The sequence below is a fragment of the Coffea arabica genome, chromosome 10c, assembly GCF_036785885.1.
Source record: "Coffea arabica cultivar ET-39 chromosome 10c, Coffea Arabica ET-39 HiFi, whole genome shotgun sequence".
NCBI lineage: Eukaryota > Viridiplantae > Streptophyta > Magnoliopsida > Gentianales > Rubiaceae > Coffea > Coffea arabica.
The window spans coordinates 44726797-44798885 of NC_092329.1; positions in this window are offsets into that span (position 1 = coordinate 44726797).

Here is a 72089-nt window from a genome sequence, read left to right on the forward strand (position 1 = left end):
CAAAATCTTATTGGACAAGTCCAAGATAGCATTCATCATTTCAATATCCTCATTCGATTAAGTCTCGAGTACAATACGAAATCCTCTGTACTCTACCTTGTACCATTACAACTTATCTCAAACTCACTTATGATGCCTATTCACATCATCATACACTAGACCATGTTCCTTCCAAATTCACAAGTATTTCCTCAGGAAAAGTATGAGTGCTCAAGTACAAGAATCCAAAACTAAGAAACTGTACAACTCAGGCCGTACACTAGTACCAGAACAGGTTGATGTACGCTTGGGAGCAACCAAGTCATATCTTACTCTTACCACTTTCAAACCAGTCCCACAGTTCGGCATTCTAAACTTTAAGTCTAAAATACACTACAGAGATCTGAAGCCTAAGCTCTGATACCAACTGTGACAGCCCCACCTCCCCCTAAGGCGAACCAAAGGGTTCGGCGGACCGCCTGTCCAACTCTCGCCAGGACTCACTCACTCACTTCAAATAAATTACAACACTCACGTCCAATAACATAGGGTACAACTTCCATAATAAACGAAATAATAAATCCCAAGTTTAGAACGTATACTTACATACATTCCAATCTCAAATGGTGGTACTCAAATAATTACAATTACAATATCAGTCTCAAATATTACATCAAATACTCATCAAGTGAATCGAATTCAAATTATACATGAGATATCCCTTCAGACACTCTAATAACTTATTGCACGCGCTTCCTTTGCCTCGAGCCCTGTGGAGGGGAAATAAATATTTTTGGGGTGAGCTAGAAACTCAGCGGGTATCCAGTAAAAATCAATAATCAAGTACATTTCATAATAATGCATTTAGATGATGGCATAACTCAGTAATCAAATGTAAGTTTATTGCTCCTATGAGCCAGTGAAATCCCCGTACTCAGAACTCCAACACTCAAATAGATCAATGAACAATCAAATAGTAATAGGGAGCCATCGGTGCTCCAAATAAACAGTACTGGAAACGTTGGTTCTAAGCACAAGACTTCCCAAGAATTCATTGGAGCCAAATCATGCCATGGCACATACACAAGCACACATGATATGCAATCGAGTAAACAATGCAAGAATTAGTTCGAAAAGTAACTTTGGAAATATTTGTGGAATCACTCACCAATCAGAACTCATGAATCTCATCTATCATAACTCATTGCCTTGCTCAAGTCCAAACCCTAGATCACAAATATCATGTCAACCAAAAGGAATTTTAAAAGCATCAAGTTCCTATCACCTTTTGGCATTTTAATCACAATTGAAGCTACACTTATCCGATTGAAACGAATCTTATGGCGTTACGAAGCTAAGACATATACCAACATTTCTTATGAAGACCTCCAAAGCCAAATCATACATTTTCATGGTAAAAAATCGAAATCTTAGAGAAAAAATGGAAATTGTCCATGAAACAGGGCTTATGGGCAGTTAAGGGTATTTCAATCATTTCACAAGCTACAGTACTCTAATCGATCTAAAATTTTGCAGTAGATAGCTAACTCATATATCTACAACTTTCATGTTTTGTCCAAAAGCTGGTTCGGTCTAAAACAAGTAGAAATGTGCAGTCCAAGTTGAGGCCAGAAACAAGGTAAAAACTAAAATTACTCTTCTAAACTAATCTTTGCATATAACCATCACTAATATCAATTAAGGCTAGAAATTCCACCTTAATACTAGAATAACTTCTACTAATCATGTCAAATCAAAGATGAAATAACTTAGATAAAGTCTAAAAAATCACTGATAAATTAGAAATTGGTCAAATTCTACTTAAAATCATGAAATCATCCACAAAATAGCATATATAACATCTCTAATCCACCAATTAACAATCAATTGAAGTAGATAAGAAGTTCTTAGCAAGATACCTTCAAGCCTCAAGAAAATTGGTAACTTAGTGCTTCCTCCTCCAAAACAACTCCACCAATAATTTTAAACCTCCTTAGTGAGCACTTGTATGGAATAGATTGCAAAACTAACGGTGAAATCTCAAGTTTTGGTGAAGAAAAATCAAAGGAAACAAAATGGAGTTTTTCTCTCTTGTTCTTCCTCTCAAAAGGTTCGGCCAAGCCATGGAAAGAAATGAGGGAAATATCAGCCAAAAGCAAGATAAGAACGTTGGAAAATAGCCGGTCAAACCTGGCCGCTGAGGGGCCACGTCACAATCCAGCCAAGATCTGGCTGGATTGCCGGCCGGATTCTAGGCCAGATTTAGGGCAATGGGGAAATCCATTTTTTCAAAACTCACCAACAATCCGGCCAAGAACAGGCCGGATTTGCGCCCGGATTTGGTACTAACTTTTTCCATCAAAAATTTTCTTTTCTTCTTCTTTTGGGCGTCACACTTATACCTAGAGATCCACATGATTCCTTCGTCGAAAACTATCAACCAGATTTTGGCACTTGAATAAAAGTCTTAGTCATTTAGCAATTGCTCTTTTTTAACCAACTTGATCAAAGTACCCTAGAACTAAATTTTTAGCGCAGTTATATCTTTTGTTGCTAGGCTAGCACTTTTTTTTTTTTAAGTTTAGCTTCATTTTTATCATTTTTCTTCTTTTTCATGTTTCTTCTTATTTGCTAAATGCTTATATCTTCTTCTATACCAAGCTCACCAAAATTGAAAGGTTCAACTTGATGCGATGAGTTTCTTTTCTTTTCTTTTCTTTTTAATTCTTCTCGTAAGGTAATTAATTTGTCGAATTTTTCTTAGTTATGGTATGATCTAGTTAAATTCTTACCATATAGGAATATAAGTTTCTTATTTGTTATATAATGAACATAGTTATGGCATGTCTATTATTAGAAATTCTAGTCCTAGAGCATTTTTGTCAAGTTAGTTAAAAACTAGCGAATGTGGAGTGTATAAATCTTTTGTTTTGTTCCAAAATAATTTACCGTTAGAAATTAAAAATTTAAGATTCAAATCTCTTGTACCTCTCAGCTTTTTTTGTCCCACCTCTTCTATGAATGAAAAAAAAAATTTAAAAACATTGATCACCGGAAATTGATATCTTCCACTTTATTACCTACCCTCGTCAAAGTTATTTCTTAATTGAAATTAGAGAAGCCACTTAAGGTACAAACAAAGAAAAATGAAAAACAAAAGACAAAGGAAAAGTTAAAAAAAAAAGAAAAAGAAGAAGAAAAAGAGGAAGGAGCTAGTTATGGATGCTCATCTCTTGCTTCTGCTTGTATATATAGGCTCTCTCCTTCCAAACAAACGCACCCATATTCTCTTTCTCATTGTTGTTTTGCACTCTTCCTCAGATCTAACTCATAGAAACTAGAAAGATTTAATGGGAAGTTCTACAAGAGCAATGGCATTTTGTTTCCTTGTCATGTCTGGTCTTGTTCTCCCAAGCCTAGGTGCAACATACAATATCTCGTGGAGAAGAAATGTTTCTCTTAATTCCTATAGCACCATGATCTTTCACCCTGGTGATGTTCTTAGTAAGATCGAACAGTCCCAGTTCTTGAATAGCCTAGCCTATAATTTTAGATTATATTTTAGTACAATTCTTGAATATATACATGTGGTAATAAATAGTTAATTTCTGCCCTTGTTTATTTGATCTTTTGTCGATTTCCAGTATGATCTTATTTTAGGCAGCGCTATCTTTGAAGTTGATTTCCGTGGTTTTATGAACTGCGATATAAGTTCTGGATCACTAAAAGGAATCGGAGGCAATGCCTCAGTCACTCTTACCACAACTGGTCGATTCTATTTCATATCATTCCGCATAGATTGCAATCTAGGGGTGCATCTTCTTGTGAATGTATCTTGAGGAAAAGTACGAGCAGAATTTGAAATCATGCTTGGCATTATTGCATTATTAAAACAACTTCATATAGTTTGACTAAGATTCATTCGATTTCAACATTTAGTCCTCAACCTTATCCATATTATCAATTTGGTTTCCCATTGATGCAAAACAATGATACATATAATCTTTTTATGTGCATTTGTTTTTGAGCTATTATTTGCACATGTGGAATTTGGCATCCAATTGTGCAATATATGCAACATGTTTGTACTTAACAGCTTTGTTTTGTGTATTTTAGCTCTTCAGAAGATCAAAAAGTTGTATGTATATTTGCCACTCATGCAAAAGAAGTTCAAAACTTGCAAACAGGCTCATCAAATAATGACTTGTAATCACATTATCATGAACTATAATTTATTAATCGGGCTACCAAAATGCATAAACCTTCCAAAATGGAGAACATTTTCCTGCCCGTCATATGTTTACTAACAAAATTCAGAATGTTAAAAGATAATTAAGACAGTAAAATGTGGACGAAGAATTAGTAAAAGTAATTATGAAGGCTGAAAACTATGTCAACATTAATATGACTTTGTAAAAATATTGAATATTAGCAAGGTTTTTGATAATTGCTTCCATCTTAGGGAGGTGGCCACATATTATCAAAAGTTTTATAGATAGTTTCTAAAATTATCTCTAGACACCACAAAGTAACAACGTATAATAGAGATTTACAAATAAAAAAAATATGGAAATGATCGAAAATGCCCTTAAAAATGATGCACGCTATACATCTCACTTATTTTGCTCCCAAGAATTCCAAATATATATATATGTGTTTCAAGTTTAAGAAGTTAATTTGATTTAAGTTTTTGGTCCCCTTCCCTTCCCCCCTCCCCGGCCAAGGAAAAAAAAAACAAAACAAAAACATTTCTTGATAAAACCCACTCAAACTTGAGAATATGCATTCAATTAGAGGCGGCAAACTGGATTGAAATCCACTTATCCATCCATGTAAACCGCTATTATATGAATTTGGATGACTAAAATAAATATAATGACTTTAAATGGATGACAACCATTTAAAACTAATTAAGTTGGTGAATTTAAATGGATAAACCATTTTATTCATATTTATTCAATTATCAGAAAAAAGGATGAAAAATATAAGCTGACTTGTCTATCTCTCCCCATTCCCTCCCCAGCCAGTGGCTTCCATATCTATCTTCTCCTGAAGAAGAAGAAGCTTGCAAGTCATCAGACCCATCACTATCATTCATCAGCCACCCTCATTCTCATCAAACAAAATTGAACCCAAAAGTTAATTCCTGTAACTAACTAGTCCTAAAAAATCCGAAACTCAGTTTTCTTTCTCTCAATATTCTAGGCCGCTTAAAGCTCAACGGGAGCTCAAAGAAAAGAAAAACACATAGCGGCTGTCATAGATTCACAAAGAACACAACCATCTTCGTTGAATTTTCTTGGAGGGTTTTAAAAATTAAAATGCAGTTTTGGGCTGAACCAGAAGTGCTTGGCCATCTAATGTTGAAATTGGTGAAAAAAAATAAAAACGATTTTTGCTATTTGCATAGTGTGAGGACCCGAAAAATTTCTTATTTTTATCGAATATTAATGGTTTAATTAAGTATTTATCCACCTGTCTTCCCCAAATAATTTATTACGACCATTTTAAATCCATTCGTATGGAATAATGTCTTCATTATGCTTTTAAAACATCCCGTTAACAACTGCAATTCTCGGAGGATTGTTTAGGTGAGAAATAATGAACACGAGTGTTTCAAGGTGATATTATATTCGAGAGTATGATTATCCTGGGAAAATTAAGAACGGACAATAGCAGATTAAGAAGAGTTAATCGAGAATTAAAGGTGAATAAGTTCTAAGTGAGCATATACTACTCACGCGTGGATAGTTTTCCAAAAGACTCACAGATACAAATTTATTGGAGATTTGAGGAGTTAATACTCGACTCATGTGAGGACTCGTAAAACTCCTATTAAAACCCTATTTTGAGCTTATTTAATTATTTATTGGTTCATTTATTCCGAGTATTATTTTCTAGACCTATTGAACCTAATTACGTGGAAATATAGCTTCATTATATTTTAAAGTGATTTGTTTCAAAAATTAATTTTCGGGAGCGCGTTTAGTGAGAACAGTGAATAGTGTTTGGAAATTTTACCCAATTGAGAGTACAATAGGCTTGGAATATTAAAGACTTATACAATGGACCTAAATTAGGTATTTTAACGATTAAATACTCAAGTGATAGTTATTAGTATTATCGTTACAATAATTTCTCGAAAGTTTCACTTTATCGCGCCTACATTGGAAATACGCGTTTTCACGCGTGCGATTAATTGAGGGACTTTAGACCATTATTTTGGGATAATTAAGAGTGAATAATATTTATATGAACATAAGTGCATTAAAGGTTTAGTACACTAGTGAACCAAACGCGAGAGAAAATCGAGCCCTAAACGCACCAAACGAGCCCTAATGAGAGTTGACCTTGGAGTGAATTTACACCACTCATTTTAATCTTCTCTTGGAAGCTAACCTTGATCAAATTTCACTTTTTCTTCTCTCTCCTATTGCCGGCCAGCCCTTCTCCCTCTCTAACTCCATTGTTTCAAAAATTTCTTCACCAAATCAACAACAAAACTCCAACCAATCTTCCCCAAACTTGTAGAACAACTAGCAAACTACTTGGAGGTTGGATCTAGCTAGCTAAAGGGCTGCATTTCACGGTTTCTTGGAGCCTCTTGAGGACCAAAATTTTCTGATCTAAAGCACTAAGGAGGTATAACATACTCCACCACCTTAAACTTGGTTTATGATAGTAGAAATGCATGTATATGGATGGCTTGATATGGTTGGAAAATTTGAAAAGAGGGCTCTATGAACTCCCACTCTTGGGTTGTTGTTGATAAGAGGTTTAATGTTGGATTTAATGGTGGTTTAGTGGTTAAAATGATAGATTTATGGAGTATTATTGTTGGAAACTCAAAGTTGAGGCCATGACAAAAATTTCCGAAACTGCCCCTGCTTTGTTCGGCCATGATAAGGCCAATTTTCCATTATATAATGGCTTGAATTTCATGTTTATATGTTGTATTAGATGTGTAAAAATTTTCATTGGAAAGCATTAACGTTTGGTTGGGCAAATGAATTTATTTGTGAACTAGTCAAGCTGGAAAACTGTTTTCGGATAACCCTGTCCAGCGGTAGAATTTTGACCATAACTTTGTCCTCCGACATCAAAATAGAGTGCCGTTGGTGGCATTTTAAACTAGACATCCATACCTTTCCAACGGTATAAAATACACGTTCTGGTTCCATGTGTGGGAGCCGAACCATTCGTTTTAAGATAGCTGTCCTGTTTCTCTGTTCTGCTGGAATGATTTGTAGAGGCAGCAACTTGAGGCTCAATTTCGAGCTGGTTGTTTGCCAAATTTCAAAACGTTTTCTTCTGTGAATTTTTATCCCTATGAATGTATTTTCCAACGCCATAAACCATGCTCAATTCTGAGTTAAATTGAGTAAGTCATGATCAAAATACGGTGACTGCTTGGTTCTTGAAAACCCTTGGATTTGGACAGATTTGATGTAAGACTTGTTATGGTCTTACTAAATGAAATTCTTGGTGTTAAACACCTACCCAATGTACCATGAATGTTCCTTAAACTTTCCTTTCACATATGAACCATGATTGGAGGATTTTCTTAGCCAAACGATTGGATTTGGGAAGAAAAGGATTAAAGGCAGATTGCCTTAAGAATTTTTCCAAATTTTGGTTGGTTGGTTAACCACCTTTCCGAAGGTCTTTTTCCACGAAATTTGATAGAGAGATACCCTTCTTATAGGAGTATTATACTTCCAATTTTGGTACCAATCCAAGTTCGTTTCGATACCTAACTAAACTTCCAATGTTGGAAGTTCAAATCTAGAAATTCTTCTCCAGTCTTGAATTTTCCCCAACTTTGAGCTACCGTATCTCGGTACTCGAAACTCCGATTCTTGATCTGCCTACTCTGTTATAAACCTCACTTGCAACTCTAATTGAGTTACAAATTTCAGAAACTGGTTCGCAACGTGTGAATTTTGCCGAATTTTCAAATTTGGCCAAAATCCAACTTAATTCTGCCTTGGGAACCGAGACAGTACTTTCAAGCTCATTTTTGAACACTTTCCACTTCGATTCATGGAAAAGTGTCTTCTAGGAACTTATAGTACTTTCTAAAAGGTTTCCAACAGTATAAAGTTTTCCAATTCTCGACTTATGTCGAGTGAGTTACGATTTTCAAAGATTCATAACAAAACTGAAAATTTCCAACTTTCAAGGAAATAGAGTTTTTCAGGAACTCTTTATTCTTTTGATATCATCTAAACGTTTTATCCCCGATTTCCTAGATAAAGACTTAAATACTTTTGAACATTATCAAATCCCACTCGAACCTCGATTTACAAGTAATTAAGGTTCCTTTTCACAAAATTCCCTAGATTATAATAGTGCACGAATTATTTATCGATAATTGGGTTGTGTGAATAATAATTCACTATTATTTGCTCAGGCACACACGAGGACCTTCAAGAGGATCCCACGGTGGACGCCTGAACTTTCCTTGACCTTACTTACACTTAATACTTGGTGAGTGTCAAGTGTATGTAAACTTGTTACATGCTTAACTGTTATTAATGATTGGAGATTTTGAAATTGGAGTCGAGTGTGTACTTTACCGCACTCGTTCTCATTAGAAATGAAATTTTAAGGATTGAAATGTATTGAATGAAATGAATGATTGAAATGTATTGAATGAATGAATGAAATGTAATAGTATGCTATAGCTGCATACGTCGTTGGAGTGAATCTCCTCGACACACAAATGCACATGGGGACGCCCAGATCTCATTGGCCGACCTTGGACTCGAGCCGGCATGGGCTTGGTCGGGAACCTTGGCGAGCCATGAGATACATAAGCTTGACCTAATGAGAGGTCTTGCTTGGCATACTCGAGTAGTATCGCCACAAACAAATGACATGCGGGCCCGATACAGGGGTATGTAAGGTGAAAGGGGACAGGTTAAGTGGAGTTCTACGGACAAAACCTACCCAATTAACGGAGTGTCAATTCGTGGAGGTTATTGATCGTGCAAGTGGAATATAACTCCTGAGAGCTCCTATATCCTTGAATTGTTTCCGTTTACTTTCCGGTAAATTGTTAATTATTGAAACATATTATTGCTTGGCTTGTAATTGGGATTGTTACTTGAACTATGTGCCTGCATGTGTGTTCTTGGCCTCACGAGCGTTTTGCTCACCCTATAGATTTGTTTTCCTTAATAGGATTGGATTTGGAGAAATGTTGGAGAAACCCCTCTTGGCGTACTCTTGTTTTGGGGTTTCCGTTGCACTTTGGGGCTAGACTTGTGATTGATGTATATTTTGAATATTGATGTATTTCGAGGTCCCGATGTAATGATTGGGTAGATGTTGAATATTGATAAGCTTGAATGCTTACGCACTGATTGTATTTATGATATTTAATCGTAACGTCTAGTATTGTATTAAGTTTGAACGGAAATTGCTTGAGTCCTGGCGAGAGTTGGGCAGGCGTCCCGCGGATACCCTTTGGTTCGCCTTAGGGGGAAGTGAGGGCGTCACACATAGTGTAATGCCCGGTGCAACCCAATGAGTACAAACAATTTCACAATGATGCACAAAGATATATCAAATTTAAGCACAATAAAGAAAACTTAATTAAAGAGAAAAGATAAGAAATGCAAACCAAATATCAATCCAATAGCCTCTTCAATTGATGGCGATGCTAACCAAGATGTACAAGTGAAGGTTCACTCCTTCCTCACCCCAAATACTCTTTGGTTGAGCCAAGGAGTTTTACAACAATTCTAGTTAACCCTCAACAACCTACACTTGAAAGATCACTCACCCAATTAAGAACTATTTTATACAAATGAGGCAACCTTCACCAAGGTTTTACCACTCCAAGTGATAGGTTCACCTTCACCAAGGTTTTCACTTGAGCAACCTCACAACCCAACTTTCCCAACCCCTTATACAACCAACAAAGAATCTTTCTACTCAAAAATCTCACTTGTAAGCTTGTATTTTGTGTTGGCCAAAAGTCCCTTGTCTTCTTGTGCTTTGGGGTGTTTATAGAAGGTGAGAAATGGCTTCAAAAGGCTCTCCAACGGTCAAATATTAAATGCTGTCAAAACTAGCCGTTGGCCTGTCGGACGTCCGAGACCTCCTGTCGGACGTCCGAACCCTGCGTCCAAACCACCTGTCGGACGTCCGAACCCTGCGTCCGAACGTAGGCAGAGAGTCATCAAATCTTTGCGAAATTTCTCGGACGTCCGATGCGATCGATGTGCGTCCGAGGCGTGCGTCCGATCCTTCCGGACGTCCGATGCTTCCTCACGAGCGTCCGACAGAGTTTCCTTCTTGATGTTCTTTATTCTTTCGGACGTCCGATAGCGTCCGATATGAGTGCCCTGTTTTTGCTTCTTCTTTTATGCCACAAGAATCTGTTCTAACAAATTACTCATATAAAAACATTAGCCCAAATCTATATTTTGGTTTGTTAATCATCAAAACCAAGGATTGATCGACCAAGGTCAACACATAGGCTTTAAGAGGTATGAATAAATTATTGTCATAGTAATAATCTGCATTAAAAGTGGACAAAGATGGTGGGCAGGCTTCAATGAGTTTTATGAATGGTGGCTGGAATTCATAGGGCCATGGAGAGGAATAGATCTATGGCTACTCTTGTTGCATAGTCGGGCAATGAGCAAAAAATAAAATAATAGAAATTTCATTTTGACCCCAAAGTTTCTTTGTAAATTCATTTTAACCTCTGTTTTAAGGTTAATTGAGTGACTTCATTACTGTTTCATAATGAAAAGTACGACTAACACCATTTGACTGTTAACTCTAATAGGAAAACTAGTAAACTACCAGTTTCACATTAGTCTAAAACATAAGGGGTTAAAATGTAATTCCTAAAAAAAACAGTTAAAATGTAGGGTTCTAAAGCATAAGGGGTCAATGTGTATATTTGCAAAATCACATAGGCTTATTTTCGCTTTTACCCTATAAAAAAAGAATTTCGAAGTGATGTTATTTACTTATTTGCTTGATTTCTTACTAAAATATGTAAAATCTCGAAAAAAGATGTACAACTGATATAAAAGAGTAATTGCTTTCATAAAGAAAATGTGACTTTTTAAGTACTTTTCAGTGTGCAATTGTGTGACATCCATTTTTGGAAAGTTATCTTCCAAGTTTTGATAAATTTATAAAATGCATATTGTACTATCAAAGGTTCTTTGGGGATATTGAAGTCTGAGAAGCGTGGTCTTCAGATTTTTTGCGATATTTACATATGTTTTGCTATATGATTGTGATTTGAAGCCAAATTAGAATTAAGGGACTCATTAGGAGCAGTCCATTTGATTAAAAAAGAAAAGTTAGTATACAAAAGGACAAAAAATGAAGCTCTTAGTGAATCTGAGGCCTTTTTTCCATTGCAGGCCAAAACATGCATTTCTCAGTTTTCCATATACATATGGTTATGATATACAGTGCTAGTTAGTTAAATGGTTTTTAAATAGATAATTAGATATTCATTATCCATTTAGATCCAATTCACATACAATCATTTATTCTATGAATTTAAGCGGATTGGATCATATAATTCATGAACTATTTATTTGAAACCAATTATGATCTATATATCTATTTTACAACCTCTAAATGAAATACTACGAATGTCTTCCAGCTCTAAATTTACAGCTATTTACTAAATTACCTTAATGTATAAAATAATTTCATGAACTATTTATTTGAAACCAATTATGATCTATATATCTATTTTACAACCTCTAAATGAAATACTAAGAATGTCGTCTAGCTCTAAGTTTACAGCTATTTACTAAATTACCTCAATGTATAAAATAATTTGAAAGCGTCTAACAAACCAACTGATAAAAAATAACAAATAATTGCACATTCGGTGCTTCATATAATACGCTATATTATATATGAATTACTAGGGAGGGACAGCCCGCGCGACGCACGGGAATTTGGTGCTTGTGATTCAAAATAATTAGTAATTATTGTTTAATATTTTATAGTATAGGAACTGAAGTATGATGATTTTATCATGTGATTTTAATAGAAAAATCATAAGCTACATAGTGAGTCAATAAAAATAATGTGCAATAAGACATCCTTATCGTTATGCTATATAAGAATCCGTTGTGATCAAAGGTTATGTCTGAATTTCAACTGCAAAGATAAGGGTAGTTTGAAAATGTAAGAATGTTTGAAGTGCAATTGAAAAGTATCCAAAGGTCTCTTCTAAAACTTATCCAAGATGATAAAACATTTTAAAGTATCAATTGGATCCTTCATCTCTCGAATCTATATATGTTCGTGAAAGATCTTTCAAGCAATGCTTCTGATTTCTCCTTCGACTTAAGCTCAACCTGAATTATCAAGTCAAGTTTATCCATCAATCACTTTTCGTCCAATCTAATCTAAAATAATTTTATTTTTTACTAACTATTTATATAATTTGGTGGGTATAATACGACTTAATCACATGTTTCTTACAGGGATAATAATGCCCAAAAATAATAGATAGATAAGAAACTTAAATGATTTTTTTCAAAATTTTGTAGAAACTATTCAGATTTTGTATTTTTGGCTAGGGACATTTCTTTATAATCTCATAACTAAGTTCAAATCTGCATAATTGTTAAAGATCTGAATTGAAACTATCTTGATTATAAAAAATTGGTGCAAATAATATTTTCTAAATTTGAAATTGTAGAAAATGGTAAGTAAAATCAGAAGAAATTCCTCATATGAATTCGAATTGCAAACTATAGGTAGAAACTGCTTAATGATATTTTTCAATGTTTACTTGTATAAGTATCCAATATAACATCTCTACTTAATTGACTCATTTGAACTATGGATAATAGTTGCTTCAATCAAATCAAGGTAAACATTATTTATCATTGTACAACATACAATTATGAATAAATGAATTAATACAATGCAATCAAAATGGTGCTGTAGGTAAAGCATTTAAACTCATCAAGTTCCACTGCAAATTCTTTTACATAGCATAAAAAAGCAAATTTTTGTATTTGAAACTATATAAACAGTATAATACAAGAACAAGATCATAACATGGAAAGCAAATAGAGTGCAAATAACATCTTAGTACTATGTAGCATGATTAATTTTCTTTTTCAGTTTCAATAAAGTACAAAATTCTAAGTTAATAAATTTTACAATCATAAAATTTCCAATTAAAATAAACACAAACTGAATTCCAAATCATATTACATGAAAAAATAACTACTTGACCCATAACTGTTGGAATGTAGTCAACAGATCCCAGGAGTCAAGAATAATAGGGGAAAGTTCATGAGAAATAAGGTTATTTGACTTAAATAAAGAGATAATACCTTGGCTGAGGAGAAGAAGATGATAAAATTGCTTTTCTAATTATTTTAGAAAGTGACAACATTATCCCAAATTGTACTTTGACCAGAGATAGAATCTCTGGGATCTATTAAAAAAAACAATACAATTAGTTAGTTTTTTGAATTAAAAGTATCAAAAGGCAAATTATATGAAGTTCTTGAATAAACCAATCATCAGAAAAAAAAAACTATAATCGAAGAGGACAAACCCAAAGAACTCACCTCAATTTAAAGGAAAAATTATGCATTCCATCAAATATTTAATAGTCATAATAAAATCAAAAAGGTGAAACCGAAAAAGAATAAAGGGTATCAGCTAGACATGGGGACATAAAAATGATAATGATTGTTCAGATAATAATTAAGTTAATTAATTGTAATTAAAATCCAATTATGTAAACATCCAATTAATTCCTTAACGGATGAGAAAGGTTTCAGGAAATTAGAAGGCTTGGACTTTTATACAATTATATCAAAATACAAGTTTTATTTAGTTGTACTTGATACTCACATTGGCACAAAAAATTGTAACATATCAAAGGGTATCAGCTAAACATGGGGACATAAATATGATAATGATTGTTCAAATAATAATTAAGTTAATTAATTTGAATTAAAATCCAATTATGTAAACATCCAATTAATTCCTTAACAGATGAGAAAGGTTTCAGGAAATTAGAAGGCTTGGATGTTAGTATAATAAATGATTAAAAGGACTTTTATGTAATTCTATCAAAATACAAGTTTTATTCAGTTGTACTTATACTCACCTTGGCACCAAAAATTGTAACATACCAAACCTGCTCCTAACCTTAAATGTCTGAAAGATTATATAAGTAATTATAGTGAAATTAAAGCTATAATGACTTGTACTCAATGTTCCAATTATTCTTCAAACACTCTCACATTCCCAAAATAGTCTCACCCTGCGGTTGAAATCTAGTATTAAACTAGTTCTTATATAATAAATGATTAAAAGAACTTTTATGTAATTCTATCAAAATACAAGCTTTATTCAGTTGTACTTATACTCACCTTGGCACCAAAAATTGTAACATACCAAACCTACCCCTAACCTTAAATGTCTGAAAGGTTATATAAGTAATTATAGTGAAATTAAAGTTATAATGACTTGTACTCAATGTTCCAATTGTTCTTCAAACACTCTCACATTCCCAAAATAGTCTCACCCTGCGGTTGAAATCTAGTATTAAATTCGTTCTTAGATAGTATAAGGACATTCCCAAAATAGTCTCACCCTGCGGTTGAAATCTAGTATTAAATTCGTTCTTATATAATAAATGATTAAAAGGACTTTTATGTAATTCTATCAAAATACAAGCTTTATTCAGTTGTACTTATACTCACCTTGGCACCAAAAATTGTAACATACCAAACCTACCCCTAACCTTAAATGTCTGGAAGGCTATATAAGTAATTATAATGAAATTAAAGCTATAATGACTTGTACTCAATGTTCCAATTGTTCTTCAAACACTCTCACATTCCCAAAATAGTCTCACCCTGCGGTTGAAATCTAATATTAAACTCGTTCTTATATAGTATAAGGATATACAAGTACTCTACATGGATCCAATTCTAGAAATCTGGAGAATTGGTTACGAGTTAGCCAACGATAAAGAATAGAGTTTTATAGATGCTTCATCAACCATCACCGATCAGTTCATTACTTTCTCTATTCATATTTATCAGGCATGACAAAGTAAAATGACCTTTGTTGTTAATATATCACTCCAGCTTTGCAATATTCATTTATTAATTTCTAGGGTGTGTTTTGGAAAATCAACTTTACAAACAACAATGGAAAACATGAATCATTCTAAAAAATTCTAGATTAATTTCTAGCTTCCATTTTATACAAGTTAATGGACATTGCTGCACTTTGATTACCTAAGAGACTAGAATCTATCTTAGTTTATTGAACATCAGGACCTTAATTCCTTAATTATACTTTACTTATTGATTGTTTCTTCATTGAAGATGCTTGTTTCATATACAATAATATTAGTTCAACATATTTGAAGGAAATAAAGGCACAGAGGAAAGAAATTGTAGTATTATCAAGAGGCTTAGCCTGCTTTTGCCAGAATGACCAAGGACTCTAGTTCCAAAAGTCCTCTGTACCAACATAAGCAATAGCAATAGAAATAATTAATTAACACAAGTCCATAAAGTGCAAGTAAACTATGAGAAAACCTAGGTTTAATCTTGTATAGATTCAGGTTTTGATGCATGTTACTGTACTGCTTTTCACAGCATTGCTGCTAAACCCAGCCAATAGGAAGTAGAGAGACCGTAGAAAAATACTCCTGGCTAGTGGTGCGAAAGAGATAAAATGTGGTGGTGCCACCATGGAGGGCCTACGTTGGAATGGAAAACATAGTTGGAGGACCATTGGTTAAAAAAATCATTAAAGATTAAATTAGTTTTAGTAAAAAAAATTAGGGACAAAATTGGCAAATTCCTCAAAAAAAAAAAGGATAAATACTGTATCCAAAGAAAACTTTACATTCCTTTAAAACAAGAAACTAAGCATAGGTATAACTTGGCCAACCTTAGTAAGCATCTTAATGATAAATATTCCATTAATGCTATTTCGAGCAAGAATTGAAGATTCACAACATTTTTTGGTCATGTCCAGCCATCTCAGTTGAGTTGGTACTTAGGGCATACGCTCGAATTTTAAATGCACATGCTTGAATCTCCTTTTGTAGTTGTATTGAAAAAAAAATACATGTGGATTATGGGCGTGGTGGTTAATAAAACTACAAATCTCAGAATCTTTGCTGCAACTTTACAAAATTTTTGCTGCATACTAGGAAAATACATTTTTAAGATTTAATAGCAGAACAAAATGCAAATATAAAGAGTACTATCGATATATTTGTTAGATTAATTACTTATTATGGCCTACATGACCACATAAATGTATAGTAATAAAAGTCCCACTTACATGAAAGAACATATACTTGTATGGATAAGAGCAAGGTATCATGACCAATGTCATGTACCAAATTAATAAGACACAAGATTCAATGACCAAAGTCATGAATCTAACTTAAGTGATAAATGAATTTATCCATACATTTATGAAACTTCACATAAATGAATGTATATACATTTATGACTATGTATATACATCCTTGAAACAAGTGATTGATGGTAAGATTCATCTTATCAAGTAGGAAGAATTAATGAGTCTTATTAATGATTAATGATGGGATGAGTCACTTATGCATCTATAAATAGGCTCTTGGTCCCTCTCTCCAATCAATTAGTTTGTAAAAATTATCCCATCACTAGAGCAAACAAAAGAGAGAGTAGGAGAGGGAAGATCAAAACTTGAAATCATACAACTTTAGAAAGAGAAATACTCAATGGCACAAGATATGTCTAATCCTCTTTATTCATGCATTGAAAGTCATGGTTGAAGCTATTAATTTTATTTTTCTAACATGTGGTATCAGAGTAAGGTTGAAATTTGACTCATAAATCATATTATGTCATTATTAGCATACTTATAGATTTCTAGCATGAATGATACTTATGAAGAATAATATTATGGTTCAAGTCATCATAGAAATGCATGGCATGATTTAGATATATGAAAACCTTGATATGCCATTATATGTTTATCTTTAATATGCATTATTGTGTTTGCAAATTTATGAAATATGGAACACGTTTTATGAAAATATTAAAACTTCCTCTTGGGTATCTTACATCATGCACTGTGAGAAATTTTATGTTTATCTCACATAATATGTTGTGAGAAATTTCATACAGATTTGTTTTTGAACAATCCCAAGTAGCCTTACAAACCATGAATAAAATGACCCATTTGTGACAATGGTTATAAGGTTGTTTTTATTTCATGATTATAGTATTAAAATTACCCAAAAAGTATTTTACATTCTATATTCATGCAAGAGTTGTTATATATCCAAAGGTGTATAACATCTCCATTTTGGGACACTAAATGAATTACTATCATTCACTTATTGAGTGAATCACTAGCATGTCTTGAGTCTACCCAAAGATAGGACAATGTGAAGCAATTGACTGTTGCCTATAGTGAATAGCTAGCATATCTTTATTTTGTCCAAAAGACATAATGAGATGATGTAATTGATTCCTCTATTAATGATATATCTCATGACATATTCTATGTAATTTCAGCTATCAGTCCAACTGCACTTTCCGGAGTAACATCTAATATTCTGGAATTAAATGGGTCTAACTATTCTGACTGGCATGAACAAGTGCTCATTTCTTTGGGATGTTTAGATTTAAGGGATAATTTCAGAAACCTCCCTTGAGGTTTCCACCAATTATAGAGTGTGACGACCCCACCTCCTTCTAGGGCGTACCCCAGGATTTAGCGGACCGTCTGCCTAGCTCTCGCTAGGGCTCACTCACTCTCCACTTCAAGAATACAAATTACAACTTCAAAAGGAAATGAAACCACAGTTCCAAACTAAGAATATACATTTATGCTCAAGTATATCTCAAATGTTCATACATTCCCCAAAGTACAACAAAAGATTTGAGATCTAGATGACTTCCAACTCTAATCAAGCATTAGCGCGAGTACAATTCACAAAACCCAAAACTAGACGACGCTAGCTTGTACCAGCCTCACGCCCACATTGATATCCCTTATAAGGAAAATCAAAATAATAGAGTGAGTCAAAACTCAATGAGATTCCAAACATCATGCAAAATCAAGTAGCAAGTTGACCACCATATAAAACTTGAAATATCAAAATAGTGAGCATAAGGGTTCATAAAATTGAGCAATAACATTTCAAATAACAAATTATTAGATATCTACATTTCCAGGTAAAAGGATACAGTAGCTCTTGTGAGTTAACTCTGCCATAGCTTTACCAAGTAGCAGTTGACACTCTGTCAACTTTCAAGTAGAGTAACCAGTTCAACAGATCACCACTTAACTCCAATCTCCATCTACCAATCAACTCTCTACCGGGCCTGAACTCCAAATTAATAGTGATGGTAATATTCGAGTATACCGAATCTAGTGGATCATATCCATAGGATTCCACAATAAATAATAAACAATAAATAATAAACAGTACCTATGATTCGCCAATTTCCTCAACCAAGCCCTTATTGGCTCGATTCGACTGACTAACCAATAGGGTTAGAATCCCAGGCAGTATTCAAGTCATACACACACATATATATCAAGCCAATTGTAACCAGTACACAATAATAAGTCACATTGGAACAAGTGGGATAAAATACACTCTTGCCCTATCAAACAAGTTAAGTACCGTCCAATCACATTAACAAAGCAATTCATTTAAATAATAAGTTCAAACATGCACTTGGAAACACTCACCAATGATTTATTGCTTTCCAAAACCAAGCTCAAATTCAACTCCCTGGTTGTAGTCAAAATCGGTGATAAAATACCATTTAACAATTTGCAATCAATTACAGTTTCAAAATAGAGGAGTTTCGCTTAAAGAAAATCAAGTAAATATAACTCATTTAAGTATTACTCATTTTACTTATCAAACCTTAGAAAATTCACACTCGCTCTTTTGGTTTCAATAAATAAGCATTTCAAACTTTTAAGTTTGCAACACGGCATAAGAAACTGGGAAATCATGTTTAAAGTAGTCACTACTTTCTCCTTACAAAACATTTAGGTTTTGGCAAGAATTTCAGCTTATACATCTCTACTAAGGGGAACTCAAACATTCTAAGCAATCCTAGTTCAATTCACCTAAGAATCACCGCTCAAGTTCCGTTCACTCGCTTGAACTTCAAGAAAAAAAAATGGACAGCACTTTCTTTGTGTTTCCCTTATTTCCCAGCCAATTCCATGGCAACAATTTCACCATAAAACAGCCCCAAATCAAGCACAAAAGTATAGGAAACAAAGGCCTCTTATAGCAGGCCTTAAAATCACCTAAATTAAGTGCATAACCATCACATAATCACCATGATATCCAAGTTGGAAATCAAAACCCTAAGCTGAAAAATTTACTACCAAAGCTGAAAATTCCTTAAGCAAGCCACACTAACATATTAAAGGCTAGATAATTCACATGGTAAAGCTATGAAACCATGGCCAAGTTCAAGCATCAAATAAGAGCTAAAATTTTATCATCAAAGCTGGATTTTTTTGAATCACCTCTTAAACCATGAAACTTTCCATGTAAACTATCAAATCCAACTCTAAAACCTCTAGTATGCAAGTAATAGAAGTAAAAAGGGTCTCTTGCCATAGTTACCTTGAAACCTCAAGAAAAATGGAAATCAAGTGCTTCTTTCCCTAAAGTCTCTCCACTAAAGCCTTTAATTTCCCTTAGATATCACATTTTATGGTGTAGTTTGCAAGATCAATGGTTAAAACTCAAGATTCAAGCAAGAAATTGAGGTTGAAGGATGAAGTTTTCTTTTCTTTTTTTCCTCAAGAGGTTCGGCCAACAAGAGAGCAAAATGAAGGAATTTTTGGTTCAAAGAAAGATATAGATGGAAGAAAGCTTCTTGGTCTAACAAGGCTTTGATCATTGACACTTGGCAACCAAGTTCTCTTTCTCTTTTTTTTTTCTTTTCTTTCCTTTCCTTAGTCAAAAATTTTGGCTGACTTTAGGGTTAATTTAGGGAGGATTAAATGAAATAAAAACAAGGAGATTAGGGTAAGAAAATATTGGTTAGGTGGTGTACTCAATCGGTAACAAACGGCACATATCGGTTCAAGTCTATTTCTTTAACTCTCTTGTACTTTTGTTTTAACTTATGATTCACTAACTTATTATTAGCACTTCTAATCATACACTTCCTCTTGCCTAATACCTACTCTTATCCACCAAATTTAGCACACACACCTCACCAACTAATCACACTACCAAAATGCACAAAACCCTAGTTTACTCTAACTATAAAAGCAAAAGTAAAATTTTCACTTTTATTATTTATTACAACTATTGAGGGAGTAAATTAGCAGTAAAAGGAATTCTAAATTAACTTATTCAAAATTAATGGGGATTATAAGGAAAATATAAGTGAATTTTCAAGTTCTCGCACTCTCTTCCCCTTAAAAAAATTTCGACCTTGAAATTCATACATTCATTTGCAAATGATTCAAGGTACTTCTCTTGCATGTCCATCTCTAGCTCTCAAGTTTCACCATTAGTCGATCTTTACTTATGAATTACAAATGAGAATCCTCATTCATTCCTAACTATGTCTCAATAACTAAACTAAAACCCTAAACCCCAGATCATCTACAACTTAAAATGCTTGGTAATGCACTAACCAATAACACTAACCAATAACACTAAAGTATCACACCGATTAAACTTAATGTACAAATTTCTACTTAACCTTTGAAATGTTTCGCCACAACAAGCCACTCCTTTATACTGGAATACCATGAAAGTCACATGCCTTTCCTTTCATTCAATTGATAACCCTTACTACTAAATCCTTTGATTTTTGATATGGTAAACCACAGTTTCCGATCACTTTCTTAAATCTAGGGTTACCTAGGTTTATATGAATGTTTCCAGGTCATATGGTAACCTCTCGGCTTTCACATCAATGGCACACATGAAGTTAGGGTTCACCAGAGAATGAGTGATACCAAGATCTATCAAAATTTTAACCAGACAATGAAAAACATGAATCGTACGTTCTACCACTTTAGACGGGTTAGGCACTTGCTGGTGATCTAAGACATACACTCTGGCAGGTCCTTTAGGTCTATTCTCTCCTACATTTGGTTGTTTAGGGTTTGACCTATCTAACTGTTAAGTCTCACCAAAAAGGGGACAGGTCGCAATCTGGTACTCAGCACTACCACACCATAAACATTTCCATGCCTTTCACCAATAATTATCCTCAATATGATTAGTCTTTCCACAATATCCACAAAATAAGTGAGGGATTGATGTTTGATCACCTTGTGAGGCACATCTCTGTTGTCCTCTTTTACCCGAGGTTTCTCTCCGAGTAATTCCCTTAGATGTCCCCAAAATTCTCACACCACCAGTTCCTCGACCCACTTTAGGGGGTGGCATACTTTGATCACCTTGTTCCTGCTCTTGGTCTCTACTAGACGCACCTTTCTTTGTTGCATGAAAAACCTTCACTTGCGCCCTTGCAATTTCTATCCTCTAGACTTTCTCAAGAACTTCTGTGAAAGTATTAATTTGTGCCGCCACCAAAGCCTCTTGTATTTCTACATTTAACCCTGTACAAACCATCTCGCCCTCCTCTGCTCCGCAACTATCAATTCAAGAGCAAATATAGATAATTTGGTGAACTGAGTTTCATACTCAGATACACTTAATCCTTCCTGACGTAGGCTAATGAAATTGTCCCCCCTTTTCTCCTGGACTATTGGTGGAAGATATTTCTCGTGAAACTCTCGTACAAAGTTCAACCAAATCCACACTGTCCGCTCTCTCTTCCACTTAACCTTAATTATATTCCACCAGGCTCTGGCTGGTCCCTCAAATTGAAATATGGCAAAGTTCACCTGCCTTTCCTCCGTATAATTCAAGGCGACGAAAATATTGATCATTATTTTTAGCCATCTCTCTGCTACCTCCGGGTCTGGTCCTCCAAGAAAGTTGGGAGGAGAAAATTTTTAAAACTGCTCTAGGGCCCTATCTTCCCCTATTTCAGGGTCCCTAGACTGGTTGACAGGGGTTTGACCCTGCTGCTCTACCTATCGATCTAAAATATTAGCCATTTGCTGGATTGCCGTTGCTACTTAATTCCCTCCTTCAACCCTAGGTTCAGGTTGTTGCTCGGCCGTCGCATCTCTCTTTTCTCTCGATTTTTGTACTTGTTTAGCTCCACGTCCACGGCCAAAACCGCGTCCCTGATTTCATTTACCTTCCGTACCTCTTTTGAAAAATAGACTATATAGGTATAAGCAAAATAAAGTCGCTATAAAACTCGATAAAAGCATTTTCAAATCATAAAATAAAAATAATAGAGCACATTTAAAATAACATACTTTCTTTATATACATATCTTAGCAATTCACATATCAAGTCATGAAGTACTGTACATATCAACCTAACAAAATCAAGTATTTATAACAACCAAAGGAAATAGAACAAAGAGTACGCTATATACATCAACCGTAACACGTCAATATCAAAAGCAAAACAAGAAAGGTGACGTGTCATCCTAACCATCCTATACTATGTCCTAGCTACCTTGCACAACCCTCAAATCCTAGATCTCTAAATTAGTTTGTCACTGATCCAGCCGACTCCACCACCTCTTCAGGTGCGGCTGGCTCCCGAGTCATTAGGATCTACGTTCCCTTCACCTTCTTGGCCAAGTTCACCTGTACTACTTCCTCCACAAGTGCCCCACACTCGGTTATATTATCGGTTTGGTCCCTTACTTCCCTCACCACTCAAACAAGGCGACCATTAGCCTCTTGTGCTTGCGCTCAAAAAGCATTGGTTCGCTCCTGTTCCTTGAGAATAAAAGTCTCGAGCTCCCAAATTCTGGCACCTTGCTCTCCTAGCATTGCTCTCAGACACTCGATCTCAGTTTGGGCCCTACGATTAGCATTGACCAATATTTTTCTCTCGTCCTCTATGGCAAGGACCACTCTATCGGGATATGAGTAAGTCTACCAGCAATCACAGTGCCTTACCCCAAGTCCCGGGGCCCACTGAAGTACCGGCTCTCCTGGATGTTCTTGATAGCTAAGCACCCGCCAAGGTCGTTCAATACTCCCATTCTCGCCATCTCCTTTCATTGCCTATAGTACAAGTGACATTACGGGAATAAATAATTCAAACAAGTAAATCTAAGTTGGCCACCTACTCTCTAGGATTTCACACTTAAACGTTCGTACATAAGCTATATCAAGTACAAGTCACTCAATCCGTCTAGACCAATTCAAACCTAGGTTCTGATATCACCTGTGACGACCCACCTCCCCTTAGAGCATACCCCAGAGTTTAAAGGACCATCTGTCCAACTCTCACCAGGACTCACTCACTCTCCACGTCAAGAATACAAATTACAATTTCAAAAGGAAATGAAACCACAGTTTCAAACATAGAATGTACATTGACGCTCAAGTATATCTCAAATGTTCATACACTCCCCAAAGTACAACAAAAAATTTGAGATCTAGATGACTTCTAACTCTAATCAAGTACTAGTGCGAGTACAATTCACAAAATCCAAAACTAGACGACGCTAACTGGTACCAGCCTCACGCCCACGTTTGTACCCCCTGTAAGGAAAACAAATCTAATAGAATGAGTCAAAACTCAATAAAGTTCCAAATATCATGCAAAATCAAGTAGCAAGTTGACCACCGTATAAAATTTGAAATATCAAAGTAGCGAGTATAAGAGTTCATAACATTGAACAATAACATTTCAAATAACAAATCATTAGATATCCACATTTCCAGGTAAAAGGATACAGTAGCTCTTGTGAGTTAACTCCGTCATAGCTTCACCAAGGAATAGTTGATACTCCGTCAACTTTCAAATAGAGTAACCAATTCAGTAGATCATCACTTAACTCCAATCTCCATCCATCAATCAACCCCTTACTGGGCCCGAACTCCAAATTAATATTGATGATAATATTCAAGTATACCAAATCCAGTGGACCATATCCATAGGATTCCACAATAAACAGTCCTATGGTTCGCCAGTCTCCTCGACCAAACCCTTGTTGGTTCAATTCGACTGGCTAACCAATAGGGTTAAGATCCCAGGTAGTATTCAAGTCATACGCACATATATATATATATATATATATATATATATATATATATATATATATATATATATATATATATATATATATATATTAAGCCAATTGTAATTAGTGCACAATAATAAGTCACATTAGGGTAAATGCGACAAAGTACACTCTTGTCTTATCAAATAAGTTAAGTACCGTCCAATCACATTAACAAAGCAATTCATTTAATTAATAAGTTCAAACATGCATTTGGAAACACTCACCAATGATTTATTACTTTTCAAAACCAAGCTCATAGTCAACTCTTTGGCTAGAGTCAAAATCTACGATAAAATACCGTTTAACAGTTTGCAATCAATTAGGATTTCAAAATAGAGGAGATTCGCTTAAAGAAGACCAAGTAAATATAACTCATTTAAGCATTACTTATTTTACTTATCAAACCCTAGAAAATTCATGCTCGCTCTTTTGGTTTCGATAAATAAGCGTTTAAAACTTTTAAGTTTGCAACTCGGTATAAGAAACTAGGAAATTGCATTTAAAGTGGTCACTACTTTCTCCTTACAAAACATTTAGGTTTTGGCAAGAATTTCAGCTTATACATCCCTACTAAGGGAACTCAAATACCCTAAGCAATCCTAGTTCAATTCACCCAAGAATCACCACTCAAGTTCCGTTTTTACTCGCTTGAACTTCAAGAAAAAAAATGGACAGCACTTCCTTTGTGTTTCCCTTATTTTCCAGCCAATTCCATGGCAATAATTTCACCATAAAACAGCCTCAAATCAAGCACAAAAGTACAGGAAAGAAAGGCCTCTTATAGTAGGCCTTAAAACCACCTAAATTAAGGGCATAACCATCACATAATTACCATGATATCCAAGTTGGAAATCAAAACCCTAAGCTGGAAAATTTACTACCAAACCTGAAAATTCCTTAAGCAAGCCAAACTAACATATAAAGGTTAGATAATTCACATGGCAAATCTATCAAACCATGGCCAAGCTCAAGCATCAAATAAGAGCTGAAATTTTATCATCAAAGCTAGATTTTTTTTGAATCACCTCTTAAACCATGAAACTTTCCATGTAAACTATCAAATCCAACTCTAAAACCTCTAGTATGCAAGTAATAGAAATAAAAAGGGTCTCTTGCCATATTTACCTTGAAATCTCAAGAAAAATGGAAATCAAGTGCTTCTTTCCCCAAAGTCTCTCCACCAAAGTCTTTAATCTTTCTTAGATATCACCTTTTATGGTGTAGTTTGCAAGATCAATGGTTAAAACTCAAGATTCAAGCAAGAAATTAAGGTTGAAGGATGAAGTTTTCTTTTCTTTTTTTTTTTCCTCAAGAGGTTCGGCCAACAAGAAAGCAAAATGAAGGAATTTTTGGTTCAAGGAAAGATATAGATGGAAGAAAGCTTCTTGGTCAAACAAGACTTTGATCATTGACACTTGGCAACCAAGTTTTCTTTCTTTTTTTTTTATTCTTTTCTTTCCTTTTCTTAGTCAACAATTTCGGCTGACTTTAGGGTTAATTTAGGGAGGATTAAATGAAATAAAAACAAGGAGATTAGGGTAAGAAAGTATTGGTTAGGTGGTGTACTCAACCGATAATAAACGGCACACATCGGTTAGTACACCGGTAACAAACGGTACACATCCGTTCAAGTCTATTTCCTTAACTCTCTTGTATTTTTGTTTTAACTTATGATTCACTAACTAATAAATTTATCCACCAAATTGCACACATGCCTCACCAACTGATCACACTACCAAATGCAAAAAATCCTAGTTTACTCTAACTATAAAAGTAAAAGTAAAAGTTTTGCTTCTATTATTTATTACAACTATTGAGGGAGTAAATTAGTAGTAAAAGGAATTTTAAATTAACTTATTCAAAATTAAAGGAGATTATAAGGAAAATATAGGTGAATTTTTAAGTCCTCACACAGAGAGCTCTTCTCAATTTTCAAAAATTATACATACCTCCTTTACTTTTATGGTTATGTAACAATATAGACCCAATAGCCTATATTTTTTCACAAATATCCTAAAATACCCTTTTTCTAGAGAACAAGACAAAATAAAATAATATTTTAATCTTTAACTTTTTATACGTAGCATACTCAGTAAAGTAAAGATAATTCAATGACTCCAACTCATCTCAAACTTCATTACTTGCTAATTCTTGTCTAATGCAATTCACTACTACCACTACCAATAGTGCACCAAAACATGGCCACATGTCCGTAAGAACATGATTCATTATTACTCTAGCACTAATAGAAATAGAAACAAAATTCTATCTTCATAGTAAAAGAGAGAACCAATGAGTTTTTTAATTGCTAGATTTTTTTTTACTTAACAAATATAATAGTCACTTCTTTATCTTCCAACTCTCAATTTCATTTTTTTTCCTATATCACTATCTCACTTTTCATCTTCCCCTAGTTTGATAATAAAATCTACAGTCTGCATCTTGTTAATTTGGTAACTTCAATTGGCTAACATTTGTAAAGAGTAAAACTATTTTTTTAAAAAAGAAAGGGTCTAAAATTTTTATAGTAAAAAAGAGACAGAAAAACAAAAAAGTACATATAAATTTTGGAGATGGTAATTGCTAACAATGGAGTATCGTATTTGGTGAGAGGAAGAACCAGTTGTAGGAGAAAAGAGAGAAAAGCATGCAAGAGGAATGGAGGGAGGAAGAGATGAAAAATAGAAAATTGATGGCAATTAGATGTGACATATTAGTGACACCGAGGAGAATCTGACCTCAGGAGCTCGTCGAAAAACATGTGTATTTTTCCTTTCGGTATCTTCACACACAACATTGGTCCAATCGACCGATAAATTTTTTCAAGTCTCTTTCTACTCTTTGACATATTAAGCAATGCTTTTCAAAACATTTTCAGATATGCTCATCATTTTTGTGCAACGCCGATTCTCATCTCTTATTGAGCCTATATTGCTAAGTGAACCCCTTCAATTGTCATCATTGAAGGGGATGTGTGCAATCCTCAATGACTATCTTTTCACATTGTATGGCTTGTTGATTTCTCTATTAACTGCTTGCCATTGAGCGGTTGTCGTTGGTGTTATGGCATTAATCAAATTAAGATGATCCTCCACCTTGTCCCTTATGAATTGTTTTGGAGTGATGTTATCACAATAATAAACTATTTGAGCTGCAATGGCCTTATTAGTGAACATCTTTGGGTTAGCACGATCAACTTCTACATCACTGTCATTCCACAACAACAACTGGGGAAGTGAAGAGGGGATACATTTGGAAGAATGAGTCCAATCTTTTCCCAACAAGGCATTATAAGTGGATGAAATATCGACCACAAAAAAAGATGTAAACAATGTTTTAGATCCAATTGATATATCTAATGCCAATATTTTTTAGGTATCAATGGCACCTCTTATAAAGTTGTTTTCCATAATATCAATTGGTATGAGGTCATTTTAGATTTTACCGAATTTCTTCATAATGTGCACATGTAAGATGTTGACCGTAGCACTATTGCTGATCAGGATTCTAGGGATAAGAATCCCCTCGTTGTGAGCTTTTATGAACAATGGCTTTAGATGCCTAGTAATAATATCATTTGGCCTTGTTAGCACCACCTTATCGAAGGTATTAACACTCTTTGTGATTTGAATTTATGTTAATCCCTTGTTCATCGCTGGTTAACTACTTTCTTTGACTAAGTACTGAAACTCAATCTCCATCAATTGTCCTTCATCATAATCATCCTCTATTAGATCAGCGTGATCGTCCTTAAGGAGAAAGTAAGCTGGTAATTTTACGACCATATCTACTTGCATTGAGTTTTGAGTCTCGCACATACTTGCATTCTTACCCTTAGAGGATACCTCCTCTAATATTTTCTTTAATGGAAACTCGATCTTGAGCCGAATGCCCTCGGAAGCCTGCTCAATCATACCAACTTTTGCTATCCTTTCTTGTTGCTCTAATCTCTGCCACCAGCACATCTTTATCCTTGCCATCTAGCATGGATCTAGGCAATACAAGAATTTAGGGCTCCTTACGGTCTATCATTGACCAACCCTTACATTTATTGGCCTTATTCCCCTCGATGGATATAACTTTTCTTGCTCTACTATAACCTTCTTATGGATATAGGCTACTCATTGATGATTGCCCATCTTCCAAGTCTATTTTGTGCTTGATTATGGTGTCACATCCACTATACTAGATTGTGAATTACGAAGCCACTTGTTCTCCTAGCCAATTTTTAACACTCCTTCTGTATGTATGGTCCATTTTCCAGATTTGCTCTAGTCCATCAGTGATACTTAATATGCTAGCTGAGGGTCGGTAGATTTGTGTTTTAGTTAGAGGTGAGCAACTATGGTAATTAGCGAATTATCAATCGAAATGGATTTGGATTTGGTAATTTGAATTCGGTAAATTGAAAATTTAGCCAGTAAATTGGTGGTACCGAATTTGTAAGTATCGAATTTGGGTAAAAAATGGTTTTAGGGTTTCTGAATCCGGATTTATTGAATTCAAATTTATTTCGATAAAATGGTAAAATTATACCGTTTTCAAATTTAAAATTCTGATTAAGTTATAATATGAATAAATATGTTCCATACCCTAACTAGTAACTGAAGCATTAGTTCTGTTTCTACTTTCTTATTCCTTTGTGCTACACCCCTAAGTCTCAACTCTTAATTGAAGACAGAAACCGCTCACCCCTAACCCTAAACCTCCTCTAATTCCAGTCGGCAACTACCGCTTAATCTAACCTTCTCACACCTCACTTAGTCCGGCCACACCACTGATTCCATTATCCATAGACCTCACCTCCCTCTCTTTCTCTATCTATGGCTCTCTCCACGCTTCTATCACTCCACAGTCCACATCTCACTAGCTCACTCACCACACCTGTCTCACTCCACACCACTAATTACCATTGTTGACAGTGCCTTCACCATTACCAAGACCACGGTTCGCTAGTGTTGAAGGTATGTTTAGTACTTTACTTTGCAGATTAATAAGTTGTCCTAATTTTGAAATTTAATTGATTTGAAGCGTGTGTAATTTTGGGTGAAACTGAAAGAATTTTGTTGCCATTGACTCATGCACAAACACAAAACCAATTTTTTTTGCTACTGCACTAGCATAGTAATTTGTATTTTCAGGTGTCTTCTTATTCCATCCTGAGATTAAAATCATAATTCTATATTTTCATGAGAGCTAACAAATTCTGCTCTGACTAAGTTGATTAGTTCTAAACTCTTATTTCATTTCTAATTAAATTCATATTTATTGATAATTGATTATTGCACTAAATTGTATAATTTACTTGCTCAGATTTACAAAAAAAAAAAAAAAATTGGAACTATGTCTACTGATGGTGAGAGTAATACAAGTTGCGAGGAGCTAGAACAAGAAGGATCATCTGGAACTCTTTCTCCTAGTTTTACTACACAAAGCTGTGAAGAATCTAGTTTTGTCAAGAAAAGAGGAGAGTACAACAAGAGGTCCAAACCTTGGGATCATTTTCATGTAAAGCATGTGAAAGGAGTTCATCATGTAATCTACAAGCACTGTAAGAAGGATATAGCTGCGGATCCCAAAAGTAATGGTATGACTCCCCTTGATACTCATGTAGCTAAATGTTCTCTAAATCCTAAAAATAAGCAAACTGATTAGGCTACTTTATGTTTGGGTGAAACTGAAACCTTAGAGGGAGAGGTTAAATGGGCACTTATAAATTAGAAATTTGATACGGAAACCATCAAAAAAAACATAGGTTATGTGGCAATTGTTGATGAGTTGCCATTTAAACATGTAGAGGGAAGAGGTTTTCAATATATGATGTGGACTTCTTGTCCATCATTTAGAATTCCTTCGAGATGGACTATTTCTAGAGATTGTTATCAGCTGTATTTAGATGAAAAAATTAAGTTGAAACATCTCTTGAAGAATAATGGTGGCAGAATTTGTCAAACAATAAATTCCTGGACATCCATTCAAAGGATAAACTATATGCGTCTCACTGCCCATTTCAAAGATAATGATTGGAAGCTGAACAAAAAAATCCTAAATTTCTGTCCTATTGCTAGTCACAAGGGAAATGAAATTGATAAGGGCATAGAAAAGTGTCTACTAGAGTGAGGAGTTGATGATATCCTAACTGTTATAGTTGACAATGCAAGCTCCAATGATTTAGCTGTCCAGTATTTATGAGAAAAACTTCAAAATTGGGGAAATGCTGTATTAAGGGGGAAATGGACTCATGTAAGGTGTATAGCTTACATAGTGAATCTAATTGTTAATGATGGCATCGAAAAACTTGGGGATTCAGTTGATTGTATCAAGGCAGCAGTTAGATATGTTAGACAGTCACCTTCTAGTTTGACAAAAATTCAAGGAGTGTATTGAAATTGAAAAAATTTAAGGCAAAAGATTGCTCAGTTTGGATGTCTCTACTAGATGGAATTCTACATATCTAATGCTAGACATAGTTCAAAGGTTTGAGCAAGCTTTTGAGAGGTTTGAGGAGTAGGATCATTATATGCTTCAAGAGTTAGAAAATCTGCCAACAATATCTGATTGGACAAAACTTAGATTTTTGGTAATTTTTTTGGAAATCTTTTATCAACTAACTATGAAGGTTTTTGGTTCCAAATATGTGACTTCAAATAATATTTTCACTAATATTAGTCACATTCATGGCATTTTAATTCAAATGATAGCAAGTGATAGTGATGATTTGAGTTTAATGGCAATATCAATGGAGAAATATGACAAGTATTGGGGAAAGATAGAAAAAATGAATATGATGATTTTTATTGCCTCCATTCTTGATCCTCGAACTAAACTTGAATACCTTAAATTTGTGGTTTGCCAAATGTATTGTGAGTCCAATGGTACAACACTAACTAGCCTTGCAAAAGATGCAATGTTTTAGCTGTTTAATTGATACGAACTCGATTCTCCAAATTCTCGTTCTCGAAGAAATGAATTGCACATGCAGTGGAAAGATTTATCTCGACCAGGTTATTGCTACAAAAATGGAACAACATTGACCTCTCTAACCCACTAAATTACGAATCTTGAAGCTAATTGTGACCCACAACTCAACAAGATAGCAAACCAAGATGTGTTGATAAAATGGCGCCACAATTCAACGTGGTTTTGAATTGATAAACCAAACTTGAACAAAAAAAACATAACTCACTTTGTATCAAGGGACGCTCCCAAATGAACAAGAAAGAGAGAACTCTCAATTTTTATTCATCTCATAATTGTCTAATTTCAGAAAAATTGCATAAGGTCAACTATTTATAGCTTTACAAGGCTCAAAAATCTAATCCAAGTTGGAAACAATACAAGTTTCGTTATTTGATTTGATTTTTAAACTTGACACAACTTCTTAAACAAATTTAGAAGCAACTAACTACTTTCCTAAAATTCTAACTCGACTAGAATAGAAAATTAACTAACTCAAATTGGTTTGATTATGGTCAATATAATCTTAGCCTTTATTCCTCTTATTAACGACTCAAAAATAACTCAAGACTAACTCAAATTAACTAAAAATTATTGTCAAAAACTTAATTAAATAAACAATAACAAGAAAAAAGTATGACACAGGTTCGAATCTTCAATGATTCGTTGATGATCTTGATCCCTGTCTTTTGATATTTACAAAATAATTGGATAATACTCATATCTTTTCAATAAGAAAGCTTTTCAGCTCTGAAGCAATTTGATTCAAAGAATAATTGAAAGAAGATAAAAGAAGATGAAAGTTATCGGACACTCACAAAGACAATACCGGACGTCCGATAAACAGTGCAAATCATATCAGACGTAGAACATCTTCATCGGACGTCTTATAGAATTGAGATGATTCTTCAAACTCTTTGTCTACTATCGAATGCAAGCATCGGAAGTACCAGACGTCCCATAGAATTAAGATGATCCTTGAAACTCTCTGTCTGCTATCGGACGCAAGCAAAGGTAGTACCAGACGTCCGATACTCCCAATGGCTAGTTGACTCTTCAACTACCTTCTATCCGTTTGAAACATTAATGAAGCATTTTCTTGGTCTCATATAAATAGAGCATGGTCAGAAACTTCAAATAACTTTTGCACACTGATAATACAAAAAATCAAGAGTAGTTTTAATGAGAAAATACTCTGCAAGGAAGATTTGTACTCTTTGTGGCGTAAGGTTCTTTATAAGTTTTTCATTTGTGAGTGAATACTTCAATAGTATAGTTTTATGAGGGTTATCCTGAGAGATTGTAAAACTTCCTAACTTGACCGAGTGAGACTTGGGACAAGAAGGGAGTGAGTCTTCCTTTGTACACAAGATTGATTATATTTCATCAAGTTGAAGAAACTTATTTTTTAAATTGAACTTCGAACTTAAGAGGAGCTTAGTAGTCAATTGATTTGCAATTCTTCTCTTCTTATTTATTTATTATTATCTTGTAACCCTTAAATTGCATATCTCTTCTACTTTTCTCAAGTGATATTGTTCCTTTATTGATTGATTCATTATGTGATAATCACTTAGAAAAGAAGGTAAATTTCATATTGAGCAAAAAGTACCCATAACTTGATTAGCTTTTTAATCAACATAATTCACCCCCTTCTTAGGTTGTCTTTGGGTCTAACAATTGGTATCAGATCTTGGTCTCCTAGAGATTAAGTTCAAGCGATTTAGGAGTAAAGATGACAACCAATAATGCCATGTTTTTTAAAGGACAATCTATAACTAGACCTCCAATGTTTAATAGATCAAATTATGTGAGTCGAAAAGAAAGAATGATTATCTTTTTACAATCGATTGATATTGAATTATGGTTTATTATTAATAAAGGTCAATATGAAACCTCTATAATAGATGAAAATACTCATAGATCTAAATTAAAAATCAGAAATGAATTGACTGCAGATGATAGAGCTCACATTACCTTAAATACAAAAGTTATAAATGTGTTATATAGTACTTTAAACTCAAATGAATCAATTAGTGTCAAAAGATATAAGTCAACTAAAGAAGTTTGGGACAAATTGGGAGAAATTTATGAAGGTAGTGAGAATGTTAGAGAACAAAAGAAATCTATCTTAGTTACCAAATATGAGTCATTTAAGATGGAATCTCATGAAAATATTGATAAAATGTATTATAGATTTAATAATCTTGTTTAGGATTTAGAAGTTCTGGAAAAGAAATACTCATTGGGAGAGAAAAATAAAAAAATCTTGAATACTCTGTCTAAAGATTGGGAAAGTAAAGTAACTACTATTGAAGAGACAAGAGATTTGAATTCAATACCTATTGAATCTCTTATAAACTCTCTAATTTCTTATTAGTTGAAACTTAAGATCAAGGTACAAGAAGAAGAAGATGCAAAAGCAAAAAAGAGCATTGCTCTAAAAGTATCTCAAAATGAAGATGACTCGATTTCATTAGATGATGAAGATATGGATGACAATGATCTAACTCTCATCACAAAAAGTTTCAAGAGAATCTTCAACAAAAGGAGATTCAGAAAAGGAGGATCTAGCAATTCAAATTTTAATCAATTCAACAATGCAAAAAATAAAGGAAAACAAGATGCCAATAAAAAGTAAAGTGACAAATGTTATGAATGTGGCCAACTTGGACATTACATGAGTGAGTGTCCAATGAAAAATAATGTAGACACCAAATTTTTGATTTTTTAAATTAATTTCATCTTAGCTTTATTTGTTTCAATTTTAGGTTTTTCATTTCTTATTTATTATTATTATTATTTTATTATTATTATTATTAGTATTATTATTTTATTTTTATTTTTATTTTTATTATTGTTATTTATTTTATTTTATTTTTGTTCTAGTGTATTTTTGGCTTCACATTAATTTCCAGGAAAAACAAAAGAAAAAGAGAAAAGGAAAAAGAAAGAAAAAGTGAAAATGACAAGTGTGACTGCATGCACTTGGACAAGTGTCTTTTCTATGTTTTAGACAACTAAGCACCTAAGGGGTGAGGTGTTAGGGACATTTGGGAAGTTAAGGAATTTTTGGGGGTCAAAGTAGAATTTTGTGAGGGCTAAAAAACTAAAAAAAAAGAGAAGATGAAATCGAAAAAAAAGGAAGGGGGAGTCTGTGGGCTAAAAAAAAAACAGCAAAAGGGGACGAATGAAAATGGAAAAGAGGCGGCGGACCAACGGAAAAAAAAGAACAGAGAAAAAAAACGCAGGGGAAAGCTGGAGAGAGGTTTTGGGGCTCAAGGGCCGGAAAAAGGAAAGAGAAGAAAAAAAGTGCGGCGGAGGGATGACGTCTGGGGGGTTGGTCTGAGAGCTTGAGAAATTGGGAAGGGGCTTCGGCTTTGGGGGCGGAGCAAGACAAAAAAAAAAAAAAAGGAAATAACTAGCTACGACAAGAAGGCAACGGCAGAAGAAAAGCTTTGGAAAAGAAAACAAAAGGAAAAGAAAAAACAAGAGAGAGGGAGAGGGCTTCGTTTTCGGCTGAAGAGGAAAACAACAGGGAGAAGAGATTGCCCTTGTTCCTTTCGGACACCACCGTCGACCCCAGATCTCCTCCTCTTCTCACGACGTCAGCCCAGGCCACCACCAGTCTTCATCCGCATCTGTTGCCGTCCGCCACCGCCACCTCTCAACGCCCACAGCCGTCGCCGCCACCGTAGCCATCGAAAACATCAGGGGCTTCTACTGCCATCTACACAAAGCCGTCCACCATCAGCGCCATCACCTCTCCTGAATCCACCATCGCCGGCGGATTATTTTTTGGAAAGAAACAACAGAAAAGGGAGCAACGGCAAAAGAGGGGAGAATGGAAAATCTAAGGCAGCAAAGTGAGAGGAGGATTTCAATCAAGAACAGAGATTGGGAGGAAGGCTACAAAGATCGAACAAAGGAAAGAAAGGGAAGAAGAAACAGAGAAGGCTAACGGTTGAGGGGAGCGAATGAAAAACAGAGGAAAAGGGAAGGCTTCAGCGGGGAAAGCCAGCCGCGGCAAGAGGCTGAGGAACAAGGGAATTAGCAAGCGGACGCCGTTGTCGCTGCCGCTACCCGAATCTTCCACCATCACCGACGAACCTTCACTGAGAGGATATGGTAGGCTGTTTTCTTTCTTTCAATTTCAATTCTCTTCAAGTTGCTGAAATGGGTCATGATTTTGGTTGTTGCAATTTTTTCTGTCGATTGTCCATAATTTCTGATTGTAAATGTTTTATACGTTGATTGAGCTGAACGTCTTAGTTTCTGATAATCTTTTGGGCTAATTACAACTTCAATTTGAGCAAAGAGCCGGTAAAATTTTAATGTTCCTAATATGTTCGACGAAATGCCTGAGCTAAATTAAAAGATGTTTTGTTTACATTTTCCGTGCGAAGGAGTTAGTTGGGTTAGCCAATTCGCTTCCTTAAGCTTAAGAAATTTTGCCGAATTGTTGTCTTCCATTTCTCCGTTTCTCATGTTTTGGGATTTGAACGAACTCGAATTGATATTGCATGAGAAGTGTTTTGGGTAATTCTTGTTTTTGATTGAAAATGGCCTGAATTTTGGTATTGTTCTGGTTCTAAGAACGACAAAAATGGCGGATTGATGTCTGTGTTACTGGGAGAGAAGACCATGGGTCTAAATTGTCCATTTCAGTCCCTCTGTTTTCGCTTTGTTTTACAATTTGCCTGAGGGTTGTCGAACTTCATAATTCCCCCCCCGAAACTGTTGTAATTCCTTCAATTGGATCCCTGTTTTTGTTGCATATGAACCCCTCAAGTTTCCCCCTGTTCTGATGTGACCCCAAAAATTGGAAGAGTTGAACTAATTTTGCTCTTTTAAGTTTAACTTTCCGTTGGCACATTTTATGTGACTTTGTGGATAGATTAATTTTTGATTGTAGGTCATAATTGTGGTTTAATAATTTTTAATTGATTTGTTTATCTTGTTTGGTTTAATGAAATAAGTGTTTGGGCTTAAGAGGTGAAGCCCACTCTTTTGGTTGGATTTGCTTTGCTGGAAAGTGAAGGCCAGCCCATCTGTTTCTTTGATTTTTTGATCGGGCTTAAGGAAGTTTTGGCCCAAACAAACAAATAAAATGGCCCAATGGCCTGATCCATTAAGAAACCAGAAAGCAAGTTTGCAAATCAGTCCCTGAATTTCTCCTTAACTGTACTGTGGCCCTGGACATTTTCAACCTTTTTCAATTGGGTCCCTAATTTAATTGCGAATAGGCCCCTGTACTTTATTTTTCTTTAATTTTGACCCCAAGACTTTATTAATTTTTGCAATCAAGTCCTTTCTTCTTTTGACTTCTTAAATGTAGGTTGTCTACATGATTTAATTGATTCAAATTCATGTTTGTTTTTGTCATTTGTGATTATTTGTCAAATAAATTGGCACCTTGACCCCTTTATTATTTTGGAGGGTAAATAAGTTGATTTCACTCCATTAGAGCTTCATTTCAAGGGAGGTATAATTTCTTTTATCCCTCTTTGTGTTTTTCCTATGTGACCCAACGTGCTAAGTGCATTGCATGTCTACTTTGCTTTCCTAGCTTTTCTTTAATTCCTTTTACTTATATCATTTACTTTTTGTTTTCATTAAATTATTCTTTTAATGGGGTATGTGTACACCTCTTGGCTTGTAATAGATAGGGCTGTGGCGAGCAATTTGGTCCATTTTCCCTTCCCCTTTTGTTTTAGTTAGTGAATGTAATAAGTTCATTAGCTTAGTTGCATGCCTATGTGTTACTTGTTACTTGCTTTATTAGGGCCTTGCATCTAATCGAGCATGCTAAATGTTACGTGCTACGTGTTTATGAGTATTTGGTATGTCTACTTGCTTTCCATAGTGTGGATGAATGGAATGGATGAATGTACGTCACCACACTAGTCCAACGCTAGTTGTGGCTTCTTTTATCGTTTCCACTAGTCCAACGCTAGTCGGAATTCATAGAATGGGCTAGTCCAACGCTAGACCCAATAGGCTTTTTCCTTTCTTTTCATTAGTGCATCATTTGCTTGTTCACCACATATCATGCAACTTTCTTTAGTTTTATCATTGGGCATGCCCCTCAAACCCCTTTTCCCTCCATTTTTAGGGTTTTGCATCCCATACTAGTTATAGGGTTCATTTTGCTTGAGTATCCCCTTCCGATAAGGAAAACGAGCGAGTGTGGCTACTCGATAGCCTTAGCACGCTAGTTTTGCCTTCTAATCAAAGGGAAAATCGAAGTCGAAAAAGTTAGGAGTCATTCCCATACCCGACCTGATGCATTCCTTTAGGTTCATTCATTCTCAATTTTTCACTTACTCACTTTTTCAATTCACATTTCCTCATTACTTTTCCTTTCCTTATTGTTCAATTTTGGTTTCTACTTCACAAAATTGCACTTAATTACGATCTATATACACTTATCACTATATTTCATACATTTGCACACAAACACTCGGATTTCCATACAATTGCACACATGCACCTTTTTACACTTGCACACTTGTACTTGAATCATCATTTGCATTAATCGACCTCTATAAGGTTTTCTTTCATTGGCCGCCACAATTCATGTGGTTGGGACCAAAAACCTTACAAGAGACATCTTAGAATCTAGGGTTTTGCATTTCATGTAGCACATCCAAATGTAATAAATTCTTTGGTTAAAACAAGAAAATCTTTGATTAAATCACGCAACTAGCCTTGGCTAGGTCAAAGGGGTGCCTTGGATTGTATCCTTGCCTTCCCCTTTGTCAAATGTGACTCCCGAACCTTTTTTCTTGGTTTACGTAGACTAGGAGTCGTTTAAAAAGGGTTTCTCACTACTCTTTCCTATTTTTCTTTAAAAATACATTTTTAGGTGACTTGGTACACCTTAACTCATTACCAAGTGGCGACTCCGTATTTAGTTTTAAAAACCCTTTTTAAACTATAATTTTGGGTCAAATCGTCGCATTCTCAAAACCCCATTTAGACCCATTTTTCTTTTAAATCACGATTCATTTTCCAATCACAAAATACATTTTTTTTAACCATTTTATTTATTTATCAAAAAATGGGGCGCGACAGTTGGCGACTCCACTGGGGATTTTCGAGAGTCCGAGCAAATTTGATTTAATCAACCTTTTTCTTCTTTTAACCTTTTCATATATCACATTTGGGTGTTTTAGGGTTGCATTTTTTTCCTTTTTTAGGATCTTGCATCACTCGCGTCTCAAATTACTCCCTCGCTCGCGAATGTATGATTGGTTGATTGAATGTATGTTTACTTGCTTATTTCGCGCTTGCATTGCATTTGGGGGGGTGTGTGTCACCTTTAGAGTCTCGCGTGGTTCTCAACCCCTTCCCTCAAAACAGGGAACACTTCATACGTGCACGTTTACTTATTGTTATCCCATTTTATTTTATTTTTCGTGGGCGCTACCCCACACCGCCTTGTAGGATTAGGATCGATTGCCTTGGGTAGGCGGCTGGTGTGCACTGCGCCCATAGCGCTACCTAAGGAATCACTCGAGCCACCGATCGAAGGCCTTGGGAGTGATGACCTTTTGCCTTTAGGTCTGAAGGCTTGGGAGCCAAGCTTTGTCGAGTCTAGTTGCATTAGTGAACCCCAGCCTCATGCATCCATGTTAGCATTTTCCTAGGTTAGAGTCAGCCTCACCCTCTTTTAAGCACCTTAGGCACGATGGAAGGGGTTCCACCCCTTTTACTTGTTTTTATTTGTATTTCTTAATTGCTCCTAATGTGTTATGTGTACTATCAATTGCACTAACCATTCTTTTGTTTTCTTGGCTTGCATTCATGTGCCTTAGCAATAAGAGGCCTCTTTGGCACTCTTTTAGTGACTTACCCACTAGATAACTCGCATGTTTAAATTTCAGTTATTGCACTTAATTTTCAATAAGTACATTTCACTTTAGACCTCTTCCCCCCGATGCATTATTTATGCCCTTTAGGCCATATTTGTTGCATATTTACATTGCTTTAATAAATGGCATCATGCATAACCCCAAAAAGGGAATGCCATTTAGGGGATCCCGTGTTAGGAATAAGCCACCTTGTGTCTCGGATACTTAATCCAACGAGACTTGCACGTTTACATTTTGTACCATCCAAAGGGGTAGTGCACAAGGTGAGGTAGGATCCAATCATTTTCATAGAGTGATTTTTGGAATATGAACGTCTAATAATCACTTTTTGGCCATTTTATCAAAAATTGGTAAAAATCCCTTGCGTGAAGGACATTAATTTGAAGAAATTCACAAATGATTCCTCCTTTTTGAGACGATAAATAAATTGAGGCCAAAATTTGATTTTTAGAAGGTCATAGACTAATGCACTTCAATAATTTTGAAATAACCAATGGCCGGACAATTCAACCCATTCATTTTGCCAATTCATTCATTCATTTGACCAGTTTACCCTTTTTAGGGTCATCCGGTCGATTTTGAAAAAATCGTCAATTCATTTGACCAATTTACCCTTTTTAGGGTCATCTGGTCGATTTTGAATAAATCATCAATTCATTTGACCAATTTACCCTTTTTAGGGTCATCTGGTCGATTTTGAATAAATCATCAATTCATTTGACCAATTTACCCTTTTTATGGTCATTTGACCAATTTACCCTTTTTAGGGTCATCCGGTCGATTTTGAAAAATCGTCAATTCATTTGACCAATTTACCCTTTTTAGGGTCATCTGGTCGATTTTGAATAAATCATCAATTCATTTGACCAATTTACCCTTTTTAGGGTCATTTGACCAATTTACCCTTTTTAGGGTCATCTGGTCGATTTTGAATAAATCATCAATTCATTTGACCAATTTACTCTTTTTAGGGTCATTTGACCAATTTACCCTTTTTAGGGTCATCCGGTCGATTTTGAAAAAATCGTCAACTCATTTGACCAATTTACCCTTTTTAGGGTCACCTGGTCGATTTTGAATAAATCGTCAATTCATTTGATCAATATACCCTTTTTAGGGTCATTCGGTCGATTTTTGAATAAATCACTAATTCAATTTCATTCATTTGACCAATTTACCCATTTTTAGGGCAACCGAGCCGATTTTGAATAAATCAAGTTTCGTTCAATTTACCCTTTTTAGGGTGATTTGATTAATTTTGGATAAATTAAATTTCATTCAATTCATTTGACCTGTTTCCCTTTGTAGGGTAATCCGGTCATTTTTTTTATAAATTGTCAATTTCATTTGACCAATTAGGATTTCAATGTCGAATTTCAAAATGGAAAACCTAGTCGATTTTGAGAAAAACATCCATTGTGTCCAGCCATTTGATCAATTGGAGTTTTGACCCGTACTTCACTGAGAAAAGTTGTCAAAACGAATTCCAATCTCTTCGATAGGAAGTTCGTCAAGGACAAACACGTGCGTTTTTGTAAATTCTTGTATCGATCAAAAGTGATCAATTCCTTCGGACGAGGTCCTCATTTTGACCAACGTCTCTTCTCATTCCAATGGGCCAAATTTTTCAAATTATTTCTCACTCAATGAGTTGATCAGATCCATCAGGTATTGTATAGTGCCTATCCTAGAGGATTGCATTTTCATGCTAGGCCTACCCTTGGCACAAAAAGGGTCCCCCCATAGGACATGCATACCGGTTTTATATTCTTGTTTACTAATTCTGGGTATTTTTCTTTTGTTTTCCCCCTCCCCTGCATTCATAAAAATGTTTCAATGAGACGAAAATATTCTTCTATATCTGATGATAATTTTAATCCAATAAGGTTTGAAAACTGCAAGTGTTATTTGATTCTTGGGCAGATCTTATAATGAAAACACAAAAGATCTATCTGGAAGCTCTACGCTAAAGCATCTGAGAGATGTTGTAATTGTTTGCCAAAAGAAAATTCTGTTTACTTGATTTGTTAATACATTTTGTTCCAAAAAGAAAAGGAGACAAAAAGTGTATATGTGGAGCTCTTTACAAGTTTCTCTCTTCTCATTTGTATCATAATTGAACGAGAAATTTTGTTTCAAATTGTTTTCAGCAATAAAATTTTTGGACAATTATTGTCTTGTGTATATGTACATTTCATTCTTTATTCTTACTCATTAGAAATTCCACGATGAATTTTGGAAAAATAAAACTAAATTGAGATTTTTTTTCAACCTCCTGCCTGAAAATTCACAATAAGAGTGCTCAGAATTAAAAGATGTCACTCAATAGGCCCTATAAGATACCTTTTCTCCTTCATTTAACTCCAAAATAAAATCAAGTCACATTGATTGATAAATTGCATATTGGGGCAACATTGGCTTGAAAATGGCCGTTGTGTCTAAATAGATTCAACTCACATCTCAGTGAAAGCAAAAATGTGCATTATTCTTGTTTGTTTCGAAAATTTGGAATGATACTTTGAGCATTCGTTCCTCTACCTATACACATTTTATCATTTGCTCCCCCATTTGAGCCTTTGAAAGAATAATTTCGTTTCAAATAAGAGTCTTGATGATCACTACCCTTTATTGGAAAATTTTCAAATATCAAAAAGGGGAATGGATTTTCAATGACCATTTCACTACTTTGGTTGTCATGAGGTGTAAGAATGATACTTTGGCCATCGTTTCTACAACCTAAACACCATTTATCCCTTGCATCCTCATTTGAGTAGAAAAAATTGGTGGTTCTTTTCGAGTGCACATATGATCGCACCCCACATTGGGGAAGGAGATTGGGGAATTTTAAAAAAAAAGAAAAAAAGAAAAAGGGGAAAGGGAACCGCGAATTGGGGAAATTTGATTCCACTTGGGTTCCAATTTTCGAAAAAGAAGAAAAGGAAGGGTTTTGTCCGACGAACCACTTATGGAGAGTCTTCCTCAGTCAATTAATTCAGATACATGCCAAAAATTTCGCATTAATGAAAGTTTCCTCTCAGAGTTATTGTAAGGAACGGAATAAAAGTCAGGCCCTCTTCTTTTCCGATCAAGCATTCTATCTCTAGTTATCCCTTTTGAGCCATCAGAATAAATTATTTCGTTTGGCAACCCCTGAGAATCGCAAACCCCACACTGGGGCAAGTTTGAGTTGAAAAGGAAAATTTCAAGAAGTGAAAAAATGAAAAGTCACAAAATCAAAAGCAAAAGAAGGAAAGAGAACCTCAGTTCACAAATAAACTGGGGCAAATTTTGTGAAAGAAAAAAAAATGGCAGAAGGCCGAAAAATCGAAAGAAAATGAAAGAGAAAAAGCCTCAGTTGAGCATAAATTGGGGCAAATTCTGGTTTAACCCTAAAATAGGGTTGGCGTAACAATGCGATCTCAGATTCTCTAAACCACTTTTGAAATCTGCTTTCAAACTTTAACTTTTTTAAGCACCCCACCTAACTCCATTACAAAAGCCGCAAGTCCTGACTTCTGTTCTTTGCAATGGCCCTGTCAAGAAAATTTCTGATGCGGGAAAATTTTAGCTGTATTTCTGAATTGCTTGGGTATGGGGTTGGCGCTACTCACCATATGAAAATCCACCAAGTTGAGGGAAAGGAAAAAGAGGCAAAAAGCAAAGCAAGAAAAGTAAATGCAAGGAAAAATGCAGAAAAATTCGACGCTGAAGTCCCTGGGGAATGATGAGAAAATCCAAACAAAGTCTGAAATTTTCGAGTTCAAAATAGGGGCAATTTTGGGAAAATGCGATCTTCGGTGCTATGTCCTTGAAAGTTTTATTCTTTAGCTATCGTTTTCAAGCCACATTACAAGCTAACAAAGTCCATCGTTGACTTATTCCTTCATGACAATCCAAAGTGAGGATCATGCTGATAAGAAATTCATCAAATCATTTGTGATCATAAGGGTATAAACCGTTTCCACATGTTTAGCTATCATTTCTGCCCATACGTTGCATGCCTAGAAAGCTTGTATGTTGACTAAGTTTTCTTGAAAAATAAGGGTGACAAACTCTTTGCTTTCACTAAGATGTGGTATTGAAGGAATTACAATTTTGGGCACAAGAACCAAACAAATCTCGTCTTCTCATTTCCCTTAACCCCCTCAAAAATCAGATCACTTGATTGGTCCTGACAGATGAACCAACAAGAAATGGTGACCCATTACCTAAAGCATTGATGCTAAAGTGGGGAAGAAATCTTTCGTAATTTGGCATTATTTTGAGAAATTCATCATGGAATGTGCTATATCAGTTTAAGCAAGACATTCAATTTTCTTCATGTTAGGAAAAGCAATTGCTTACCCTGTGCAAATAAATGGAGAAGCATCCAAACCAATTTTTGCAATCAAATGGGCCCACACTGGGGCAAAATTTTATTTGTAAGATTTCATGAAATAAATCCATACTGGGGCAAAAGTTTTTTAATACATTTGAGGATATCAAACCAATCACGCTGTTCTTTCCAAATAAGAAATTTGAATGCATGTCATACTTTGATGAACCCCTTGTACAGGAATTCATGGTTCAAAATGACGAAAAAGCATCTGGTAATGTGGGAAGCCAATGCCGAAGAAAGAGAAGAAAGAAGGGAAAAGGGCCCTACACTTGGGGCAAATTATTTTTGAAAAATTTTCAAAAAAAAAAAAAAATCAAATCAAAAAGCCAAATATCAAGTTGGGCCTGGACTTTGTGCCGCCAACATTCCAAATATCAAGTTGGGCCTGGATTTTGTGCCGCCAACATTCCAAGGATCACGTTGGGCCTGAATTTCGTGCCGCCAACATTCCAAAAATCATGTTGGGCCTGGATTTTGTGCCGCCAACGTTCCAAACATCAAGTTGGGCTTGGATTTCGTGCCGCCAACATTCCAAAAATCCTGTTGGGCCTGGATTTTGTGCCGCCAACGTTCCAAACATCAAGTTGGGCCTGGATTTCGTGCCGCCAACCTCACAAACATCAAGTTGGACCTGGATTTCGTGCCGCCAACCTCACAAGGATCACGTTGGGCCTAAATTTTGTGCCGCCAACGTTCCAAAAATCCTGTTGGGCCTGGATTTTGTGCCGCCAACATTCCAAGGATCACGTTGGGCCTGGATTTCGTGCCGCCAACATTCCAAAAATCCTGTTGGGCCTGGATTTTGTGCCGCCAACGTTCCAAACATCAAGTTGGGCCTGGATTTCGTGCCGCCAATCTCACAAACATCAAGTTGGGCTTGGATTTCGTGCCGCCAACATTCCAAAAATTCTGTTGGGCCTGGATTTTGTGCCGCCAACGTTCCAAACATCAAGTTGGGCCTGGATTTCGTGCCGCCAACCTCACAAGGATCACGTTGGGCCTGGATTTTGTGCCGCCAACGTTCCAAAAATCCTGTTGGGCCTGGATTTTGTGCCGCCAACGTTCCAAACATCAAGTTGGGCCTGGATTTTGTGCCGCCAACATTCCAAAGATCACGTTGGGCCTGGATTTTGTGCCGCCAACATTCCAAAGATCAAGTTGGGCTTGGACCTGGTGCCGCCAACATCTCAAAGATCTCATTGGGTCTGGATTTCGTGCCGCCAACTTTCCATTGGGCAGGCTTGGGTTTAATCCCACTGACCAATTCATCACACTGGGGCAAATTATTTCGACAAATCTCTCAATCAAAAAAAAAAAATCAAAAAAAAAAATCAAAAAATGAAATCAAAGTCAAAAATCAAATCATGTTCATCACTGCAGGCTTGGGTCTATCCCATTTAAATTTCTGTTCAGGTCTATCCCGTGGGTCTATCCCATTTACAGTTCTGTCTGGGTCTATCCCATTTTTCTGTCCGGGTCTATCCCATTTAAATTTCTATCCGGGTCTATCCCGTTTAAATTTTCTGTCTCGGGTCAGTCCCGATTTTAAAATTTTCTCATTTGGGTCAATCCCATTTTAAAAAAAAAAACAAAAAACAAAAAACAAAAAACTTTTTCAGTCCTCGTTTCAGAAGCGTCCGTCGTCCGGATCGTTCGCAGCCGAATAACACAGGTAAATATTTGGTGTCTACTTCTTTGTCTCAAGTTTTTTCAAAACTCAGACAAAGAGGGGCAAACTGTAGACACCAAATTTTTGATTTTTTAAATTAATTTCATCTTAGCTTTATTTGTTTCAATTTTAGGTTTTTCATTTCTTATTTATTATTATTATTATTTTATTATTATTATTATTAGTATTATTATTTTATTTTTATTTTTATTTTTATTATTGTTATTTATTTTATTTTATTTTTGTTCTAGTGTATTTTTGGCTTCACATTAATTTCCAGGAAAAACAAAAGAAAAAGAGAAAAGGAAAAAGAAAGAAAAAGTGAAAATGACAAGTGTGACTGCATGCACTTGGACAAGTGTCTTTTCTATGTTTTAGACAACTAAGCACCTAAGGGGTGAGGTGTTAGGGACATTTGGGAAGTTAAGGAATTTTTGGGGGTCAAAATAGAATTTTGTGAGGGCTAAAAAACTAAAAAAAAAAGAGAAGATGAAATCGAAAAAAAAGGAAGGGGGAGTCTGTGGGCTAAAAAAAAAACAGCAAAAGGGGACGAATGAAAATGGAAAATAGGCGGCGGACCAACGGAAAAAAAAGAACAGAGAAAAAAAACGCAGGGGAAAGCTGGAGAGAGGTTTTGGGGCTCAAGGGCCGGAAAAAGGAAAGAGAAGAAAAAAAGTGCGGCGGAGGGATGACGTCTGGGGGGTTGGTCTGAGAGCTTGAGAAATTGGGAAGGGGCTTCGGCTTTGGGGGCGGAGCAAGACAAAAAAAAAAAAAAAGGAAAAAACTAGCTACGACAAGAAGGCAACGGCAGAAGAAAAGCTTTGGAAAAGAAAACAAAAGGAAAAGAAAAAACAAGAGAGAGGGAGAGGGCTTCGTTTTCGGCTGAAGAGGAAAACAACAGGGAGAAGAGATTGCCCTTGTTCCTTTCGGACACCACCGTCGACCCCAGATCTCCTCCTCTTCTCACGACGTCAGCCCAGGCCACCACCAGTCTTCATCCGCATCTGTTGCCGTCCGCCACCGCCACCTCTCAACGCCCACAGCCGTCGCCGCCACCGTAGCCATCGAAAACATCAGGGGCTTCTACTGCCATCTACACAAAGCCGTCCACCATCAGCGCCATCACCTCTCCTGAATCCACCATCGCCGGCGGATTATTTTTTGGAAAGAAACAACAGAAAAGGGAGCAACGGCAAAAGAGGGGAGAATGGAAAATCTAAGGCAGCAAAGTGAGAGGAGGATTTCAATCAAGAACAGAGATTGGGAGGAAGGCTACAAAGATCGAACAAAGGAAAGAAAGGGAAGAAGAAACAGAGAAGGCTAACGGTTAAGGGGAGCGAATGAAAAACAGAGGAAAAGGGAAGGCTTCAGCGGGGAAAGCCAGCCGCGGCAAGAGGCTGAGGAACAAGGGAATTAGCAAGCGGACGCCGTTGTCGCTGCCGCTACCCGAATCTTCCACCATCACCGACGAACCTTCACTGAGAGGATATGGTAGGCTGTTTTCTTTCTTTCAATTTCAATTCTCTTCAAGTTGCTGAAATGGGTCATGATTTTGGTTGTTGCAATTTTTTCTGTCGATTGTCCATAATTTCTGATTGTAAATGTTTTATACGTTGATTGAGCTGAACGTCTTAGTTTCTGATAATCTTTTGGGCTAATTACAACTTCAATTTGAGCAAAGAGCCGGTAAAATTTTAATGTTCCTAATATGTTCGACGAAATGCCTGAGCTAAATTAAAAGATGTTTTGTTTACATTTTCCGTGCGAAGGAGTTAGTTGGGTTAGCCAATTCGCTTCCTTAAGCTTAAGAAATTTTGCCGAATTGTTGTCTTCCATTTCTCCGTTTCTCATGTTTTGGGATTTGAACGAACTCGAATTGATATTGCATGAGAAGTGTTTTGGGTAATTCTTGTTTTTGATTGAAAATGGCCTGAATTTTGGTATTGTTCTGGTTCTAAGAACGACAAAAATGGCGGATTGATGTCTGTGTTACTGGGAGAGAAGACCATGGGTCTAAATTGTCCATTTCAGTCCCTCTGTTTTCGCTTTGTTTTACAATTTGCCTGAGGGTTGTCGAACTTCATAATTCCCCCCCCGAAACTGTTGTAATTCCTTCAATTGGATCCCTGTTTTTGTTGCATATGAACCCCTCAAGTTTCCCCCTGTTCTGATGTGACCCCAAAAATTGGAAGAGTTGAACTAATTTTGCTCTTTTAAGTTTAACTTTCCGTTGGCACATTTTATGTGACTTTGTGGATAGATTAATTTTTGATTGTAGGTCATAATTGTGGTTTAATAATTTTTAATTGATTTGTTTATCTTGTTTGGTTTAATGAAATAAGTGTTTGGGCTTAAGAGGTGAAGCCCACTCTTTTGGTTGGATTTGCTTTGCTGGAAAGTGAAGGCCAGCCCATCTGTTTCTTTGATTTTTTGATCGGGCTTAAGGAAGTTTTGGCCCAAACAAACAAATAAAATGGCCCAATGGCCTGATCCATTAAGAAACCAGAAAGCAAGTTTGCAAATCAGTCCCTGAATTTCTCCTTAACTGTACTGTGGCCCTGGACATTTTCAACCTTTTTCAATTGGGTCCCTAATTTAATTGCGAATAGGCCCCTGTACTTTATTTTTCTTTAATTTTGACCCCAAGACTTTATTAATTTTTGCAATCAAGTCCTTTCTTCTTTTGACTTCTTAAATGTAGGTTGTCTACATGATTTAATTGATTCAAATTCATGTTTGTTTTTGTCATTTGTGATTATTTGTCAAATAAATTGGCACCTTGACCCCTTTATTATTTTGGAGGGTAAATAAGTTGATTTCACTCCATTAGAGCTTCATTTCAAGGGAGGTATAATTTCTTTTATCCCTCTTTGTGTTTTTCCTATGTGACCCAACGTGCTAAGTGCATTGCATGTCTACTTTGCTTTCCTAGCTTTTCTTTAATTCCTTTTACTTATATCATTTACTTTTTGTTTTCATTAAATTATTCTTTTAATGGGGTATGTGTACACCTCTTGGCTTGTAATAGATAGGGCTGTGGCGAGCAATTTGGTCCATTTTCCCTTCCCCTTTTGTTTTAGTTAGTGAATGTAATAAGTTCATTAGCTTAGTTGCATGCCTATGTGTTACTTGTTACTTGCTTTATTAGGGCCTTGCATCTAGTCGAGCATGCTAAATGTTACGTGCTACGTGTTTATGAGTATTTGGTATGTCTACTTGCTTTCCATAGTGTGGATGAATGGAATAGATGAATGTACGTCACCACACTAGTCCAACGCTAGTTGTGGCTTCTTTTATCGTTTCCACTAGTCCAACGCTAGTCGGAATTCATAGAATGGGCTAGTCCAACGCTAGACCCAATAGGCTTTTTCCTTTCTTTTCATTAGTGCATCATTTGCTTGTTCACCACATATCATGCAACTTTCTTTAGTTTTATTATTGGGCATGCCCCTCAAACCCCTTTTCCCTCCATTTTTAGGGTTTTGCATCCCATACTAGTTATAGGGTTCATTTTGCTTGAGTATCCCCTTCCGATAAGGAAAACGAGCGAGTGTGGCTACTCGATAGCCTTAGCACGCTAGTTTTGCCTTCTAATCAAAGGGAAAATCGAAGTCGAAAAAGTTAGGAGTCATTCCCATACCCGACCTGATGCATTCCTTTAGGTTCATTCATTCTCAATTTTTCACTTACTCACTTTTTCAATTCACATTTCCTCATTACTTTTCCTTTCCTTATTGTTCAATTTTGGTTTCTACTTCACAAAATTGCACTTAATTACGATCTATATACACTTATCACTATATTTCATACATTTGCACACAAACACTCGGATTTCCATACAATTGCACACATGCACCTTTTTACACTTGCACACTTGTACTTGAATCATCATTTGCATTAATCGACCTCTATAAGGTTTTCTTTCATTGGCCGCCACAATTCATGTGGTTGGGACCAAAAACCTTACAAGAGACATCTTAGAATCTAGGGTTTTGCATTTCATGTAGCACATCCAAATGTAATAAATTCTTTGGTTAAACAAGAAAATCTTTGATTAAATCACGCAACTAGCCTTGGCTAGGTCAAAGGGGTGCCTTGGATTGTATCCTTGCCTTCCCCTTTGTCAAATGTGACTCCCGAACCTTTTTTCTTGGTTTACGTAGACTAGGAGTCGTTTAAAAAGGGTTTCTCACTACTCTTTCCTATTTTTCTTTAAAAATACATTTTTAGGTGACTTGGTACACCTTAACTCATTACCAAGTGGCGACTCCGTATTTAGTTTTAAAAACCCTTTTTAAACTATAATTTTGGGTCAAATCGTCGCATTCTCAAAACCCCATTTAGACCCATTTTTCTTTTAAATCACGATTCATTTTCCAATCACAAAATACATTTTTTTTAACCATTTTATTTATTTATCAAAAAATGGGGCGCGACAAATAAGAAAGAAAGAAGAAAACCAAGATTCAATAACTTTTAATTCACATGAAATGAGTACAACTCCGATGGTGAAATAGTAGAGGAGGAAGAATCTGTTCAAATGATTTTTATGGCCATTGGAAAAAATGAGGTAACAACTTGTAACTCTCAACTTGAAAGTGATGATGAAACTAATGATAATATTGAATCCCTCATTGAAAAATTGCATGGTAGTTTGAAAGAATTTTATGTTAAAAACAACGAATTAAAACACAAAATTAGTTTTCTTCTTCAAGACAATGAACATCTTTTTCAAGAAAATAAAAAGCTAAAAACTGAAAATGATTACTTGAAAAAAGATGAAATTGATCTACAAAATGAGGTTGATAAAAAAATAAGACTTTGTGAAATATTCAAAGAGGAACAAGGTGATTTGAAAAGAAGAATGGACAATCCAAATAAGTTTGTCCATCATACTCCCTCCGTCCCATTAAAAGTGTCATATTTTTCTTTTTTATCTGTCCCAAAATGAATGTCACTTACTACAATTGACAATGAAAACTTTCCCCCATTTCCATCTCATGCAATTAAATAAACCAGATTCTTTTAAGCTTTTGATGGGCCCCAAAAAATTACAAGAATTGCACTTAATACGTGTGAGTTCTACAGCAAATGCAAATAGTGGTCGTACAAGGTACTTTCTCAAAAAATGGTTGGAGACATTCTTGAGGCACAGGTCTCATAGATCTTGTCACCACTCCATTATCTTTCTACTAGTTAATCAGTTATATTCCATAGAAACTGAACAAGGGTATTGCTGAAAGTTACACCAAAATCATTTGAAATCTTGGCACTGTTGAAAATAAGTACAAGAATCGAAGTGCGACAATTATTTCAGGACAGAGGGAGTAAAAAACATAACTGTTTTCAAGAGAATGGATTAAAAGCTCATTTTGGCACTCATGAGAAGAAGTTAAATTCTGATGCAAATGAATTTACTATTTATAAGAGAAGACAAGTAAGATTTATCAAACCTGTTTAGGTGATGCCCCCACTTTTCCCAAGGGCGACCCCAAGGGTATTCGCGGGACGCCAACCTAACTCTCGCCAGGATTCGATACAAATTTAAATCAAATTTAAAATAACCAGTCGATACTAGAAGTTGAAAATATAGAGAAAGGTCAATTCCTTACTAAATGTTCAAGTCTTACATCAAAAACTACCAAAAATACCTTACATTCCCAAAATATATAGATCTCAAAAGCTGTCTAAACAAATACATTCAAAATTCTAATCAAATGAGCCATAAAGTAAGCTTCTCCAAATTCCTCCCATTTCAGTTCCCGTTAAGGAAAACAAATCTAACGGGGTGAGCGAATGCTCGTGAGATCAAGAAAATCATGCAAGCAGGTAATTCAAGTAGCAATAAAGCTGGTACGAGAGATAAAGCTATAACATTCAAGTAATTTGTGACGCCCCGAAAAGAATGAGAGTGAGAATCCGGAAATTTTCTAATTTTCTAAGGTTTATTTTATTTAATCGCCCGCCTTTTCTACAGTTTCTTTATTAGAAAAATTTTCTAGATAAAGTTTATAAGAAAAGATAGTTTTAAAATGATTTTTCTGGTATCGGTTAGTTTTTGAGAAATTAAAAGCGTATTTTGGACGTGGGACCCGCTAGTGTGGTAAATGCATTATATTTTTGACAACTTGTTGAAATTTTGTATTAAGTGATATTATTTTACAAGGTGTTAAGATATTTGTATTGGAGAGACAAAAAGATAAGTTTTACACCTAAAGGTGACAAGTGTTACCATAAGATTTAGTCTTGAGTTTGACTACTATTCATAACTTTACCATTTAATTCAAATTGGCCCAAAAATCACTTCATTTTGCAAGCTTCTTGGCCGAATTTTCTTGCTCAAAGAAAGAAAGAAAAGCTCTCAATTTTCTAGTCTCCAATCTTGCCCAATCTCTCAATTAAACCGTTTAATCTTCCAATTACTCCATAAAACCTCTTAGTTTGGTGGAGTTGAGCTTGGTTGTGAAGTTGTTTGGAAAGCTAAGGTGGCTAGTTGCTCTATCTCTTGTATTGCTAAGGTGAGTTGTGAAGGACCCCTCTCCTCCCTCTAATGATGCTTAATTGATGATTAGTGGTGGTATAAGGTGCAACTTTATGGATTATATTGTGATTTTTGGTTGAATTGGTGAAGTTTTATAATTATTGGGGATTTTTCTGTTTTCATATGGATATGATTATGGGGTCATGTATGATGATTGGAAATGATGTTTAAGGACTCTATGAGGTGGAAAAAGTGGTTAATTGCAAACAATTTCTGTTTTGGAAGAAATTTTGGAAAGTTAGGGTTTTTGTGAATAACATTCTACCTGAATTTATATCTCCTAATTAGAGGCCGAATTGGCCTTCATTTAAAACATAAAAGTTGTAGGGAATGATATTTTAGAGGTGCCTACAAAATTTCAGGTCAATCGGAGTAGCGTAGCTTGAGCAAAGTCAAAATTACCCTTGCTGTCCTGGTTTTACCCGAATTTGGGAATTGCTTCTGTAATTGGTTGTTTTGGTCAGGAATGCTTCCGAATTGGTTGTTGAGGTCTTCTGATGAATTGTAGCCCTGTTTCTTAGCTTTCAGCTGGTTTTGGAATTTCTGGATTTGGACTTAGGTAGCCTAATTTATGATGTTTCCTCTAGAATGCGTTCTGTGAATCTGTTTTTGTGATTCTGGTGTAGTATCTTGCATTTTTGACCTTGTTACACTCAAAACTGGGTTGAGTGACCTTCTGTAATATTGTAGCCCTATCTCTTAGCTTCGAAACGGTGTATCTTGCACATTCATCTGACAATCGTAGTGCCTTTGGTGCCATTACTGCAAAAGGATGTCAAAAACTGTTTTTCTGGTTTAGAGCTTAACTTTCATTTCCGGACTTTTCCCTAACTTGACTTGTACTTGTACTACTAGGAGCTTGCTGAATGGCTATTGAATGAACTTATGGTTGTGTGTGTACCTTTGGGTTTGAATGAGGAAATAATGAAGCCATGATGGCTGGAAAGTTAGCAAATTTTGGGGAAGTGCTGTCCGAAGTTTTAAAGGGTTTGATTGCTTTGAGTTTGTGATCTAAGACTTGGATTTGAGCAAGGCAATGTTATATGATGGATGATTTCTGAGCCATGGAGGTGAGTGACCTCAAACTATTTTCAAAGTTATTTATGAACCGTTTCCTGCATTATTTACTTTTGAACTGTTTCCAAAGTTACTTTTGAACCGTTTTCTTGCATTATTTACTTTTGACCTGTTTTCAAAGTTACTTTTGAACTGTTTTTATTATTTACTTTTGAAATGTTTTCTTGCATATCATGCGTGCTTGTATGAGAGTGTTCCTTGTTAGTTATATTTCCTTGACTTATTGGCTAGTTATTATTGATTAATAATGTGTTAAGTGCTTTCAATAATTGTTAAAACGAGTTTTCTAGGCGAGGGTGTACTTTATCGCACTCGACCTAAATAAATATGAAATTTTCAATGATTAATGATTAAATGCTACTTGCGCATGAATGTAAGCTTTTTGGGCTGAACTGGCCATTACCCCTTGTTACCGGTCGTCTCGAGCCAGAAGCGGATTCGGTCGGGCGATTAGGGACCTGGGTGAACGTTTTAGTATACTCGAGTATTACCTTGAAGTCTGGTTGAGCCTGGCCGGTGGCTGGGAAGGGGGTGAATGAAATGAATGATTAAATGAAGCGCGGGTTTTATTTACAAAAGATTGAAGGAAGGAGGAAATGTCAGGAGAACGAGCGAGCGCGGGAATATTTGGCTCCATGTGAGCCCGTATCCTTTTAATGTGTGTCTTATTGCTTTCCATGCTAAATGTTTCTTGAATTATTGATACTCCATACTTAACGTATTGTAAATGTTGTAATTGTTTCTGGACTTATCATTTGATTTATGACATCATTGAAATGAACTATTGTGAAACCGATTTGATTGCTGATTTTTCTGGTTACTCGCTGAGCTTCTAACTCACCTCAAAAATATTTTATTCCCCTCCACAGGGCTCAAGGCGAAGGAAGGCTTGTTGTGCTTGTTCACGTGACTGGATGGCATATATCTTGTACAGTTTGGATTTGGAATCATTTTATGTATAGTTGGGAATTGTTTCCGCTTCGCTTTTGATATATAATTATTGGAGAATTTGATGAAATATTTGAGATTTATATTAGAATTCATTTGAGGATTGTAGTGAACGACTGAGTCCCGGCGAGAGTTGGGCAGGCGACCCGCCGAACCCTCTGGTTCGCCTTAGGGAGAGGTGAGGCCGTCACATAATTCCTGAGTATTCACAAAACACATTCAGGAAGGATACGGGAGCTCTTAGGAGCTCATTTCCACTTGTTTTGTCAAATTTCAATCTAATAGTTCGTAGAACTTTACTTATTCCATTTATGAGTCTAAGTCGAATGAGAGGTACCTCCCACTCGAATCGGTGTGGTACATACTATCGCTCAGTGATCGATTGTACGTTTATAGCTCTGAGTCGAATGAGAGGTACCTCCCACCCGAATCGGTGTGGTATATACTATCGCTCAGTGGTCGATGAGACATCGCTCCAATCGACTTATGCTTTGCTTATAGTTCTGAAACGAATGAGAGGTACCTCCCATCCGAATTGGTATGGTACATACTATCGCTCAGTGGTCGATGAGACATCGCTCCAATCGATTTAGAAAGGTTTATGGTTCTGAGACAATATGAGAGGTACCTCCCACCCGGATCTGTGTGGTACATACTATTCGCTCAGAGCTCACGAGTTAAACATATTCATGTACAATTATCAATCATTGTTTATGGTTCTGAGTCGACATGAGAGGTATCTCTCATCCGAATCGGTATGATACATGCAATCGCTCAGGGAACTGATTTTAGCCCTGAGATGGTATGAGAGGCACCTCCCATCCGAACCGGTGTGGTACATGCTTCCGCTCAGAACTTACGAGTTAAACGTGTTCATGTTATTCAAACATTTGATACATCCAAGCATTTAATATATTTCAGTATTTCAAGCATGAGTTATTCATTTCAAATGAGAACGAGTGCGATAAAGTACACACTCGGCTCGGCAAGTTCACGTATCATGTATAATACTTGTACAACTAATATCTCAATCACATAAGCATTTAACACATACTTAACACTCACCAAGTAGCAAGAGCAAGTAGGTTTAATTTGAAGTTCAAACGTTCACCGTGAGATTCTCTTGAAGGTCCCCATGTGCGCCTGAGCAAATAATAATAGACTATCATTCAAATATCCCCACTATTGAGGAAGATCGTATCCTAGTACAATCTTAGAAAAATCTCGTGAAACGAGCCTTAATTATCCTAAATCGAGACTCTCGAGTGGGATTTCAAAGTACAAGAGAAATTAAGTTTACATTTTGAAAATCAATGATACAACGTTCGAATAATATCGAAGGAATAAGGAGTACTTAAAAAACTCCATTTCCTTGGAATTCGGAAAATTTCTGTTTTGATATGAACCCTTGAAAAATCGTATCTCACTCTATACAAGTTTAAAATTGGAAAACTTGACACCATTGGAAACCTCTTTGAAAGTATTAAAAGTTCTTAGAAGACACTTTTCCATGAATTTAAGTGGAAGGTATTCAAAAATGGGCTTAAAGTTACTGTTTCAGGGTGCTCAAAATTGTGCTGGGGTTGATTTTTTGTTAATTTTGAAAATTCAGTAAAATTCATACATTGCAAACCAACCTCCGAAATTTATAACTCAATTAGAGTTGCAAGTAAAGTTTAGGACAGAACAAGCGGATCAAGAATCGGAGTTTTGAGCACCGAGATACGGTCACTCAAAGTTGGAGGAAAAATGAAACTGTTAAGCTAGTTTCCAGATTTGAGTTCCAAATTTTGGGACTTTAGTTTGGTAACAAAATAGACTCGGAATGGCACCAAATTTGGTATGAATATACTACTATATAAGGACCACTCCCTTGCCAAATTTCATAGAAAAATATGAACAGAAAGTCGGTTAACAAAACCGTTGAAATCGCAAGAAGTTCTAAGGTTAAGCTGCCTTTGAGCTTCCGGTTTGCCGTTTTCCAAACATTTGGCCAAGAAACGACTCAAACATGATTCATTCTAGTAGGTAATGTCTAAAATATGTCCAAGGTATATTTGATAGGTAATTTACACCAAGAAATTTCGAATAACAAGTCCCAAATCATTGCTAGTTCAAATCTGTCCAAATGTAAGGTATTCCTTCACCAGACCAGATTCGAGTTTTGATCATAAATCACTCAATTCAACTCGGAATTGAGCGTGGTTGGTGGCATTAGAAAATAGACTCATAAGGCTACATTTTCTCAGAAGAAACCATTTTCAAAATCTATCCATAACTAGCTCGTTCGTGAGCATTAAGTTGCAGCTCATGAGCTGCCTTCCAGGAAGCAACGAAACAGGACAGTAGATTTCAAATGAATAGTTTGGTTAGCTCAAATGGAACCAGAACATGCATTTTACACCAACGGAAAGATAGAATGTCTAGTTTCTAGTGCCATAAACGGCACTCAATTCCGACATCGGAACAATGAGTTATGACCGAAACAAGAAGACTGTCTGGGCAGTGACAGGATTAAAATTCCAGTTTTCTAACCTTTCGAAAGTCTAACATTTTAGTGACCAAATCAAGTTATTTTTTAATGAAACTTTTTACACAACCAATATAACATGTAAACAATATAGACAAGCCATTAGAATTTCAAAATTTTGCACAAAAGTGGTCGGACAAGGCAGGGGTAAAATGGTCACTTTTGGCCATTGCACCATCTTGGAGTTTCTAACAATAACCCAACATTATACCACTAATTTAAGCACTAAACCAACATAATTATCATCATCAACTACTAAATCAGTCCATCAACCAAAGTGGAAATTCATAGAGCCCATATAACCAAATTTCCATCATAGACAAGCTACCCATAAGCATGCAAGGGTTTATAAATGCTATATTACTTCCATAAGCCAAGAATTGAGAGGTTGATCATCACCTACTTGTGTGATGAATCAAAGGCAGAATTTCGGCCCTCTCCTTGTCCAAGAAAATCGTGGATTGCAGCTCTCCTTTGTAGCTTAATGTGATCTCCAAATGCTAAGCTGTGTGTGTGTAAAATTTGAAGTGAATTAGAGGAGATTTGAGTGAGATTTTGGTGATAAAAATTGAAGAATTCTTGGGTGTTCTTCCTTGTGGGTTGCACGCTGGAAATGAAGCTAAAAGAAGGAGTTTTTTGCTGCTAATAAAGCTTCTCAAGGAAGTTTAAATGTGTGGTGCAAAATGAAGCAAAAGTCAACTCTCCAATAGTGCGCGTACGCGCGCGTTTCGTAATGATTCCTCTCGAGTTTATTTCGCTAGTGCACTAAACCTCCAATATACTTATATTCATATAAATATTATTCACTCTTAATTGTCCCAAAATAATGGTGTAAAGTTCCTCAATTAATCGCGTGCGTGAAAACACGTATTTTCAATTCAAGCGCGATAAAGCGAAACCTCCAAGAATTTCTTATAACGATATTACTAATAACTATCATTTGAGTACTTAAACATAAAATTACCTATTTTAGGACCATTATACAAGTCTCCAATTTTCCAAACGCATTTTCACTTTTTCACTAAACGAGCCTCCAAAAAAAAATTAATTTTTGAAACAAGTCACTTTAAAAATATAATAAATATATAATTCCATATATTTAGGTCTAATAAGGTTGAAAAATAATATTCGGGGTAAATATCCAAATAAATAATTAATTGAGCCAAAATTGGGGTTTAAAATAAGAATTTTACGAGTCCTCACAGTTTATGCAAATAACTCTTTGGTTATGTATAGTTTTTATTATAAAAAAAGTCACACGAAAAATAATTGATATGTGAGGAAGAACATGAGAAGAGGCATAAAATATATGTAGATAGTTAGAAATTATGCTAACTCTCAAAAATCCAAATCTCTTGATTGAGAATGGTTTTAAAAAATGGATAGTTTTTTGGTTGAGAATGATTTTCAAAGAGGTATTGTGGATACCACTCCTTTCACTAAATAAAACTCCAATGATCCTTTAATTGTGTAAATATATGTGGATGATATTATTTTTGGTGCTACTAATGAGTTTTTATTCAAGAATTTTTTCACTATTATGCAAAATGAGTTTGAAATAAGTATGATGGGAGAGTTAAATTTCTTCCTTGAGCTCTGAGTGCTTCAAATTCAAGAGGATACATTCATTAAACAAGCAAAGTATACAAAGGAACTTCTCAAAAGATTCAGAATGGAGGATTCGAAACAAGTTAGAATGCCTATGTGTATATCCATCAAACTTGACAAAGATGAAGAAAGTATGAAAGTTGATGAGAAGAAATATAAAGATATAATTGGTATCTTACTTTAACAGCAAGTAGACCTGATATTATATTTGCCGTTTGCTTGATTATATTTTTAAGGACAAAATTGAGCGTTTTGGAAAAGACTATCTAAAAGTTTTTTTGATCAAACTTTATCGAACGTCCGATAGTTGATGAATAGGCATCCGACAGTACTCTAGGGTCATTTGTATTTCATATTAGGATACATTTTTAGTTTTTTTCTTTTGTAATGGTTTTTATGTTCAGTACTGTGTTTCCTTTGATGTTTTTAAATGTTATCATTAATGGATTTTGGTTGATATGAATGTTGGTCTCATTGATGTTTATTGGTATCATTGGTATCCTTTGATGTTATTTTTTGTATCTTTTGGTATGAATGTTGACTAATGATGGTTGCCACTATTGTTATTTTTTACGGCAATTACTCTCTACTTTTATGATGATAAAAAGGGGGAGAAATTACTAAATGGATGCTAGTTTGAAATGCTATGAGTAAGAGGGAGTTATTTCAATGATATTATATGCTGATACCTAATGATTTTGGATGCTATGAGTAAGGAGGAGCTTCTACTCATTTTTCTTTATCATTCATTATTTTGTCATCATGAAAAATGGGGAGAATGATGATCTTGATCCCTATCTTTTGATGTTTACAAAATAATTGGATAATACTAATATCTTTTCAATAAGAAATCTTTTGAGCTCTGAAACAATTTGATTCAAAGAACAATTGAAAGAAGATAAAGGAAAATGAAAGCTATCGAACGCTAACAAAGACAATACCGGACATCTGATAGACAGTGCAGATTATATCGGATGCAGATGATCTTCACCGGACTTCCGATAGAATTGACATGATCCTTCAAACTCTCTGTCTGGTATCAGATGCAAACAACGGTAGCACCGGACATCCGATACTCTCAACAGCTAGTTGAATCTTTAGCTACTTTCTATCTGTTGGAAGCATTGATGAAGCACTTTCTTGGTTTCATATAAACAGAATATGGTCAGAAACTTCAAATAAGTTTTGTAAACTGAGAATACAAAAGATCAAAAATAATTTTAATGAGAAAATACTCTCTAAGGAAGATTTGTACTCTTTGTGGTGTAAGGTTCTTTCTAAACTTTTCATTTGTGAGTGAATACTTCAATAGTATAGCTTTGTGAGGGTTATTCTGAGGGATTGTAAAACTTCCTAACTTGACCGAGTGAGCCTTGGGGTAAGGAGGAAGTGAGCCTTTCTTGGTACACAAGATTGGTTGTATTTCATTAATTTGAAAAAAGTTGTTTTCTGAATTGAACTTCAAGTTTAAGAGGAGTTTGGTAGTCAATTAGTTTGCAATTCTTCTTTTCTTATTTATTTATTATTATCTTGCGATTCTTAAATTGCATATCTCTTCTACTTCTCTCAAGTGATATTATTTTTTTATTGATTAATTCATTGTGTGATCACTTAGAAAAGAGAGTAAATTTCATATTAAGCAAAAAGTGCTCATAACTTGATTAACTTTTTAATCAACCTAATTCATCCCCCTCTTAGATTGTCTTTGGGCCTAATATTCTTGAACTTGATTGCATCATCAACCATCATAAGACTGTGAAGACTTATAAAACGAATTTTCATGGAATTGAAGGGGATCCAAATCTTCATGTTCTCATCATTTCCCTCCTCTTGAAAGATGATTTGTTTTCAAATCAAGAGCTTGTTTACAAAGAAGTAACTCAGAGAATGTCTTGTTAAATGCAAATCAAGAAGTATGTTGCTAACTCAACTTAATTATGAACAAGAACCATTGCGCATGCTCCCTTTGCCAAAGAATAGTTTTTATATCTCTATCATTCCCTCTCCTATGAAAGTGATTCAGTCTCGAATCGATACCTGGGTCAAACACAAAAGAAGAGGAATGAATGATGATGAAACATTCATAAATGCTAAACTCACCTAGTTGATAGCAAGTAAGAAAGACTTGGATTCCATGCAACATTGGAAGACTCTTAACATGACCTAAAGACACACTAGAACTACTAATCGAACATGCTTCACAATTACTAACATAATGGTCACACAACTCAAGGATAATAAATGAATCATAAGAACTCAACTCTATATTTGGACCATGAATACAATGCAAACCAATAGAACAAACACAAAAATCAGATTTGACACAGGTGATATCAGCTACAAAATCATTCAAAAGATAACTCCCTTTCGATGTAAGAGATGGTTTATAAAAGCAGTGAATTTTGCCATAGATTGGTGGTAGAAATTTGCAACTCCTCGAAAGATCATCAATCCATCAAAACATTTAGAAATGGTGCATGTCAAAACCATCTTTACTTTATTTTCAACCTGCCAAAAACCATTAACACTAAACAAAGTAAAGTTAAAATCGTTAGAAGAAACATAGGATCTCGCACCCTTACTCAAACTCAACTCATTTTCAGACTTTTCACTCTCTTTTTCTAGCTCAATAGCCAACTAAATAGCTAACTTTTCTCTCTCATTACTCTCAACTTCTTTCTTTTTTTCACCTTCCTCGGATTTTACCTCATCAATCACTATTCGCTCAACTAACTCTTTCTTCATACTATAACGCTTATGCTCATTTTTCATATATGTTAGATCGATACAAAGTTGCTCATAAGTAAATGATACAAATGCAGAACAATGACCATTAAATACGAAGGAATACTTATTAGTACGTCCATCATATTTAACTTCTCGTCTCAACATCCATGCTTTTCCCAACAACACATGTGTCGCTTGAATTGGGACTACATCACACAACTCCTCATCCACATACTTGCCAATTCGAATAGGTACAATTGTGTGCTTAGTAACCCAAGCATCACCATGAGCACTCGACAACTTATTCGGTTGAAAATAATCAATAGTTTGAAGATTTAATTTCTCAACCATGATAGCACTTGCAAGATTGACTTCACAACTCCTATCAATAGCCAAACTACAGATTTTATCTTTGACACCATAATAAGTATAAAACCAACCATATAACTGAGATTTGACAATAGCCCACTGCTCATTTACATCATGTAATGCCACTTCTTTGACTCCTTTAGGATCAAGAAGAAGATATTGTAAGCTAGCTTTTATATGTCTCGTATTCACCATGATGTATAAGGAAACCAGTAAAAAATTAGTGAAATAAAAAATATTTTCCTCACCACACAAGCTCACGTGTTTACACTCGTCACTTGTATATCACTCAAGTGTATTACGCTCTATTGATTTCACCAACTCTTTTAAGTCCTTGATCATAACCCTTGAGACAATATGAATTTAACACAATTGATCAAGATTGACCAACAATTCAACTCATGATGGTACGTAACACGGAATGAAAATTAAAGGTAATTCAAAGCTAGACAAATCAGATTTGAAACTAAAAAAAATAAGACACAATTCAATAAAAATTTAGGAACCTAAAGGTTACTCTACCCAAAGTGCTCCTTGGTTGGTGTTTAGAAGTTTAGTTTGATTAATTCTTGGATTCACTTTTGGAAAGCAAATTGCTGTTTTAAAAAACTTTTCTAAGTGTGATTCAAGTGGCTTGACAAACCAAATTGAAGAGAGACTTATGTTACCAAATTTTGGCAACAATCCAAATCACATTAGGTTTCCAAATTCAAGACTATTTTCTTGTTTCCAAATTCAAGATTATGATCTCTCCAATAACTTGTTTCTTTCTTTTTTTTTTCAGGGATCAAGTTTTTCTCTTTTTTTTTCTTTCAATACAAATCAAGAAATAAGAACAGCCGCAATTCCAAGTTCAAGAAAATGAACTAGGGTTTCAAGAACCATAAGATTTTGAAATTTTTAATTCAAGATTTTCAAGAATCACAATAATACAATCCAAAAATTTCAAGAAACGTCCAAACTAGCTATAAGACTCAAGAACACCAAACCAGCTATAAGACTCAAGAACAATAAGAGATAAACACAAGGTATGCAAAAAAAAAAAAATTTTCAAATAAACAATACTGCTACAGTACGATGAACAATACTGCTACAGTAGCATGTGAACAATAACTGCTACAATGCCATGAACAGTACCCCCCGATGAACAGTCTTTTTTTTCTTTTTTTGGCTATATTAAAATATAAACAAAGATAATTCAACAAGAAATAAGAATTGATCAAACGATAACAAAGGTTATCACAAGAGATTCAAACTCTAGAATGATGCATAGAATTTTTTTTTCTTTTTTTGAATTGGGAAGGGTTTGGTAGAAGAATAAAGGAGAAAACAACAAAACAAAAGGATATTAACCTGGATCGAGAGTCAAAACTCTGATACCAACTGATGCGGACTCGATTCTCCAAATTCTCGCTCTCGAAGAAATGAATTACATAGGTAGCGAAAGGATCTATTTCGACCAGGTTATGGTTACAAAGATGCAACAACCTTGACCCCTCTAACCCACAAAATTGCGAACCTTGAATCTAATCGCGACCCATAAGTCAACAAGATAACGAACCAATATGTGTTGGTAGAATGGCACCACAATTCAACGTGTTCTTAAATTGATAGCCAAACTTAAACAAAGGAGACACAACTCACTTTGTATCAAGGGACACTCCCAAAGGAACAAGAAAGAGAACAACTTTTAATTTTTATTCATCTCATAATTGTCTAATCTCTGAAAAATTGCATAAGGTTGGCTATTTACAGCCTTACAAGCCTCAAAAACCTAATCTAAGTTGGAAACAATACAAGTTTTCTTATTTGACTTGGCTTCTAAATTTGACACAACTTTCTAAACAAATTTGGAAGCAATTAACCACTTTTCTAAAACTCTAACTCGACTAAAATAGGAAATTAACTAATTCAAATTGGTTTAACTGTGGTCAAAATGACCTTGGCCTTTTTTCCCCTTATTAATGACTAAAAAAAACTCAAGACTAACCCTAATTAACTGACAATTATTGCTGAAAACTTAATTAAATAAACAATAGCAAGAAATAAGCATGACACAGGTTCGGATCTTCAATGATTCTTGAACTCGATTGCATCATCAACCATCATAAGAATGTGAAAACCTATAAAATGAATTTTCATCGAGTTGAAGGGGATCCGAATGTTCATGTTCTCATCATTAATGAATACACAACACACCTGCCTCATATTCTGCCTCTCATGCCTCTTCACTTTCAAGTGATTCTCAAAGGAGTAAAACTACATTTCATAGAGATGCCTCAAAAATAATCACTGATAGGTACAAGTTGGAGTTTAAGAAGAGAAAAATGGAACTTGGGGGGAGGGATGCAAAATCTGAATTAGAGAAATATTTGAATGAGAAGTGTGAGGAAGATGATGAGAGATTTGATATCTTATTGTGATGGAAGGCCAATAGCCTTAGATTCCCAATCCTTTCCAAAGTTGCTCGTGATGTGCTAGCAATCCCAATTTCTGTCTTGTTCTTAATACATTTATGAGTTCTTTGACTCCTAAAATTGTACATGGTTTAATATGTGCTCAAGATTGGCTTCGGTCCTCCAAGACAGAATTAAACGTAGAAGAAAATCTGGAAGAGCTTGAAGCTTTCGAATCTGATAAGCTATCAAAATTCTTATTGCAGAATTTGAAGTGTTTCTTTATTTCTAATAATTGCCTTTATGATACTTCATGACTTTTGTTTGTTCTTGTAGAGTTGCTGAAGATCAGAGCTGAACCAACTATAATTGACCTTTGAGAGGTCACAAATGCTAAAGTTTGCATTTTGAGAGTTGAACCAACTCTTCTTGCAAGTTGCAATTTTTGGACAATTGGCTTTTAATTCTGGATTGTGGATTGTAGTTTATGATTTCTGAATAAGTTAATTTCAACTTTTATTTCTGTTGAGTTATGATTTATGGATTGAGTTATGATTGTGGATTATAGTTTCATGAATTTTATTTCTGGACAAGTTAATTTTGACAAGTCAATACTTTTATGGCCTGTGGGGTGTGAATTTTAGTTTCATCAGTTTGTAGTTTGTGGATCAGTGATCCAACTATTATGTGTGTTATAGATTGTGAAATATCAGTACTCGTCATGAATTCATGTTTGTTTCATTGTTTGTGGCTCAGTTAGTGTAATAATATTACTAATCAAAGATGGTCCAAATTTGCTTGCTTTTTTGAAATTCGGTTAAATAGGTAGATGTCTATTTTCTGAATTGAAATCAGATTGAATTCGAATTCGATAATTTCTATTTTGATTGCGAATTAGGTCGAACTTTCCCAGAACCATTTACCGAAAATTACCGATTTCAACCTACAAAATCACCAACTTCGAATTTGATGCCCATCCCTAGTTTTAGCAAACTACTCCACAAGTTGCGAAATCTGTGTCTTTAACTATCAATGTCAAACCCAAATCATGGTTTGCCATTAACTATAAAAGTGACTTACTTGGCTTTAGCTTCCCTGGCCTTAATTCCATGAACCACTTTATTTTGACATTGTATAATCTAGGACACCACCTAGGCCACTTGCTATAGCCGATCAATGCATTGGTTGCATTGCAGGCTCTTCAAGCATTTAGCAATAGCCTAAGAACCTGGTGAAGCCATAGGTTGTTGAATGTACTGTGTGTTGCTATTAATCCTTGTCATCATGCTCGTGTTAATTATATTAATATCAGTGAAATGTTGAAATGGATTTTTTTTTCTATTTTGGGTGGCCCCTTTGACTTATTGATAAATTTGAAGCCATAGGTTGTTGAATGTACTGTGTGTTGCTATTAATCCTTGTCATCATGCTCGTGTTAATTATATTAATATCAGTGAAATGTTGAAATGGATTTTTTTTTCTATTTTGGGTGGCCCTTTTGACTTATTGATAAATTTGAACAAATCCTTTTCTATCACCTTTGAATATAATTTCTTAACACCACGTAGTTGTTGGTAGAGTGTGAAAATGTACCATGATACTTGCAAAACTCCCAAACAAGCATCTTTTTGGTTGTGGCATGCCGATAATTCTTGTGACGGCCCCACCTCCCTCTAGGGCGTACCCCAGAGTTCAGCGGGTCGCCTGCCCGGCTCTCGTCGGGACTCAGTCGTTCCTTAATCAAATCCAGAATAAATCACAAGAATAAATAGGGCAGCAATCCAAATTTAAAGCGGAACTTATATACATTGCTATCTCAAAAGGAAGTACAGCCATCAAATGTACAAAGGTTCTCACTTCACCGTACAACCAGTCCGTGCCAAGCACTAGGGCGAGAACCATTACAAAAGAAATAAAAGACCTAGACTAGGCTAGTCTATGCTCTCATCCTGCTCGCCGTCCCCTGTTAAGGAAAACAAAACTAAAGGAGTGAGCTAAAAACTCAGTGAGGTTCCGAACAGCTAATCAAACAATCAATTCAACACATTAAACATGTAGTATCAATAATTCAAGAAACATTTACAATGGAAAGAAATAGTAACATTCATTAAAAGGATACGGGCTCACATGGAGCTATTCGTTCTTTCGTTCGTTCCCCTGACATTTCCCCTTATTCCTCCAATTATTTGAAATTTCCTTTTTGAGAAATAAAACCCTCGTGCCTTCGTTCGTTCATTCATCCCTTTCCGGACATTGACCGGACTCCACCCATCCGGACGTTGACCGGACTCCACCCATCCGGACGTAGCCGGACTACAAGGTAATACTCGAGTATACCAAATTCACTCAGGGTCACCATATCGCCCGACCGAGTCCGCTTCTGGCTCGAGTCGATCGGTAACGAATGGCAGGGCCCAATTCAGCCAAAAGGCTTACATCATGCGCAACTAATGTTTCCATCATTAAATTATTGAAAATTTCACGTTTCATTAAGGTCGAGCGCGATAAAGTACACGCTCGCCTAGAAAACTCATTTTAGAAATCCTTGAAAGCACTTAACACATTATCAAACAACAACAACAAGTCATGAAGTCAAGGAGAATATAACAAACAAGGAACACTCACCTAGTTATGCAAAATAACGTGCAAAATATCCTTCCGGATATTACCCTTAGTCACCAATGAAACCTAAGGTTGAACAAGAAAACATATTACAGTTTATCGAGCAAAACATTTAAGGGAAACAAAGAAACTGGACTAATTAGGAGTAAAACGTGTAAAGATGACTTTCAAGTAAGAAGAGGGTTGTTTGAACTCAAGGATGAAAAATCATGTTTTAAAATGGAAAACCGGTCATGGTATTGGCCAAATAGAAATCTAGCCCTCGAGCGAAAATTTGGGCAGCACGCCCTTTGTGTTTACCAAATTTTCCAGCCATTTTGGCTTCATTATTTTTCCTCAGCCAATCCCAAAGTCAAAAATATCATAAATTCAAGTCAATAGCCATTCCATAGGCTCATAACATCATAAGAACCAGAATCAAAGTAATAACAAGTGCGGAAATACAATCTAGCCAAAGACAGATTTGACGCGTGGTTGCGGAAATAACACATCCGAGGCTACGCTTATCGGATTGAGGCGCAACTTATGCCGTTTCGAAGCTAAGACACAGGGCTACAATGTTCATGAAAATCACTTAGTCCAGTTTCCAATGAAACCTAGTCAAATCCTCAATTTATAGAACCAAAATCCAACTAGTCGGCTATCTAACCGCACTGCACTGGAATGGTCATATCTCCGGCTACCACGGTCCATTTAGGGTGTTTTTGTAGGCGTTGGAAAGCTTAAACAGAGTACTAAAACTTTCATGTTTTGGGAAAAAGCTAAATCAGCATGGAGTCTAGTGAACAAACATGATAAACTGGATGAACTGACGAAAACGGAACACTGGAAATTTCCTAAAACAGTGAGGGTATTTTGGTCTTTTCACCGGATACGTGGCTCCGATTGAGCTGAAATTTTGCAGGTACCTCTAAAATGTCATTCCCTACAACTTTCATGTTTTAAAACAAGGCCAATTCGACCTCTAACATAGGGCAATAAAAACGGGCAGAATAGGATGAAAATTTCCAGAATTCTGAAATCTTTTGGTTTCAATGATAGTTTTCTTAATTTCTTGCTACACTTGCTACCAAAACCCCCTATATAACCTTATATACAACATATACTAACTATACAACAAGTTTAGGCAGAAATTAATCAAACTCTAACTTACATATTTCATCCAAAAGTCACCACAACAACTTGCATCACTTGTAATCAAACCCAAAACATGGACTATTTAACATCTTAAACAAGAATAAAAGGATCAAAGCCATAGATCAGATTTTATACCTCAAAAAGAAGGCTTGCAAGAGTGATCCTCCACTATTTCTTGAAGTTTTTGGTTCCCTTAGCTTCCCAAGCTTCCAAACTTACAATCAATCGGTTTAGAATTCGATTTTAGCACTTGGTTGGTGTAAATCAAGAAGGAATTTGTTTTCTCTTGCTCTCCCTTTCTCTCTCTCTTGCTTGGCCAAGACCAGAAAAAATGAAGAAGAAAGGTAGCTGAAGTGAAGGATAAAAAGGCAAGAAAAAAAATTAATTAAGGAGCCATGAGGTGGTGACACTTGGCGCCACCAAAGCCATGCAAATTTTTCTCTCTCTCCCTTACATTTTTGGCCACAAATTTCGGTCAAAGGCAGCTGAAAATGAAGGGATATTTTGCTCAAATATCAATGAGCTCATGTGGTAAGAAAGTGGTGGTCCAGTGGTGTGTTCAATCGGTAGTGTGCGGTACACGTCGGTTCACACCGTTTTTCTTTAAAACACCCGTACTAGGGTTTTTACTTCCTATTCACTAACCTTATATCATTGCTCCTAATCACATATTATTTCTCACTTAAAAGTCACTTTTAATCACCAAATTTGATCCTTGCTCCATACCGAAAAAATCATCCGGCGAAAATCGCGAAAACCCTAATTTGCTCCAATTTTGAAAACGAAGAGTGAAACCCTACTTTCTAGGTTCATTTGCACTTATTGGAGAATGATTGGGTAGTAGGGCTATAATAAAGGAATAATTTCTAAATAAAAAGGTATTTTTGAGAAAAATATAAGAAATTTGCGAGTCCTCACACTGTGAGGACCCGAAAAATTTCTTATTTTTATCGAATATTAATGGTTTAATTAATCCACCTGTTTTTTCCAAATAATTTATTACGACCATTTTAAATCCATTCGTATGGAATAATGTCTTCATTATGCTTTTAAAACGTTCCGTTAACAACTTCAATTTTCGGAGGATTGTTTGAGTGAGAAATAATGAACACAAGTGTTTCAAGGTGATATTGTATTCGAGAGTATGATTATCCTGGAGAAATTAAGAACGGACAATAGCAGATTAAGAAAAGTTAATCGAGAATTAAAGGTGAATAAGTTCTAAGTGAGCATATACTACTCACGCGTGGATAGTTTTCCAAAAGACGCATGGATACAAATTTATTGGAGATTTGAGGAGTTAATACTCGACTCATGTGAGGACTCGTAAAACTCCTATTAAAACCCTAATTTGAGCTTATTTAATTAATTACTTGTTCATTTATTCCGAGTATTATTTTCTAGACCTATTGAACCTAATTACGTGGAAATGTAGCTTCGTTATATTTTTAAAGTGACTTGTTTCAAGAATTAATTTCCTGGAGTACATTTAGTAAAAATAGTGAATAGTACTTGGAGATTTTATCCGCGTAGTAGCACAATAAACTTGGAATATTGGAGACTTGTACTATGGTCCTAAAATAGGTAATCTTATGAATAAATACTCAAGTGATAGTTAGTAGTGCAATCGTTATAAGAAATTCTCGGAAGTTTCGCGTTATAGCGTTAAAATTTACGGTACGCGTTTTCACACGCGCGACTTCATTTGAGGGACTTTAGACCCATATTTCGGGACAATTAAGAATGAAGAATATTTAAATGAATATATATGCATTAGAGGTTTAGTGCACTAGTGAACCAAACGCGCGAGAAAATCGAGCCAAAAACGTGCCAAACGAGCCCTAATGAGAGTTGACTAATGGGTGATTTGTGGCCACAAGTTAGTATCTTCCCTTGGAAGCTTAAGAAAAGTCTGGTCACTCTCTCTCTTCCTCTCAAGACAGCTGGCCAACACCCTCCTCTCTCTAACTCAATTACTTCAAATTTTCAGCTCACAAATCTCACTCAAAACCACCCCAAATCATCTTCAAATTCAACCAAACTTGCACCACACTTAGCTTGATACTTGAGGAGCCTTTTGAGATGCAAACAAGGGCTGGAAATCACGGTTTTTCTGGAGCAATAGAGGGCCGAAAATTCTGCTTGAACACCCAACCAAAGTAAGTGATGATCCACTCTTGGAAACTTGAAGTTTGGAAGCTATCTTACCTTGTTAAGTTCATGCATGCATTTGGTTAGCTTGTGTATGGTGTAAAAATGTGATTGTGGGCTCTTTGAATTCCCACACTTGGGTTGTTGTTGCTGATTTGATGGTTGATGGTGGTTATATTGTTGGTTTAGTGGTTAAAATGATGCATTAGTGGTGGGTAATTAGTAGAAACTTCATTGGGTGTAAGAAGCAAAAACTTCCGATTTTGCCCCTGCCATGTTCGGCCATTTTGAGGCCAATTTTTAATGGTCTAACGGCTTGAATTGGATGTTTATAGGATGTATTAGATGTGTGAAAAATTTCATTGGAAAATATTGAGGTTTGATTGAGCTAATGAATTTTTTTAAGAAACTAGCAAATCTGGAAAACTGTTCGCGTATGACTCTGACCAGTGGTAGTAATTCGGCTATAACTCTGTCCTCGGATGTCGAAATCATGTGCTGTTGGTGGCGTTTGAAACTAGACATTCCTGGCTTTAATTTGGTATATAATACACGTTCTGATTCTTTGTGAGCAAGCCGAACCAAATGTTTTAAGTTCGCTGTCCTGTTGCTCTGTTCATCTGGAATGAAGTGTTCAGGCAGCAACTTGATGCCCGATTTTGAACCCGATGGGTGCCGAATTTTGGAACGATTTCTTCTGTGGTATTTTAGCCCTATGAATGTGTTTTCCAACGGCATAAGCCATGCTCGATTCCGAGTTAAATTGATTGAGTTTTGACTAAAACAAGAGGACTGCCCTGTTTTGGAAAAACGTAATATTTGGACTGATTTGGGACAAAAACTTGGGAGTGATCTTATTAATTGAAATTTTGGTGCTAAACCATTACCAAAGGTATCATGGATGTATTTTAGACCTTTATTTCACCAATGAACCATGGTTGGATAGCTTTCTTGGTTAAACGATTGGAAATTGGGAAACGAAAGTCAAAAGGCAGATTGCCTTAGAATTTTTCCTGAACTTTGGTTGACTAATTAACTATCTTTCCGAAGGTATTTTTCCCTGAAATTTGATAGAGCGGTACCTTTCATATGGGAGTAAAATACTGCCAATTTTGGTACCAATCCAAGTATATTTCGATACCCAATTAAATTACTAAAGTTAGAGGTTCAAATCTGAAAATTCTTCTCCAGTCTTGAATTTCCCCAACTTTGAGCTACCGTATCTCGGTACTCGAAACTCCGATTCTTGATCCGCTTGTTCTGTTATAAACCTCGCTTGCAACTCTAATTGAGTGACAAATTTTCGAGGCTGGTTTGTAACGTGTGAATCGTGCCGAATTTTCAAAGTTGGCCGAAATCCAACTTAATTCTGCCTTGTAAACCAATCCTGCATCTTCAAGCTCATTTTTTAACACTTTCCACTTTGATTCATGGAAAAGTGTCTTCTAGGAACTTATAGTACTTTCTAAGAGGTTTCCAACGGTATAAAGTTTTTCAAATTCTCGACTTATGCCGAGCGAGTTACGATTTTTCAAAAATTTAGGATAAAAACTGAAATTTCTCAATTTTCAAGGCAAAGGAGTTTTTCCAAAATTCTTAATTCTCTTAGTATTATTCAAACGTTTTGCCCTCGCTTTTCGTGATAAAAACTCAAATAATATTGTACATAATAAAAGGCTAGTTGAACCTCGATTTGCGTGTAATTGAGGTTTCTTTTGTGAAATAATCTTTAGATTGTACTAGAGTACAATCTTCCTTGATAAGTGGGTTATTTGTGTGATTATCCGCTATTAATTGCCAGGCGCACAAGAAGACCTTCAAGAGGATCTCACTGTGGACACTTGAATCTCCAAAGAATAATCCCTATTGAATTGCTCGGTGAGTGTCAAGTGTGTGAATTCTTGATACTTGCTTAATTGTGGTAATTGTTGGGAATTTTAAAAAAAAATAAGGGCGGGTGCGTACTTTATCGCACTCGTTCTAATTTCAAATGAATGATTGAAGTGTATTGAATGAATGAAATGTATTGAATGAATGAATGAAATGAAATGTTATGTTATGATTACATATGTCGTTGGAGTGAACCTCCTCGACTTTCAAATGAATGGGGGACGCCTAAACTCATAGGCCGACCTTGGACTCGAGCCGGCAATGGGCTTGGTCGGGAACCTAGGTTAGCCATGAGATATATAAGCTCGACCTAATGAGAGGTCTTGCTTGGCATACTCGTAGAATATCGCCTTATAATAGACTTGTGGGCCCTTGGGGTGTACGGTGGACGAAGGGAAGTAAGTGGTGATCTACGGAAATGGAAATACCGACCCGGTTGACAGGAGGGTCAACGCGGGAAGGTATACGAATGACATCGACAGAGCGAGTGGAACTTAGCTCCTAAGAGCTACTATATCCTTGAATTGTTTCTGATTACCTTTCCTGTTCGAATGGTTGATTATTGAAACATCACGGTTTTATGCAATAAATTTGGGATTGCTATTTGAACAATGTGCTTGCATGTGTGTTCTTGGCCTCACGAGCGTTTTGCTCACCCTGTAGATTTGTTTTCCTTAACAGGATTGGACTTGGAGAAATGTTGGAGAAACCCCTCTTGGCGTACTCTTGTTTTAGGGTTTCCATTGCACTTGGGGCTAGACTTGTGATTGATATATATATATTTTGAATATTGATGTATTTCGAGATTCCGATGTAATGATTGGGCAAATGTTGAATATTGATAAACTTGAATGCTTACGCACTGATTGTATTTATGATATTTAATCGTAACGTCTAGTATTGTATTAAACTTGAACGGAAATTGCTTGAGTCCTGACGAGAATTGGGCAGGCGTCCCGCGGATACCCTTTGGTTCGCCTTAGGGAGAAGTGGGGGCGTCACAGTTGGTATCAGAGCTTAGGTTTCAGATCTTTGTAGTGTGTCCTAGGCCTAAAAGTTTAGGATGCCGGAC